The 72089-nt window shown below is 35.5% G+C and overlaps 3 protein-coding genes across 3 annotated transcripts; all 3 read left to right on the top strand.

Annotated features, from left to right (window-relative positions):
• Nucleotides 1–22264: 22264 nt before the first annotated feature.
• LOC115887612 (zinc finger BED domain-containing protein 5-like) lies at nucleotides 22265–24199 on the top strand. The gene has a single exon (XM_030907079.1). The coding sequence runs from the start codon at nucleotides 22265–22267 to the stop codon at nucleotides 24197–24199; it is 1935 nt and encodes a 644-aa protein (XP_030762939.1).
• Nucleotides 24200–36992: 12793 nt separating this feature from the next.
• Nucleotides 36993–39925, top strand: LOC115887592. The gene is made up of 2 exons (XM_030907061.1): nucleotides 36993–38821; nucleotides 38873–39925. Exons 1-2 carry the CDS (start codon nucleotides 37205–37207, stop codon nucleotides 39311–39313), a joined length of 2058 nt encoding a protein of 685 aa, XP_030762921.1. The 5' UTR covers nucleotides 36993–37204; the 3' UTR covers nucleotides 39314–39925.
• Nucleotides 39926–50005: 10080 nt separating this feature from the next.
• Nucleotides 50006–50587, top strand: LOC115887611. Its single transcript, XM_030907077.1, has one exon. The coding sequence runs from the start codon at nucleotides 50006–50008 to the stop codon at nucleotides 50585–50587; it is 582 nt and encodes a 193-aa protein (XP_030762937.1).
• Nucleotides 50588–72089: the final 21502 nt, after the last annotated feature.

Raw genomic sequence — 72089 nt, 5'->3', positions numbered from 1 at the left:
TTAATCATCTTTGCTCTCAGAAATGTAAAGCTGTCACATCCAAACTTTGTAAATTAAAATAACCAAAAATTGTAAATATGAATTTTTCAAATGAAGAAAAGCGTGTAGGATTATTGGTTCAACTTTTCTTGGATATACATTTTCGAGTATACGTTGACCGGCGAATATTACGTTTTTTAGAGAACGGTTTTAAGACATGTTAGAAAAGCTAAATTTATTTATAGCCAATTCTTATCTTTCTAGACTAATTTCACTTAGATTGCATGGTATTCTTATTCTGTTATGATTTATAACTTACAAAAAGTCAGAATATATTATTAAACGGTTCTTTACAATTTACATTACACAAACTAAGGTAGGTGTATATGTTACGCACAATACTCGAATTCGGATAATGCCCGAAAAAAATGCACAGAACTAAGTTTGAGCAGAAAATATTTCCCAAACCCGAAATTGTACATACATTTAAACGGGTATTACGCATTACAAAATAGCAAAAACTAGAATTGTGCATTTTAAATTGTGCAAAACTAGTTTGGTGCATTTCAAAATGACCAATACTAGTTTTGCTCGTTTTCTCTAAATAAGACGGCAAAATGTAGGGTTAGCCGTTTGTTTAGGTTTTAAAGGATTCTTATTTTGATTTTGTTGTGGGTGGAAATGAAGGTTCGTTATGCATTGTCTGTAAAGAATTTATCGCAGTTGTAGAAAACTGCTCAAAGTATAATGGAAAAATTCATGCAACCTGTAGTATTTTAAAAGTAATCAATGAATTCGAGTCAGAATTTCAATGTTTTCTATGCCAGCGTTCCTGTGAAATAACTACAAATAGGGAACACGCTAAAAGACGTTTGGAATTACAAGCCGACTTGTTGCTTGCACAATCGAATAAAAATTTAAACCAGCCGTAATTAGGGACAATGTTCTTGTTCGAATACCAGACGTAGATCGAGGAAGATGAGCACCACGAAATGTAATGGCAGTTGTACAATCGGCTGATGAAGGGTTTTACAAATTAGCAACAAAGACTGGAGTTTTACAAAAACTTTATTGTAGAAATGAGTTTCAATTAGCTGATAATATTTTTTTTTATTGACAACAACAATGTTGGCGATAAAACGGAAATATCACTTAGAACTGCATCTTCCGATATATCCGGATCTATTCAAGGTTTTTTTTCATGCATGTGTATAAAAAATGTATTAATAGAGCGTGTTTTTGTAGAAAAAATAATGTTATTTGCAACTCTAAGTGCCACCATTCAAGTTCCTGTTCAAATAAATAATATAATGCTACTCTATAAATATTCATACAGGTACCTATATTATTATGTATTTATCCATTTATAAAATATTTATGAATAAAGTTTTATTTTTTTAAGTATTTTATTGTCAGTTTAATCATATTTGAATCAAACACATTCATAAACAATCCATCCTTTGTGTTAGGGCGTTATTGATCAAATAGGACAAGCAAAACTAGTATTGGACATTTTGAAATACACCAAACTAGTTTTGCGCAATTCAAAATGCACAATACTAGCTTTGACTATTTTGTAATGCGCAATACCCGTTTAAATGTACAATTTCGGGTTTGGGAAATATTTTTTACAAACAACGGTTGCATTTGAGTAACGGTTAGGCTAGTGAAACCGTTAACATTGTTTAGTGAAACCTTCTTCTAAACGTTATTAAAATTTTGTTGATGTTTAACATCCGAAATCACTTGGTAAGTAATTTTTTCAATTAAGTATCTTATACAGTATATCTTATATTGATTAGGCCTCAGTTTTAATTTTAAAGTTTTTTTTTATTTTTTGTAAACAAACGATTCTCTGACCAATATCCCTGATAGCAATACCGCCACTTTCATTGTGTGGCAATATCGCCACTGGCGATATTGCTTACACCTAGCAGAAATACACCTCTGCCTTTTTCTTGATACTCTCCTTGAGTTTTTGCATATGTATTTTTTATTTTTAGGTAAACTATGCCTAAAGAACGGAATCGAGGTATACGGGAAAAGTGAAGTGAAGAAAATATGCAAAATGCTATTGCTGCAGTTCGGAATGGCATGTCCAAGAATATGGCAAGTAAGCAATTTTCGGTACCTCGTGGAACTCTTCTTCTGGATTACTTAGCAAAAAATGTAACATTGAAATATAGCATGGGTCGTAAATGTATTTTCACCAAAGAACAAGGAACGGAATTGTGTTCAAGAATTATTCGATTAGCAGAAGTAGGGTATCCGCTAACTTCTAAGGTGTTACGCAGATGTGTCTTTAACAACTCTATATGCCACTCATTTAGTAAGGAAAATAAGTTAGCTGGGCGTTTCTGGCTTAAAGGCTTTTTTAACCGCAATCCTCAAATTCGAAAGCGGAAGGCTCCCCTCCGGAAGCATGAATCCCGCCAGGGCTCAAAAGTTAAACCGGTTTATAGTGAATGACCACTTTGTAAAACTGCGTGAAATTATGACTAACCTTAATGTTATGGGTAAACCTCAGCACATATACAATATGCATGAGAAAGGGTGTCGTTTGGCTCTCCATCACCAACAGTCGGTTCTGACAAAGGAGGGAACCAAACGAGTTCATCTTGCAGCACATGAACATGGACAAAATGTCACAATACTTTCCTGTGGAAACACTTTGGGTTTTGCAGTTCCTCCTTTAGTGTTATTTAAGGGAAAACGAATGAAACAAGAATGGACCGATTCTCTACCACCAGGGAGTTTGGCGTTGATGACACCCAAGCGCAACATGAACACAGAAACCTTTAAATATATAGCTTCAACATTTTTCCAAGTACAAAGTTCCTGGCCCATGCCTATTAATTTTTGATGGTGCTAAATGTCACTTAGACTACACAATTATCACCGTCGCTGAAGAACTGGGCATCAACTTGTATTGCTTACCAAGTAATACAACCCACAAACTTCAACCCATGGATAAGGCTGTCTTTCGCTCTTTTGAGCACTATTGGGATGATGAAGTTCTCAAGTACTGGTCAAATCATAGAGACAACGTTTTGGTGCCATTTTTTCGATTGTCTGGGATAAGTCCATAAACCCCTCTAATATTAAAGCTGGGTTTTCCGCCATTGGCATCTTCCCCTTTAATCCAGATATTTTACCGGTTAAGGCATTTGCACCAAGCAGCGTAACCGAACATCAAGTAAATCAAGCTGCGGAAGATAGGAACAAGACACCGTCTCCAGGGCCATCAAATATCGCCAAGCTTACAAATAAGAACAGAGTTTTCAATCCTTCCAGAAAAATCAATAACCGAGAATCGAATGATGAGGACGATGTTTCTTTAAATGATATGCTTAATACACCAGAATTAGCACAAAAATCCGATGGAAATTTCCGAAAACCAGCAATTAACAGCAGAGCACAAGTTGTTACAAAAGATCTGTTGGAATATTTGCAAAAATTAATTTATATGTTTTATAAACACAGTATTGGATATACCTACATATCCAGAATGATTATTATTCAAAAGAAAATATAAATATAATAACACGCGCTGCCTGCGTGTGTCTGACATAAAACAAGGAATGCATTGTCATCAAAATGTATATCGAACTGAAAAGTTCGAGCTCTGCCTATTTTGTAGTAAGTTGCATAGATACCTTCCGAGTGCGTGTTTCTAGAAAAAGAATAAATAATTCTTTATTAAAAATCGACCGTGTATTATTAATCCTATGGGATATGGGATATTTATGGTTATGACCCAACAAGATCTTTTTACTGAATTTACAGCCGGAAACACAGTGGCCACAACTTCAAAAAAAGTAAAAAAAGTATAAAAAAGAAGACTGAACCAAAAAAAGTAGAAGGTTGGTATTGCAAAGCATGCCGAGAAGATAGAGTTTCTGATATGCGCCTCTGTGTTATGTGCCAATCTTATTTGCATGATGACTGTCTAGGATTAACAAAAGAAGACAAAATAGAGGGATATATTATCTGCCCTTACTGCTCCTAATTTTTGTTATTATTTGTGTACTTGCCTGGCCTAAATAAATACTACTTTACAGAAATTAAGTTTTTCTTTACTTTTTTAAGAATTTATTTAAAATTCAACATATAAAATAGTTGGCGGTATTGCTAGCCCAGTGATGACAATATCGCCAATTTACAAAATAAAATAAAAAATAAACAAATATTCTCTGTGTGCTTAAAATATTACCAAACAATTTAAAACTATTAGTAAATAGCCTAGATAATGCATCTTATAAATTTTGATACCAAATATTAATTATTGAAAAAAAAAGTAAAAGCTTAGCATGGCGATACTGTATACACTTACCTTAAAACTTAAAAAATAATATCACTACATAAATTTTAAGTTATTTTAGAAAATGTTCAAAAAAACGCCATTATTTTGAGTTGCATCTTTTAAAAGTGAATTACTACCTATTCTCACAGAAAGACCGGTGGACTTAATTAAACTTCTCTCGTACCGCCACAACGAGTGCCTCTCTTAATTCATAACTTTTTTTGTAAACCTTATTGTTAACTATACCGCATAAAAAAAATCTAAAATGGACAGGTCAGGTGATGGAGGAGACCAATGCAATTGGTTCACCTCTTCCTATCCATGAGTTTGCATTATTATGATATAAATAATTTTTATTATGGGGGGGGGGTGGAGGGGAGTTATAATGAAAGTCATGTTGGAACCACTCTATTGATACGCGAGTATCTACATGCTCTTCTTCACTTGAAAAATTCATATTATAGAAATATATTATTATATATTGCACCTGTAAAAAGATGGCTTAATGAAAATTTTCAAGTTAAATGGATTGATCGCAATAGTCCTTTTGTAACATGGCCCCCTAGGTCTCCAGACCTCACACTTCTAGATTTCTTTCTGTGGGGTGCTAGCAAAACTAAAGTTTATAAAACCCGTCCACGAACATTAGAAAAATTGAAAACTCGAATAAGACAAGAATGTGAACAAATTTCTAGACAAGAATTACGAAAAGTTTGCTTAAGAAATAGGAAAATTTACGAAAAATTATTAGATTAGAAATTATGGTGGTTTGGTCGAAGATGTTTACTTTTAGTTCGTTATAGTTTTATAAATCTTTGTTTAGTTAATAGTGATTGTTTTAAATATCTAACTATTTGGATTTTTTAAAATATTCCTCAATAAAACGAATAAAAATCAAATTTCAGATTCCATCGAAATGGGTTTTTAAATTATTTTGTAACTCATCTTATTCATTTGTATTAGCAAACTTAAAAAATAATTTTTTAAAGTAAACAAAATAAAACGAAATTTTTTTTGTATCGTATCTTAATTATTATGGAAGCTATCTGATCTTAAATCGATTATTAATTGATAATTGGATATAATTGGTTATTTATAATAAACCAGTTGTGTTTATTCAGTGGCGTCGTAAGTACTTAGAAAAATAATAATAAAAATAAAAATATCTTATTTTAATGACACACCGTGTATCAATATTTATCAAATTAGAACTTAAGTATCTTAGGTAAGGAGGATTCAATATAATTTATTAGATTTGAAATAAATAATGTCCTAACTGTAGTACTAGTCCTAAAAGTGTATTACTACTTTAAAAATTTATAAAAATTGATTTTGTAAGATTCCTGTTGGGGATTTTAGGTTGCTGGTAAATAATCCACACTCACGTGAAAGTTACAACTACTTTAATGACGAAAAATCTTGGAAAACAACACAAAAATTATTAAAAATAAACCCGGCGTACAATGTCACGTAAAGACCTTCGCAGACTGACTGCTCGGGCGGCGTTGTCGGCGTGTTCACCGTATTTAGGGAACATGGGACAGCTCGGGAGGTCGTTACAATTTTCATTTTAAACAATAAAACAAACTTTTTAATTAAGATACCAGGGATGTACTCAAATTATTTTAATTATTACCATCTTTATTCTATATCAATTTACAGACAGACTCAATTCAAGGTTGTACTGTCAAAAAATAAATATTTAATTCAGAATGAATGGCACTACGCCTATCGCGATCAAGAATGCCAATTGGTGACCACCCCAAAATTCAATCTCGACAAGTTACTACAATGATCAAGAGACTTCTACATTCAACCTGTGCTGTTACCTGATTTTTCCAAAGAAACAAAACTACTGCCAACCCTAAATCTACGCGCACGTATAGAAGACATCACCCTAGACGAATTCTTTAAATGGGAATCCCAAGTACAAGCAAATCAACCCCAATCGATATTCTTCAACATCTCCACAACGCCAAGTGCACGGACTATAGCTTATACAATTCTTATAATTGCTGTTATCTATCTGGTTTATCGGAGATGGAAAATGACATATGTATAGGATTATTTTTAGAGCCATGATATGATAATGTTAGGTTGGCATTATTAATTCAACTTTTTTTTGTGTATATTACCAAACATTAGCCCTGTACGGGGAAACTATATATATATTCCCCCCCAGTTATGTTTTTAATAACTTGCTCATACTTGCTTAGTTTTAAACCATGTAGATACAGTGGCGGACAAAAGTATGGAAAGATTTTTTATTTCCTATTTTATCTCGCTCAAACAAATAATACAGCTTAAATATTTTTGTATGCTAACAACCGCATAAATATATCAAATATTCGCAAGATAATTTTTTATTCTGTCTACGTTGTTTATTTTTACCAACATATTTTGTTTACGCTTCGGACAAAAGTATGGAAAGCTTTTTCTTGTTCATATTTTTGCTGTTGTGATCGATTTGTTTAGTTTGATTTTATTGCAAAGGCAAGCAACATATTGTTAAAAATGGGTAAAAATAAGTATTTGTCTGAGGACTTACGCAACAGAGTTATAGAGTTAAAAAATAGAGGTGGGGTTAAACAGTGTACAATTGCCAAATCATTAATGATTTCAGAAGGAGCAGTTTCGAAAATTTTAAAAAAGTATCGAACATTGGGAGCTACAACTAACCGGCCAAAATCGGGGGTCCCCGAAAAACCACCCCTTTTATAGAAAAATCCATTAAAAAGATTTCTCTAGCAGACCCACACAAATCTTCCCGGCAAATAAAAGAGGAAATCTGTGACAATTTCAATATCAATGTTACTGATCGCACGCTTGTGTGAGATAGGACTTCTGGGAAGAGTGGCCGTTAAAAAACCTTTGCTCTCAAAAAGAAATCGAAAGAACAGAATTCGGTTTGCTCAAAACCATTTAAATTGAACATCTCAAATTTGGAACACAGTGCTCTGGAGTGATGAGAGTAAATTTAAAATATTTGGTTCTGATGGTAGATCATTTCTGAGAAGGCCAGTAGGTAAAAGATATGATGCAAAGTACCAGAAGCCAACAGTAAGGCATGGTGGTGGTAGTGTTATGATCTGGGGGTGCTTTTCTCGAGCTGGGGTTGGTCCGCTAGTAAAGATAGAGGGAAAAATGGATCGCTTTATGTACAGGGACATTCTGCAAAATAACATGTTACCATTTGCCGAAGAAGAGATGCCCCTAATATGGAGATTCCGGCAGGACAATGATCCCAAACACGCGTCACGATTGGTAAAAAATTGGTTTGTGGAGGCAGACGTGGATGTTTTGGAATGGCCTTCTCAGTCGCCAGACTTAAACCCAATTGAACACCTTTGGGAGCATTTAGAAAGAAAAATTCGATTAAGGGCTATTCACAATGCGACAGATTTATGGGAAATACTCCAAGATGAATGGCAGAACATTCTTTTGCAAAATTTGTCAAAACCTTGTGGATTCTATGCCAAGAAGATGTAAAGTAGTCCTTCAGGCCAAAGGTTACGAAACTAAATATTAGATTTTAGGATTTGTTTCTTTATAAAATTTTCTTTCCATACTTTTGTCCACAGTAATTTTTATGTTTTTTAGTAAAATAAAAATAAGAAATTGTTTTTGAAAATTAAAACTAAATATTCATAAATTACAAAACATTGTTTCATTTAATATATTTAAAATAAGTTTAAAAAGAAAGTTACACAAAATATTTTAGAAAAAAAAATCTTTCCATACTTATGTCCATCACTGTATGTATACGTATATTATAGTTTGTTATTCCAGGTTTGATCATTACGTCGCCTTATCGTGACACTATGCGTTTTCTAATGGAATTTTCTGGTGTCACCTTTATGACGATCTAGCCTTTATTGAGGTTGTTTTAATACTGTTATATGAATATTATAATAAATAGATACATTATATAATATGATCCTATTTAAGGTTGAAATAATGATTTAATTTCTTAAATTGATAATTTTCATAACTTCCTAGTTTTTAGTTGATTATTAGGGGAGGAGGGGGCACAGAGGACCGCTTAAGTACAAATCCATAAAAATAAAATTATTAAGAATAGGCAAACCTATTTGTGTCAAGTTTAGTGGTTACTTTATTCATTTAAGACCAAAAAAATATTTTAAACAAAATGAATTATTATTTACAATAGTTTTTTTAATACTCTGCGCTGGTCCTCTGTGCCCCCTAGCAATGGGGCACAGAGGACCTAGTGCTGGGGCACAGAGGTCCTAGTAGGGTGTGTTGGAATCATGCATTGAATAAACAATATTTGAATAGAATTTTCACAAAAAGTCTGATAGGTTGCAAAAACAGTTTATATTAACAGCTAACAAAAAATATTATTTTTAATAATATATTTAAGAACATTTCAAACAAATAAATTCTGCATCGTCTTCTGACACTCCTGCGCAAGCGTCATGTGCCCAGCCTTTGCAATTCTGACATTGAATCCATCCCTCCTCTGCCCTTGATTCGCCATACCTACTCGGACAATAAATGCATATAGTGTTAATGTCTTCTTCTTCACTATCGCTACTTGAAACTTCCACCACTTTTTTTTGCATGGTTTTCTTTTTTTTTAATATTGGACTTTTCTTCTACATTTTTAGTAAGTTTTCTTTTTACGCTTTTGGTATTTTTTTTTTCTGCTTCTTTGGCCATAAGCTAGTCCTTAAACGGGAAATTTGTTAATTCTTCAGCATGCTGAGCTCTGCTTACCTTTTTTTTTGGTTTTGAGTTTTGTTTTTACGGGCATCTGACTTTGGCCTTGGAGAAATTTTTAGGATAGCATCTGTCTAGTTTCTGTATTTTTATTGTAAATTGATTTAAATTGATTCAACGACATCTATCAGCCAACCAAGGAATTAGGCAACAGCGCTCAGCTGATGCAAATGTTCAGTTTATAGACAAAACTCAAGTAAGACACAAGGCCGCCCGATCGCCGCTGAAAAATAATAAATAAAAGTGTCAAAAGTTCAAAACCTCGTTAAACTAATACCTATTACAGTCCACTAGTAATCTTAGAACAAAACATTTTGGTCCTTCGAGCCGGATTAATCGGAAAAGTGATCGTAAACAAATCGTAAACGCGTAAAGTTCGCCGGTCAAGACGAGCGCCATTGTTCCTTGTTGGAGGAGCCACAACGTTGCCAAACCGAACAGCAAGCAGCAAGGAGTCCAGAAATTTATCAGGTCGTTTCCTTTCATTTAATAAGTTCTAACCGTAGTAATCCCTGCTTAGTTTTGCCGCTTATAAATATACCCATCTGCATGCTAAAATTTGGGTTCGTAGTGTTTATTTGGGCGTAGTTTTTAAATAGATTTTTGCAATTTAGGTAGTTTTTTTAACGATAATTAAAATTTGATAAAATTCAAAAAATTAAAATTTAAAAAAAAATTCACAGATTTTGCAACATGCGCAACCATCATAGGCGTATTGAAAATACCAGACACAAGTTGGCGGTTGTCGAAGAAAAAAACTTTTTTTTACACACCCCTTAATTTTAAATGAACTTATTCGATACTTTACGGTCACCCTTATAATGTTTACTACTGAACTGTGATAATAATATTTGCTTATCGGGACCGGAAATCCATCCATCAAGAACCATTTGCATAGCCATCTGCACCTGGCGAACATCCTTTCATAAATAATGGGTTCATTCGCTGTCGGGGAAAAAAACGGAGGGACGTAAGATCCTGCAGCTGAAATCCCACAAACTGCAGTTACATTAAACCCACGTTCAGTGCTCACTATCCGCCCAATCTGCTTTTTTCCTTTTTTAGCTAGAATTTTTCTGGGTAGGGTACTGAATTAATCCCAGTCTCATCAATGTTATATATCTGATCTGGTTGAATATTACTCTTCTCTAAAACTGATCGTACAACGTAAAAAAAACTTTTGAACTTGGGGTTTATTAAATCCTGCAGCTCGTGCTATGCTTGTGGCTTCGGGAGCTCTAATAGAAAGCTAAGGATTTCGTTTTTTAAATCCCGCCAGCCAGTCACTACCAGCTAAGTTGGCATTCTTATTAAATGGATGTTTCAAGCCCATATTTTCTGCCAGCTCAAATGCGAATCGACGAGCATCGAGAGGAGTTATTCCAACCAAAAATGAACCAAACCAAACCATAAAATCGCTTTTCTAGGTCTAGAATATGATCCACTAGTTCAGTTTCTTGTTGGTCAGTAAACACTTGTTTGAAATGGTCATTTCTTGGTGTCTTTGGCATCATTTCATTATTTTTTCGGCGCAAAATACAGGTCTTAGGTATCTTAAAACGTTAAGCTGCTTGTCGAACTGAAATTTCGTTTCGGTTGATCATATCCAGTGCCCTGGTCATGCCTTCTTCTGACCACGAAGGCTCGGGTTTTTTCTTTACGTAGTTACGTACCATCTAAAAACAATCTTTTTTATGATAATATACACAAATCACCTAATTGAATTAATTCTAAAACACTTAAATTTATATTTGAGCCACAACATACTGCTTTGGGGCACAGAGGACCATAAGCGGTCCTTTGTGCCCCAGTTGCAGAAAATAAATTTAAATTTCCCGTCACTCGACTGAATGTTTGTTTACACCTGAGTTAACCAACTTGTTTTTAAGTAAAAAAGTTGTGTTTTAGTGGGTTATAATAAGAAATATCAATACATGCATAATAACGCAATAATCAGACTTGATAAAACTATAAAATTTAGCATGGCTTACCTTAAAAACCAATGTTTTGTTTGCTGCGACTTGCACACTACACGAACATTGCTGTAACTGTCAGAAAAATAAAAGTATACCACTAGCTTGCTATTTTTAACAAAATTTAAAAGGTGGCGCCACCTGTAACCTATAAGAATATATGGAAGCAACCTAAAAATAACTTTACTTTGTGTATTTTTTATCTTCTTTAATTTTCCTCTCTTCCATTTTTTCAAATTTTTGAGTTATTTGTGGCTTTTTTTCAAGTACCGAAAATCAAGATGGGGGCCATGATTTAAGGGTGTTATGCAAAACGGAGGTCTGGGGACTTTCAGTGTGTTAATCAGGACATAAAACACTACCATTTGCTATATTAATTTGTTCCGGGTCTAAGTTTAAATGCATTGGTCTAATTATTGTCTTAGCAAAAATTCTGTTGTAAGGTCATATCCTGCCAGCAACAACATAGTATGAACGATATATCAAATAATGGATTGTATTCCAAGCTCCTTGGAGCCATTCATAAATTATCAACTGATACTGAACAAAGAATATTAAAGAGCACCAAACAGGAAAATAATAAAATTTTGGAAAATTTAAGTCAGTTTAATCAAACCATAAACAATCTTCAAGAAAAGTGTACTTTACATCACTCCAGCGTATTTTACCAACGCCAGCTGTCAAATTATAATTTGGATATACATGATGCGACATCTAACAATGCTTCCATGATCCACAGGATCCATAGAAATTTCGTCATCTTTACTGAGGTACGTAAAAGAAGATTTCCAGCCATTGCAAACGGGCGAAAGAAGACAGCTGATAATATGGTCAGACAGATGTGTAGGACAGAATAACAACTCGTGGATGATAGCAATAAGACTTTTGGTACATCTAAAATATTTCACAGATGTAAACCAAAAATTTCTATCAACTGGGCACAGTTTCCTGCCCTGCGATAGGGATTTTTCCATAATAGAAAAAAAGAAAACACAAACACACCAGCTACTACGGAACATAATGATAACGAAAGTAACGCATCAATGGCCGAAAAAGGTACACATCATGGTAATAAACTTTATTACGGTTGTTGGTTCAGAAAAATAATAATACGTCAGAGCCTTACCACATCAAGCTACCATAGTAAGTGGTACAAAAATGTGAATTGCAGGCCAGGATTTATTTCAGTGTCCTTTGATGCATTGAAGATTAGAGTTGAAGAAGCTTCATTTAATAACAGAGCTATTTTGTGTTCCCTTCTTTTAGACGAAATTTCAGTTAAGAAACAATTGGAATATGATGGTACCCAAATGTGGGGTTATGTAAATATTGGAGTGCCTACTGAGAATGATCAGTTGAATGCAGCTACTCAAGCTCTTGTTCTTATGGTAGTTTCACATACTGGTCACTGGAAGATCCCTATTGCATATTTTTTTATTACGTCCCTTTCGGGAAGAGAAAAGGCCAATATTATTAAGGAGAGTTTGACAAGGCTGTATGAAACAGGTGTAATTATTACATCAGTTATTTGTGATGGTCCAAACACAAATTTTACCATGCTGAGAGAACTAGGATGTAATTTTGATAATCCACATCAAATGCAAACTTGGTTTTATCATCCATCAGATAACAACCAGCAAGTTTTTTGCGTATTGGACGCATGCCATATGCTAAAACTGATGCGGAATAATTTTCAAGTCTCATTGAATTTAAAGATCCTCAAGGGAATATTATTAAATGGGCATACATCAATATGCGCAAACCCTAGATAATACCTATATTACTATAACATAAATTCCACTATCATTGGTTTTAACCCTTAAGTACCATAGTACACGTTTTTGACAACAATTTCCACTAGTAGAATATATATATATATATATATATATATATATATATATATATATATATCTCTACGCGCCTCCGTGTAATCATCGAGCGGTCAGTGATATATCGGATCCGGTAAATTACTTTAGTCTATTTTTAACCACTGCAGAGACACGTAGGCGTTGGGTCAAATTTGACCCGCCTATAGTATAACTGCGTTTAGATTGATCAGTGGGTTATTTGAAATGGCCGGGTGTAGTAACAATAAATGTGGCCTGACACATAGTGAACTTGAAGCGGAGGCACAAAAGATTATGGACAATGGATTAGATAGTGATAGTGAGTTTTCGGATCAAGTTAGTGAACACAGTGATCACCAAACAGATTCCGAAGAAGAATGGGATGATGACAGCGAAGAAGTCAATAATACAAAAACGATAGCTCCCAAAGTAGCAGTGAATGTTCAACTGAGGAAAGTAGTATTTCTGACCCTAGAAATTCCTATTTTGGTAAAAACAGGTTCAAGTGGGCTAAAATTCCTCCCGCTTCATCTCGTACCCGTAAGCATAATATAATAAGTCACTTGCCTGGTATTATAGGAGAAGCAAGACTTAAGATGCCTAAGAAACCACTTCAGGCTAGGGAGTGTCTTATTACCGATGATATAATACAAGAAATACTTGCAAAAACTAACGAAAGAATTACTTTTATGGCATCTAAGTATAATTTACACAATTTATCATGTCAGTATACCAATCATCTGAATGTCATCGAATTAAAAGCCTTCCTAGGACTATTATATTTAGAAGGTGTATTCAAATCAAATAACGAAGATTTAAGGTCTTTATTTGCAACTAATGATACGGGCCGTGATATATTTCGAGACACTATGTCACTAAACCGATTTTATTTTTTGCTTGCAAGCCTTTGCTTTGATGATCCAGCTACGCGACTAGAACGTATTGCTAACGGAGACAATCTAGCGGCTATATCTAATATTTTTAATACATTTATAACTAATTGCCAGTCCAATTATAGCTGCGGCGAATATGTGACCATAGATGAAATGCTTGTAGCATTTAGAGGGAGATGCAAATTTAGAATGTATCTGAAAAGTAAGCCAGACAAATATGGTCTAAAAATGCAGTGTTTAGTGGATGCTAAGACACATTATCTGTTAAATAGTTTTATATATTCTGGAAAGGATACTCACAAAACAAATCCAAGAAAGCTAGCTATTCCTACCCTAGATGTTTTAGCCCTTATTCCACCGATATCAGGAACCAACAGGAACGTAACTGCTGATAATTGGTTCTCTTCCGTTGAGCTAATAAGGGAACTAAGAAAGCATAATATTACATATGTTGGAACCCTAAAGAAAACCAAAAGAAAGGTCCCTTCTGAATTTCAACCTCACAAGGACAGGCCAGCAAATTCCGAATTATTTGGTTTTACAGGAAGCGAGAGCCTGGTATCTTTTGTTCCTAAAAAAATCGTGCGGTGTTACTAGTATCAACTATGCATCATTCAGATGCAATGGTAAATGGAAAGCCAGAAATTGTAAATTTGTATAACGAGACAAAGGGCGGGGTAGACTCGTTGGATAAAAACTGTGCATGCTATAAAACTGGCAGAAGAACTCGGAGATGGCCTCAAGTCATATGGTTTCGCATTTTGGATATTGCTGGAGTAAATGCTAGTGTAATTTTTAATGGTGTTTTCAACGAAATAAAATAATGGAAAGAAGAAGATTTTTAACAACTTTAGGTCAAGAACTCATAGAAGAACATATAAAACGCAGAGCTCAGCAGCAATGTTTACCGAGAGAACTTCGTAGTGTAATTTTTAAAGTTTCTGGACTTCAGGAACCAGTACCGCCAAATGATCCGGAGCCACCACAAGGCAAAAAGAGGTGTAAGATATGCCCTTATTCAAAAAATCAAAAGAAGGAAAGCTCAAAGTGCGATAAATGTCAAGGATTTATTTGCAAGAATCATTCCCGCAAGAAGGTGTGCGAAAATTGCATTGAAAAGTAAGGTCTAAAACATATTTGTTATTTTTTCGATACAAGTTTTGAATGTTTTTTTTTGTTCTAGGTAGCAGCCATAAAGCCTAAACTTGACCACTCTGTATAAAAAAAATTGACGTTTTCTTTTATTTTTCTGTTAATACGAGGAAGTTTACTGTTATGTTAGTTTTATTACATATTGGAGTTTATTTTTATTAATATAGTTATAAACATTTTTTTTTGTTTTATTTTTTTCATAAAGGTGCAAAAATATTTGTGCAGAAAATAACCGAAATAAAAAACAGGACCAAAAAGTGAGATTTTTTTAAGTAAAAAAAAGGGGTCAAATTTGACCCTGCTATGGTATAAACGTAACTATTTTTGGTCATGGTAGTTAAGGGTTAAATAAATGAGGTTCAAGTCTGAGACTAGTCTTGTAAATAATTGAAAAATTGATAACTTTAATTTTAAATTAAAATCTAATATCGTTTTTATGAACTGATACAAATATACCTACATAGGTACTAAATATTAGTACGTGTGTTACTTTACCCTGACGAAAAGTACCACATTTAAATAAAAAACAGCGTTGTTAGTGTAATGTATTATAGTTAAGTTATGTTTGTAATTAAAAACGCCGATCCACTGTTGATAGGTGCTTGTATCATGATATGCTTTCCATCAGGCGCTCCCAAGCAATGTGGAAATTGCCAAATGTTTTCAAATCCACGGACTACCGAAAGCCATTCGTCATTGCTTGTAGGCATCTGGAACAAAGAAAATAAGAAATAAAAAAATCCGTTGTGTACATTATAATTCATTTATGCTGTTTCTTTTTTTATTTTACTATTTTTTATTATTTATGCGTTTACAATATATCTGCAAGACCTGAGGCAGATCAAGTTGACTTATTTTGTCAACTTCTTGCAAAAAAAAATAAAAAGTACGATGAGGCAAATCAAGAAGAAATAGATGAATTAATGTTAAATAAAAAAGATATGTGAGACCAAAACAATTTTACACAGCAGGTTTTCCTCGGAATGGGTTGTCGGTATCTGCGAGTAGAAATGAATTTTATGCAGCTCTCCTCAGAGTATATCAGCTCCGTTGTCAGTATCAGTGCCTCAATTCGCCATCACCATCATCAACAGATTTGATTTCGTTATCACACTCGTATCAAAACGATAACTTCAAATTTACAGTCCATCCAGAACCAAAAGTGCACATTATACAAAACGACTTAGTTCGCGAGGCTTTTATGATGGCTCACAACGATTTAAATTCATAAACAAAATGTAAATATTGTGGAAATATGTTTATCAAAAATTAACCTTATTTAAGATCAAGTGTACTATTACTGGAGTTGATTATTCATTTAGTTATTCATAATACATATAGATTATTCTTCTTCTTCTTAAGGTGCCGACTTCTTGCGAAGGTTGGCGACCATCATGACTAATTTTATTTTGTTGACTGCTGCCCTGAACAGGTCGTTTGATGTACAGTTGAACCATTCTCTGAGATTTCGAAGCCACGACATCCGTCTTCTTCCTATGCTTCTCTTCCCTATTATTTTACACTGGATAATTAATTGTAGAAGCTTGTATCTTGTACCTCTCATTACGTGGCCCATATAATGGAGTTTTCTGATTTTCACCTCTTGGGACAATTCTAGATCTTTTCACACTCTTCGTAAGACTTCTTTCTTCATTGGTAATTCTGTCAACGTATGATATCCGGAGTACCCTTCTGTAAAGCCACATCTCGAAGGCATCTATCTTTTTAAGCATTTTTTTTTGTTAGAGTGGCAGCTTCTATACCATAGAGCATTATTGTAAATATGTAGCATCTTAGCATTCGTATTTTAAGGTGTAAAGTTTTGCAACAAAAGAATTGCTTCATTTTAATAAAGGTGTTACGTGCTATTTCAATTCTCGTTTTTAATTCTGATGAGTAATCATTGTCGTCGTTGATCAGAGTTCCTAGATATTTATATTTATAGACTCGCTCTATTATCTGATGGTTTACGATCAGTTGAGTATTTTGATTTGGTGTTTTGGTAAATAATAAAAAAAGAAAGAAATTTGTGATAGAGTTATATCAGTTGCGCATAGTGATTGATATTTGGGTGATAAATAAATTGCTTTCGCTGCAGCTGCAAACTGCAAAGGCTTTACACTTTTTTGTTATTAGTTTTAGTTTTCTTCTTCGACTCTTTTCTGCTTTGCATGTAACTTAGGGAGATATGAGCATGCAGAGCATCATAGTTGCATGTTCCATGTAGTATTTATATGCCGCTAAATAAGTCGCGGCACTCGGCGAGCGAAAACCAGTAAATTCCTTTTCATCGCCCCGCATCTTGGCTCAGGGTGGGGCTAAACGCGTCTCCGTTGCTGTTGCGTTGTCTCACTTGCGTTGCCAATATAGTCACATTATTAAACCGAGCCAAAGTGCACTTGTCGGCGTCTTTTTATACTGTAACATCAAAGGTGCCGAATGAAGTGCAGCAACATAGCATGAAACGCAAACAGCAACTTACTATAGTCCTGTGAACTTTGCCGCTACTCGGTAATGCGTTTATTCCATAATATTTGGTTTGATATTTTATTTAAGTTTTATAACTAAACACATGTTCATATAATATGTAGCTGGAAAAGTGTTATAGAACCACTTAGACAGTCAAGTACACCAAGAAAAAGTACAAGTTGCATCGACCTCAAAGTAACTGGACGGTTTTTTTGTGAAGAAAGACTCAGCCCTTGACATCAAAGTTTCGCTAACCGAGGCAGTTTTAGCATTTCACACAGTAAATCATCACATGTGCTATCGTTCAATGGATTGCACACCCCAAAAACTCGATGGCTAAACTTGTTCCCCGCTGTGGAACGAATATTGAGTATATTTTGAAGGTTTAAAATCATACTTTTTGTCAGTAGAAAAATCTCCAAAAATGATATTAGATATTTACTATAATCTAGCTACAGAAAACGCCTAAGAAAATAGTCCGTCGAAGTCAGGTAATATAATAACATTTAGTTATATTATTCATATATTTTATCGTTGTCTTTTATTAAAGGAATTTAAGACGTCTTGGATAAGTGAAGATGAGTACAAAGCTTGGTTACGGCCTGTTGAAAATAACGTTTACAAGGCCAAATGTATCATATGCAACAGCCAATTTGGTAGCGAATTGTCGATTATTAAGAGATATTCGAATTCATTATCGCATAAAAGCAATTTTAAAGGTAAAGGAAAAACAAAAACTTTAGAGAACTATTTTACGCAGCCATCCCCATCAAAAACTTCAAGTGCACACGAGGCCGAAATAAGGTTATGTGCATTTTTGGCTGAGCATAATATAGCATTTAGAGTAATGGATCACTTGTGTCCTGTGACTTTTGTCTAATATATTTCAAGACTGGAAAATTGCCAAAGAATTGGCCGTGAAAAGAACGAAATCCAAAGCTATAGTTACTAACGTGATTGGAGCCAGTCACAAAGAATATTTATGCGATATTATTAAAAATATTAAATTCAGTGTCTTAGTCGATGAATCAACTGACATAGCTTTTAAAAAAACTGCCTGTATTCCTGCTAGGTATTTTGATATTCAAACAGGCAGGATAAAAACATCACTTTGGGAGTTAGTTACATTATTTCAGGAAGATCAAGATATGACCACCCAAGGAACAGCTGAACATCTTTACAATATTATAGTTAATACATTTTTAAGCAAACAAATTCCACTGGACAATATCATTGGATTTGCATCTGATGGCTGCAATATGATGATGGGGCAACACAATTCGGTGTCATCGAGATTTCGGGATTCTTGTCCTGGTATCTTCTTCTTCTTAAAGTGCCTTCTCCATTCAGTGAAGATCGGCAACAACCATGGCAAATTCCTCTCTATTTTTTGCTCTTCTCAGCAAAGTATGTGAGTCCAGGCCTGTCCAATCTCTGATGTTCTTCAGCCAGGAGCATTGCCGTCGTCCGGGTCCGCGCTTTCCCTCAATTTTACCCTCGATGATGAGCTGAAGGAATTCATACTTGCTTTGTCTCATGAATTTTAGGAATTCCTCAATTTTAGAAAGTTTGATCTAGCCATCTCAATTCGAGCTCTGATCTCAATGTCTGGGTTTAGGTCTTCACTTATCCAACTGCCCAAATATCTAAACTTTGAGACTCTTGCTATTGGTGTCCCACCTACGACTACCTCCGTTGCCTGTCTTACATCTCTATTTATCATCATGACTTTTGTTTTGTTTGTATTTATCCTGAGATCCATTGAGTCGCCCACCGAGGACAGTCTATCAAGAAGTCTTTGCAGGCCCTCGGTGGTGTCTGCAATAACGACGGTATCATCATCATATCTCATGTTGTTAATCAGCCTGCTATTCACTTTTATGCCGTCCTCTGATCCCTCAAGCGCATTTCGAAATATTAGTTCGGAGTACATATTGAAGAGCATAGGGCTCAATACGCATCCTTGCCTAACTCCACGCTTGATAGGTATTGCTGTTGTTACAGTGTCCTGTAGTTTTACTGTCGCTACTTGTTGCTCGTATAGCTTTTGGATAATTTTCAGGTCTTGGGTATCCAGGCCTCTTCTTTCAAGGATGCTCAGCAATTCCCTGTGGTTGACGCAGTCTTAGCCTTCGTGTAGTCTATGAAACATAGGTGTACCTCCTTTCATTGATCTCTGCACTTCTGCAAAAGCATCGATAGCGCAAACAGGGCTTCTCTCGTCCCCAGTCCCTCGCGAAATCCCATTTGCTGTTCACTTATGTCTAGCTCACATTTTCTTCGGATTCGATTATGCAGAACCTTTAAAAACAGCTTTAGGACTTGACTCATCAGAGTTATTAAACGAAACTCATCACATCTTTTTGCACCAGTTTTTTTAGGAATAGGTATAAATGTCGACCTTAGCCAGTCCTCCGGTATGTTTCCGGTATTGTATACAGAATTGAAGAGGTTTACCAATAACTTTAAATGATCTCCGTTTATTAGTTTTATCAATTCTGGGTAGATGTTGTCCGGTCCAGCTGTTTTCCCGTTTTTGGTGTTCTTTAAAGCTCTCTCGATTTCTGAGATCATTATATCTGGACCATTTTCAGTTTCTATTTGGGAGTGAAAAGAGGGGCCACCGTCATCGAACAGTTCCCTTATGTAATTGGTTCATACCTCCTCTAGTTTTTGTTCGGTTAGGATTGGTTTATTCTCACTGTCCACGATTCTGGTACATGTTCGAGGTTTGTGTTTCCCAGTGACTTCTTTGACTTTTTTATGTAGGTTAAACAAGTCATGTTTTTGGTGGAGCTCCTCGACTTCGCGGCACCTCTCCGTCATCCACAGTTCTTTGGCTTCTTTGATTTTATTTCTGATAAGCCTGTGAGTGTCTCTATATCTCTGAGGGTCTGTGCCTTTAAAACTTCGCCGCTTTTCCATGAGGTCTAAAATTTCTTGAGTCATCCACGCTTTATGGTGCTTCACGTTATTATCTGTTGTTAGTTGTTCTTGTGTTTCCTGCAGCGCTTCTTTAATTTTCTTCCATATGTTCTCTATGTTATTGTGGTCTTCCAGTCCAGGGGTTTGAGAGGCATTTGGCTGTTGGATCTTTCCTAGTTGCTCGTTGAGTTTGTTGGACACGTCTTGTCGTTGTGCCTCACTTCCCAGTAAACTCATGTTGGGTTTTTTAGTGAACTTCCGAACAATTTTTTTGAGCCTCATTCGGATTCGTGCCACAACGGGATTATGATCTGACCCAACCACCGCTCCTGGGTAAGTCTTTGCACTAAGTACTCCATTTCTGTATCGTTTTGGAGCTAATATATAATCAATTTGGTTACGTATTGGATTTTGCTTTGAATCTTGTGGCGATTTCCACGTATAGAGCCGCCTTGCAGGTAGTTCAAACCACGTATTGCAGATAAAGAAGTTCTCCTCCTGACAGAATTGGATTAAGGTGTCGCCTCTTTCGTTTCTTTCGCCTGTTCCATAGTCGCCAACGACATCCTCGCTTTTCCCTTTGCCAACTTTGGCGTTAAAAAGTTGTATCATCATAGCCCTGTCGGACATAGGAATAAAGTTAAGGACCGAAGGACCAGTTCTCGCGTTCAAAAGAATTCCAACGCCGTTCGGGTAGCTAGCGCTGTCGTTTCCGGAGTAATACAGTGTTGAGTCGTCAACCTTTATTTGTCCGCTATTCGACTATCTTGTCTCGCTTATTCCCAGTATATTTATATCCTGTCTGTTCATTTCCTGTCTTATGTTGTGAAGTTTTCCAGCCGCATACATGGACCTGACATTACATGTACCAATCTTTACTGTCCTTGCACAGTTGGTTTTTAAATAGTTCGAGTTTTTCCACGCGGGGATTCTTAGCACCCCTTGACCATCGAAGGTCTGCCGCGGACTAGGTGCCATTGGCTTTTGGTGCGTTGCCATGTTTTGTTTGTCTTGAGAAATCTCTAGAGATCTTTAATATGGTGGTTTCTCGTTGCCTTCCATATCCGTATGCCGTTGACTTCTTAAAGTTCATTCGCCTTTTGGGACGATTTCTCACCCCATGGTCAAGAGTGCCCTTCCACACTCCGCTCTTCCGCCCTTTGAGAAAAGATCGTTGGCAGAGTGAGTGCGATCGCTTATCCCGGCGATCACTCGGCTCATTGCTCACCATATCTGGCTACCCTCACTTGGTTTAATCTGTGGGTCAACACAGTGTACCGGGGTGTGGCGCTTGGAGCCAGCAAGTGAGAGTTGGGTGTCTCGTGAGGACCAGTTATCTGGGACCTCCGCCCGCCTATGGCGCTTGGAGTGACCGTACCAGACAAAAGGTACTACCTCTCCAACACACCCCTACACCCCGTCCTGGTATCATAATTTTAAAACGCATAGGCCATTCTTTACATCTGTGCAGTAGTCAAGCATGTAAGAGCTTACCACGGACGCCAGAAGATTTGGCTAGAAATATTTATGGATATTTTAAGGTATGATTAAATTTCTTTCTTGTGGATATTTTTAAATTTTATTGTTTATTATATATACCCCAGGGTCCGCAAAGGGGCGATTGGGGTTCCGCAAGAAGCCAATAATTTTTTTTTTTAAATTGTGGTATCACCCAACAATGAAATGGTGTAAATAAAAAAAATATTCTTAGTACTCCCCTTCTGATCTGCATCCGAGCCCGAGCTCGCGCGCTTGTTGCGACTCGTTAATTTTACTTCGCTTTGCAGTCATTGTAATGCCGTGTATGTATTTTGCTATTTTGTGCCTTCTAGTAATCGCCGGCCGCTGTCCTAGGTGCTTTTGTTTTTATGCGGTAGCCTTCCTTACGCAGTCTTCGCATTGAAAGTGTTTGTTTTAAACCCGTTGAAAGACGATTTGTTTGTTTTTCTTGCCTTTACTCTTATGTAATTATTATTTAAAATGGATAAATGGCTGAAAACTGGTTGTTTTAAAAGAAAACAAGAGGTAGAGGAAGATCCAACCATCAGTCAAGATGAAACTGTTGAAGGGATTTGGAGTAATGCTAGCAGCGATGAGCCGTCAACTTCAAGTTTTGTTCCCGTTGCGAATAAGAAAATTAAAATTAGAAAATATTGCCCAGAATATTTATCCTATGGTTTTGCTTCCACTGGGGATCCTAGTGCGCCAAACAGCCAGTGTGTAATTTGTTTTAAGACTTTCAGCAACAGTTCATTAGCTCCAGCGAAACTTCTAAGACACTTACAAACAAATCATAGTGAATACAAGGACAAACCTGTGGATTTTTTTCAACGCAAGTTAGTGGAAATGAATAAAAGTAAAAAGAATTTATCGTCTTTAGTGGGTAGCAGCATTAATGAAAAAGCATGTAAAGCCTCATTTCAAGTAAGTTACCGCATAGCTAAGGCTGGAAAAGCGCATATAATTGCCGAAACACTTATTAAACCTTGTTTAATAGATGTTGTCGAAACCATGATTGGTGAAAAGTTTAGTAATAGTGTAAAAATGCTGCCACTTTCAAACGATACTGTTCATAGGAGAATTTATGAAATTAGTAACGAAATAGAAAATACAGTTATTCAACGGATAAAAGGTAGTGGTTGGTATGCACTACAGCTTGATGAAACAACAGACGTGGCAGGGTGTGCAGTATTGCTTGTTATTGTGAGGTACATACACAACAACTCTGCAGAAGAAGAAATGTTACTTTGCAAACCTTTGAAGACCCATACAACCGGCGAGGAAATTTTTAAGATGATCGATTCTTATATCACTGAAAAAGAACTTAATTGGAATCAGTGCATTAATATCTGCACTGACGGTGCAAAAGCAATGACTGGTAAATATTCTGGATTTGTTGCACGTGTTAAAAATGTCGTTCCAGAAATTGAAAGTAGCCATTGTATTATTCATAGACAAGCATTGGCAGTAAAAAAAATTCCTCCCGTTCTTAAAAACGTTTTGGATGAAGCAGTAAAAATTGTAAATTTTATAAAGTCCAGGCCTCTAAATTCACGAATTTTTGCTGTTCTTTGTGAAGAAATGGGTAGCCAATTCACCACGCTTTTGCTTCACACCGAAGTGCGATGGTTATCGCGAGGAAAAGTATTGGTTCGCCTGTTTACTCTGCGAAATGAGGTGATGGTGTTTCTTAATGACTCTTCATTTGAATTATCATCAAGAATAACTGACATCAAGTGGTTACAATGTTTGGCATATCTTGCCGATGTCTTTTCAAGCCTTAATGAATTAAATTTATCACTCCAGGGAACTTCTGTAACAGTAATCTCCTTATATGACAAAATCCAGGCCAAGTTAAATAAAATACAGTTTTGGGAATCGTGTATAAACAGAGGAATCTCGGAGTGCTTTCCTACACTGCATGATTTTGTGTGTGAGTCGAAGACTGCATTGTCAGCAGAAATCACTTCGGAGATAATAAACCATCTTCAGAACCTACAAGTTTCAATCAGAGAATATTTTCCAAGACGAGAAGAGGATCTTGATTGGGTTCGCAATCCATTCTCAGTCCCAGTCGAAAAGTTTCATCAAACCCTAACTGTAAAACAAATTGAACAACTTATTGATGTTGCTGCCGATGGAAACCTTAAAACTACTTTCAACTCGGCTACATTGTTGCAGTTTTGGGCCCAGCTTAGAAGTGAATATCCAGAATTAGCCAATTTTGCTGTTAAAAAATTGTTGCCGTTTGCTACAACTTACCGTTGTGAAGTAGGGTTTTCGAAGTATGCTCTTACAAAAACCGACTTAAGAAGTAAACTTAATCCTGAAGCAGATATGCGGATACAACTTTCAAACATTGAACCCGATATCGACAAACTTGTATCAAACAAACAGGCCCATCCTTCGCATTAAGCTCATAAAAAATATTTGTAATGAATATTTAAGTGTTTTACTGTTTCTGAGTTATTAATATATTATGTACTTAATTCTTACATTTTTTTATTTACTCTTAATTTAGAAGCTCAATAAGTAGTATTAATATCGATATATTGACACAAAACCAAACATGCACTATGTCTTATATTTAAGAATATAGGGTAGGGGTTCCCTAGAAAAAAAAGTGCACTCTAGGGTTCCTCACTCTACAAAAGATTGAGAAACACTGATTTAGACAATTTACTGCCGATTTTTTTTTTCGATTTTGGCGTAAACCCTAGCAAATATTAAAAAAAAATTTAGATGCACTTTGCGTAATTTCTCGAAATGATTTTTTTTGAAATCTGGCAGCAATTTTCAAAAACAGAGAGAAATGAAGAAATTTATAAATTAGTAGTTAATAGATATGGCCTGGACGATATTCCTTAAAGTGGCATTCCAAAATTTAAAAATAATATTAGATTGTGGTCGCTTAAAATTTTGGATAAATGGACTAGAGTGGGTAAAAAAGTAGATAGATTTCTATCTACATATGAAGAGTGTATCGTTGGTGGATTTCTATCTACATATGAAGAGTGTATCGTATAGTGGTGGCGGTATCGTTTTGTTGATCGGGAATGAAGAAGACGTGTACCATCCGGCTGGTCGAGACCCCAGTATACCTCAACAAAATTATGGTCGCCCTCCAAAGCTTTTCCGTGAGTGTTGCACAAAATCTAAAATAAGCAAAATAAAGTGAATAATAGATAATTACACGTTGGAAGGGATTTTGTTTGCCGCTGAACAAGACTTGTGCGGAATCAACATGCTGCAAACGTTGTAAAAAATTTAAGTAATGACCTCGAGAGTGCCAAAAAAATCAGACACTCGCAGAATATTGTTTCAAATCAGAGATGTCTCAGAGGACGAGGCATTAGGCCTTTATCTTGATGCAAAATTGACGACCAACATATTGAGGGAAGTAGCCCTTGATGTAGGACACGATTTGATTCCTTAATTTTATTGCCTGAGAAATGCTAAGAAAAGATGCTTTCCACCTGACGAATCGATATATGTATGTTGATGAGATATCTGCTTCATTCTTTACTAAATAAAACGACAGAGCGACTGTTACAGACATTAGACTTGCCAGTAATTAGTGAAATGCAGCCAGCAAAATTAATAAGTAAATGGGGAATTGATGGAAGTTCGGGGCATAGCCAATACAAAGAAAAATTTACAGACCAAGTCGCTACTGATGAGTATTTATTTTTAATTTGTTTTGTGCCTTTAAAATTGATATTAGATGACGATTCACACATAACGCTTTGGGTTAACCCTAAACCATCATCTACTGTTATTGCCGCGCAATAAAATTTACTTTTCAAAAAGAAATCAAATTTTAGTGAATCAAGAAGCAGAAAGCATGAATTTTCAAATAAAAACATTGAAGCCAACTGAAATTAACAACCATTCCGTCAATCACGTTCTTCTGTCAACAATGATAGATGGAAAAATTTGTAGTATTCTGTCGGGAACAAAGGGGAACCAGAATTGTTACATTAGTGGTGGAAACTTATCCGAAGAGGCTCAAGAAGCCCGGAACAAAGATTGCCGGAGATTCCGAGAATTCAATACACGTAAGTGCTCTAGGTATGCCACGAATAGAGACTTGTTGACAATGCTGCTAATATCCTCAGATCCAATCATCAATAAATTTCGAAATAAAATTAATAATAAAACAGAGCCGTTTCCGCGTGAACTACAAAATTTATTGGTAAGACACACGATATCCCATCAATCCCATGAAGCTTATTGATATCATTGGCTGCATTCAGCAGATGAAATACGATTCGTAATCGATTACTTCCGATAAGTAATCGTCTATCATATAATTTTTATTTCTTCTGAACACCTTCTTTTAAATTCTTTGATTCACGTGAGGGGGCGCTACTGTTTATTTAGTGAAATTACATTTTTCCGCATGTAATTCTAGTTTTTGGATTATAAATCGTGATTGTGGTTATAGTTTCTTTGTCATTTTATGTTTTATCACGTGTTTTATATTTCTCTTGTTTTTTGTTTCGCAGTTTCAAATCGCTGGAAAAATGAATAATCTAAATATCTTCTTGGATGACGAATTAAATTTAAATATGGTTAATTTTATGGCTAATGATTTAGCTAGACTTTTACCATTATTAAATGTTCAACAACGTAGACTACGACATCGTAATGAAAATTATTATGAAAATATAATACCTAGTTACAGTGATGTACAATTTTACGAACATTTTCGTATGTCTCGTGAATCTATGGCGGTAAGTTTTTATAAATTTGATATATTTATGTTTGTTAAATAAAACATATTTTGCAGGAGCTGATTAATATTGTGGGTCACTAAATACCGAATCCAAATGCAATGGCTCCTTTAGAAAAAAAAATGTTGTTTAGTGTTTGGGTTATTGCCAAGCCGGAAAGTTTTCTTGCTACTAGTGATAGATTTGGACTACCCACAAGTACAGGCCATGGGATTTTCAAATCTATTTCTTCTTTCTCTCTGTGGCTATTTCTAGTTTACTTCAGGACTATATAAAATGGCCAGAAATTAATGATTATGCTAATATTGCAAGAGTAATAACTGATTAAGTTATACATATATACATAAAATAAAGTATATATTTTTGCAGATATTTCTCAACAGGACACGTCATTTTTATTGGGATAATTGGAGCTATAGATGATTGTCACATAGAATGCAAACAGCCAGCTGGAAGCTTATTTTAAATGAATATTAAGTAAATCTCATATGTCTTCTTTATATTTAGGTACATGTGACCGACCATAGGGGAAAATCTATTGATATCTATGTAGGAAGTCCCGGAAGAATGCATGATGCGAGGGTATTTAGGAACAGTCCACTTCATGAACGAATTATAGCAGCAGATGGATTAATTCCATAAAAATATCATCTTTTGGGTGATTCCGGCTTATCCCCTAATGATAAATATACTTACACCATTTAGAAACACGGGGCATTTAACTGCATCACAAATACAGTATAATAATACACAGAGCAGTAGGCATTTGGTCTTTTAAAATCAAAATTTAGAAGACTGAAATATTTAGATATTAAAGATCTTGCATTAGGAAACCATATGATTGTGGCAGCCACAGGCTGTACATACTACACAATTTGTACACATCTGTACACATACTACAAAATTTTATTCTTGAGAAAGAAAGTATCCAGGTTGATAATTACGTAGCTGAAGCAAATGAAGATGTGGAACATTATGGTGTTGAGGAAGCACAGTATGAAGTAGCTGCAGTCGAAAAACGTAATGAAATTGTAAACAGATTTTTATAAAAAATATTTAAATTTATATATTTTATTGCTATAAGAATTAAGTTTGTCTATTTTTACTTTATGTACATATTTTTATTCTGTACCCAACTATTTTGTTAATTTATACTTATGAAATGTGATGTTTAATAAAATGTTATCTTGTTTTAATTCTCCGACACCTTTTTTTTTGGTCATAATGTAATTGATCTCCATATCCACAATTAGAATAGCTTACTAATAAATAATAAATCACTTTTCCCATAGTAAACTAATCCTAAAATAATAAGTAGAGTGATTACAATTTTTACGAACATTTTATTAAAACATAGTTAAGAGCTCAAACGCACTGACGACCAGCATTTGATTTAATGTTATTACTGGTCGGAGCTGCGACCTGGTCGTCAGTGCGTTTGAGCTCTAACTAGTAATGAGGGAATCAAAAAATCAATTAATTAAATTTTCAATTTATTAAAACAAATCATATAAGTATTTTAATACTCATAAATATATATGTATATGGATCTATTTTTCTAATAATTGTCTTAATATATTGTTTTCTTCTTGCCGAATACGGTTGTTATCCTCGACTGCTTTGCGCAGAAGCCTTAGCTCTTCGATTCTAGATTGTTCTAGCTCGATTTGTTTTTTTCTATTGGCTTTAACTTTTTGTGCACATGGTGTGTCATGTGACGTACTGGACTCTTTTTTGATACTGGTCCCGGTTTGTACCGTTGAAGTGGAAGGTTGGCTTAGTTCTGTTGAAGCCTTTTCTAAAGATCATGCAGTGGATAACTAAGTGAACTTATACATCTAGGTGTTATTGGGAACTGTTTTGATGTTGAAGGCATGGAAGCGATAGTGTGGCCTATGTTAATGGTTTTGTCTTCTTGGAAGATGTCTTCCATGGCTTCAAAATACTCCCACTTTACAGCCCCTCTTCCGGTAGATGTTTTCCTTTTGTTATCTTTAATTAACTTGTAGGTACTTTACCAAATATCTTTCTTTTTAACTCTGCTATTCCTCAAGTCCTCCTTTTTTTCTGAAAGGCACGACAGGAATAGGCACTTCAGTAATCCTGAAGATGCCATGGAAGAAAGCGGCCAAGATGATGGTTTACCAAGATTTTATGGCAAAGATAAAACACCATGGTTGAAACATAAGCCACACAAAAATTACACCAAATTATCACAACCAAAAGTAAGACCAGAGCCTGTAATATTGTTACACAATTACCTGGAGTAAAATCAAAAGCAAAAGGCGCCAAAACCATATTAGAATGCTGGAAAGTGTTTTTCTCAGATGCTATGATCAATAATATTGTAAAATATACAAATCAAAAACTGGATATGATGAGAGTCTTATACTCGCCCTAGGGATTGTCCTGTTGAATTATCGGACTTTGTCTTGCTGGGGTAAAGGGAGGCACAGCTCCAGATATTTTTGAAGCTACTATGTCCAAGAAAAGATGTCACCAAATAATTCAAGCAGTAAGGTTTGACGACGCCACTAAGAGGCAAGAAAATACGGCTGTTGATAATCTTGCACCCATTTGTGAAATATTTGTCACTAAATGTTTATCAACATACAGCCCTGGATTCTATGCGACCATAGACGAAATGTTAGAAGCGTTCCGTGGCCGATGCAAATTTAGGCGATATATAGCCAATAAGCCAGCAAAATACGGAATCAAGATTTATGCCTTGGTTGACGCTAGTATATTTTTTCACACTAAATCTAGAAATTTACGCCGGCAAGCAGCCTAAAGGACAATATCAACTACCCAACGATGCAGCTAGCGTAGTAAAAAGATTTATGCGACCCATAAGTGAAACCGGGCGAAATGTAACAACGGATAATTACTTTCCTCTGTACCCTTAGCCAGCTCTTTAGTGAACGATCATCGCTTGACAACGATAGGTACCTTTCATAAAAACAAACAACAAATTCCCCCTGAGTTGACAAATCTAAAAGGAAGACCTTTATGTAGTAGCATGTTTGCATATGGTAACGATGGAAATAAGTGTTTACTTGTATCATATGGTGCCAAAAAAATATCAATGTATTACTGAATGTATTTCAACACGACACAGCGATAGGGCTTCACAAAGGACAATGTTGATCATTTCTTTGATTTACTTTACGAGCCAGCATTGGAAAAAATTAAATTCAATGCTTTACGAATATATAACGTGGACGAAACTGCCATAACAACAGTCCAGTCCAAACATCCCCGCGTCATTTCTTTAACCCCTTCCGCTCCATCATATCTACGTATGGATATTTTTAGATATAGGAAGATTTACCAGAATATCCACCGGTGGATATTCATATATGGACTAATATAAAACATTGTATAACAGGGGTATAGAGCTCGCTAGTCTCATTTAGAGTATGGTAGGGCATAGCTATCCATACGTGGATATTGCAGTATAGTAAATAAGAAATATTTTTTTCGTAAATTCTTCGAATAATGTAATTAACTGAAGGTCAACATTTACTATAATTGTGGTAATCCAACTGCAATAATAGTTTTTTATTTAATGCGCATTTTACTTTTTCGAGATAAAAATGACACAAAAATAATACAACTTTTAAATTACAGTTCTGTGCAATTGTTTTACTTCGGAATAATCACGTTTAGGTGGCGCGCGGGGTGTTTTCATTGCGTACGGGAACACGTGTCAGTCGGTCGATTTTTAGTATTGATCATTTGATGGATTTTGTTTGATTTGATGGTTATTGTTTAGTTTTTGTTTTTAAAAATGTATAGTGATTTTGACTCCGATAGTGACGTGAACTATATCATGTCAAATAGTGACTCTAGCGATTCAGAGAGGAGTTATTCTTCGACGGATGAGGAAGAAGTTATTGATGCGGTACAAATGAATGACTGGACGACTATCATGGATCCGTTCGAAGACAAGCTTCCTAGGCGTATACCCGAATTTCAGTCCAATTATGGCTTTCATCCGGCAATTGACTTTGAAGATTGCAAGGATGCCGTAAATTGTTTGGAGGCATTAGTAAAGGCCGATTTCCACTAGGCGATCAGGTCACAGTACGCTCATGGTCCGCTCATGGTCAAGATTTTTCGACAGTATTTACACTCTTCAATCAAACGTCGCTCAATTTTGTGTGGTCGCGAAGTTGTAAAACTGATTTTAAAAAATGTTTAAAAACTTTTCGAATAGTGAATTGGCTGCTATTGCAATATGTTTGGATGAAGAGGAGTATGAAAATAAAAAGAAACGGAAAATATATGGGTCCATGATATGTTAAAAAAAAGAAAAACTGAAGGTGAATTTTTCACTTTACATAAAGAACTTGTGGATGACGAAATGAAAATTTTTCAATACTTTTGTATGACGAAATGCGCATTTCATTATATTTTAAATAAAATTTCGTCGGACTTATATATAAGAAAAAATACCACCTTTCGAGAATCTATCACACCACTGGAGAAATTATGTGTATGTTTAAGGTAAGAAAATAACTTATTTTAATAAATAAAATTATTGTTAAAAACCACATTGAATACAAATCGGATAATAGGCACCTACAAAACCATTTTATTTTTAATAATACCTACAAACCTGTGAAATTATATTTGTTCTTCACAAGAGAAATCTTCATAATATGATGACGCTGCTGAGGAAAGTGGGGTAGACGTAGTTACAGAACCATCAGTGTTTGTTTGAAGTGGTAATTTTTGATATTCTCTTTGGGGCTGCTCGATTCTATTAAAACTAGGACCAGAAGTAGACTGAAAATCATGGAGAGAGTCTTGTTGGTGTCTTTGGAGACGCTCGATCGATAAAAGTTCGACCGGAAGTGGATTGAGCAATATGGAGGGAGTCTTGTAGATGTCTTTGCGGCTGCTCGATGCAAATGAAACTGGAAGTGGATTGGAAATCATGGACGGAGTCTTGTTGGTATCTTTGGGGCTACTCGATCGTATTAAAAGTATGACGGGAAGTGGAATTTGAAGCAGGTTGATCAGCACAGCCTCGATCATTATTAGGGCGGCCACGCATCCAAATATATTTGTCTTCAATATCGGACACATAATTAAATATTTGTTTTTTAGTCGTGTGAATACCGGCGGCTGAAAAATTACGCACCGTTGCCTTAATACTATCGAAAACTAGATCTAAATTATCTTTTTCTTTTTCTGATTTTTCCGTTCAGCAATTCAATACAATTCTGCATTGTCACGCACTGCCTCTATCATTTGTTCGTCCATTTTGTATTGAAAATTTGAAAAACACATTCACAGGTACGAAAGTATTTACCCCAAACGCAGAATCAGAACAGAATTTGACCGGCACCTGATCGCACTATATTCACACTGCCGTCCAGTCATCCGACAGTCAGGTCTCGATCTCTTCAAAATATTGTCTCCGAGAAATTCCGCGGTCAAAGAGCGTGAGCGTACCGTGAGCGGATTTGCAAATGTGGATGCTCCGTATAAATTACATTGAATAATAAATGTTGACCGTGAGCGTACTGTGACTTGAGCGCCTAGTGGAAATCGGCCATAAGTCCTAGTATTATAAAAAACTTTTGCGAATGGACCAATAAAAGGACAGACAATATTTTGAAGACAATCCTCAAAATATTATGAAGGTTTTCGGACTAAGGTACAAATCAGTGGAAATAGATGAAATGTACGTATTTCTAGCACTATATTTTCTTACTGGATTGACAAAGTGTCCACAACTTTCGGATTATTGAGTACCGATGATATGTGCACTGGTCCGCCAGTTTTTCATAAATCCGTTATGAGCCGAAATCGCTTTTTATCAATTCTAAAGTTTATTAGATTTTCACCACCAGAACTAGCCAAATCGCTAACTAGATTAGGCGTTTTCATGGCACTTATAAAAGAGAATTGTCAAAATTTGGTCGATCCAGGGCCCGTTTTTGCAATCGATGAACAACTTATATTATATAAAGGCCGTTTACACTTTCGCCAGTATATAAAAACTAAAAGAAGTCGCTTTGGCATCAAAATGTTTTCTTTATGTCCTAGCGCACCTGAACTCCGAGGATATACATGGAATTTTTGTATATATATATATATATATATATATATTGGCAAGGATATATACGACGTGTCGCATATACCAGGAACAGAACACCTGTCTTTTTCTGAGAAAATAGTTGTTCACCTTTGCCAGAATCTACTGAACAGTAATCGTGAAATCATTGTTGACAATTGGTACACATCAGTTCGTCTTTGCGAGTTTCTTTTGACACAAAAAACTTTCCTGACTGGCACCATTCGATCAAATAGGGGCGTTCCAAAAGGCTTGACTTCGGTTCCGTTACAGAAACAACAATCATGTTTTGTTCGCAAGGATATGCTTCTTTTAGTTCGGTACAGTGACAAGAAAGACGTTTATCTTTTGACCAGTAAACATACTGCTGGATTTTGTGAAAAACAACGATATGAATCGGGTGGAAAAGTTTTTTATTATAACAAGCCACAACATATTGAATTCTATAACCAAAATATGGGAGCAGTCGACGCGGTGGACCAAGATACTGAAACGTACAGCCCTTTGCAAAAATCCTACACTTGGTTTACCAAGATAGGTCTCCATATTTTAAATCAGATGCTATTGAACTCCAAGATATTTTACAGCCAGGCTCATAAAAAGCAAGTTTCAATGTATAAGTATAAAAAACTATGCTGTCGCGGTATACTTTTGAAATATAGTAAAGGATACCAAGAAATGAATGATAAAAATAAACCATCATCTTCCAAAGTATTGCATGCAATGGCCGATTTTCCAAAGGAAGTTGGGAAAAAAAGAGCTCTACGAAAAGTATGTGTCATTTGCAAAAGATATGGTGTGCGTAAACTAACAAGAAAATGCTGCATTGGTTGTCCGGAAAAACCTGGACTCTGCACAGCTGAACATTTTGAAAATTATCACAAATGAAATGTTTTTTTTTTCATGTTTTTTCAGTTCATAATTTTGTTGTATTTTTGAACATTTGTTCTGTTTTGTATTAGTTTTTGAAATAAATTGTTTGATTCCATTGTGTATATATAACCTTCAAACAAAATATCGTCAATTTGGTATAATATCCAAATGAGTATATACTGGTAAAGGTACTGATATCCATATATGGATATTTTGGTATACCTATCTATCCGCATGTGGATATTCTGGTAAATATATTAAATTGTTAAACAAATTTATATTGTTGAAAATATTAATTTGGTGATAATAATGATAATATCTTATTTATTCCAAACCACAGCTTCCTTCAAACCATTTTTTGATAAAAAAAAATATGTGGTACAGAACCCTATACATGAAAAAACAGCCTGGAGCGGAAGGGGTTAAAGGGAAAGAAACACAAGTGTGCGCAGTAACTGCAGCTGAAAGAGGCGCTTTAGTAACATTCGGGTTCTGCATGAATGCCGCAGGGGGGTTTGGTCCACCACTTTTCGTGTTCCCTCACAAGAAGATGAAAGCAGAATTATTAGGCGGGGCTCCTCCTGGATCTATTGCTGCCTGCCACCCCTGGTTGGACACAGCAACACATATTTACACAATGGTTAAAACATTTTATTGCCTACGTTACACCAACAAAAAACCATCCAGTTTTACTAGTCCTGGATGGGCACTATAGCCACACAAGAAACTGGGACGTTATTGAGATAGCTCGAAGCAATCACTTGACTATTATTTGCATTCCTCCCCATACATTCCACAAGTTACAACCTCTGGACCTATCTTTCATGGCTCCATTCAAAACTTACTACTCACAATCAATTCAATCATGGCTGAAAAATAATCCAGATCACAACGTTACCGCATTTCAAATATGCAAATTAATGTCCTCAGCATATTTAAAGTGTGCTACTGCCGAAAAACGGTTTTCTCAAATCGGGAATTTGTCCTTTTAAAAGAGATGCTTTTTCGGATGCAGACTTTGTTACTGAAAGACAAAGGGAAAGAACACCACCGCAACAGGACTCAGACATTGACCTAAATACTTCTGAAAATGTGCAGCAATTGGACATTCAGAATACACCTGAAAGAGAGAAAAGGGAGGAGCAGGAAACACTAGTAGCCCCGAAAGTAGCTAAAAAGCCTTTTACTCTAGTAAAGCCTGAAGACATCATTACTATTCCCTCGTGTAGTGGAATGCAAAACACATCAGGAAAACGCAAAGGGAAGCAAGGATCAAGTAACGTCATTACCAGCACTCCGTACAAGAACGAGCTAGAAATTTCAATAAATGAAAAATAGAGAAAGGGCGACAAGGGCAAGAGCAACAAAAAAGATAAAAGTAAAGGCCAAGACAAAAGCAAAGGTAAGAACCTGAAACGCCGCCTAGTAGTTCCGAGGAGGATCCAATACTCGATGATGATTCTGACATGAACGCTAGTGATGTTGATGTGGAATGTATGTTCTGTAATGGTCTATTTTCGGAAGATGTCAGAGGATAAAAATGGGTAAAATGTGTAAAAGTGGCCGATGGGTTCATGAGCAATGCGCAAATTATGATCAAATCAAAGAGTATGTGTGTGAAATTTGTATGGACGCATAAACTAAATCAAATAATCTTAATTTTTAACGTTAAGCGTTCTTTATGTTACTTTCACTCTACATCCGAAATTAGGCAACTTTTTTTCAAAGCACAGAAATGCATACCTATTTTTGGTTTTTTAGTTTTTTGTATTTTTGTATTAAAATTAAACTTATTTGACTGTGTATATCTTTTTGTGTACCCCTACAAATAATAAATATTTACCTGTATATCCAAAGTCCAATTTATTATTTTTTTCTTTTATTATAAATAAAAACAAAAAGCTAACCGAAATATGGCACCTTTCCTCTAATGCGTACTTTTTTGCAATAAATCCCTTTATTTGTTTTGGTTAGGTTAGGTTAGGTTAGGCTAGGATAATGATACAAATTAACTATAACAGATGCGAAAGAACACCGAATTCCGCGTTTCGGTTTCTGTGACCTTCAGAAAGAGTTCATAGACAATCCGCATCAATGTATAGTTTGCGTTATTATTTGTTTGGGTTAAAATAATCTGCACCAATATGTGATCGAGGCATATAATCTCACAGTAATTTAATAGATTGCTCGTCATATATCAGTTCGTAGGAAATTAGGGGAAAAAAAGACATTTATAGTATAAAAACATTAATTTATTTAACAAAATTTAATTAAAGATGTGACAAAATAGTTACTTTTCTATTGGTTCTATCGAACTTTTTTAGTCGAGGCACAAAATGAATATTGACAATAATAAGTTCATTTTGACGCATTGAATATTAAAATTTAAAATAAAAGAATAGGTAATAGCTATTTTCGCGGAGACGATTCGGAACTAATCCTGAACGCTAAAGCTGCGGCCATTAAGAAGCTGCGGCCATTCAGAAACCAGGCGCTCAAAAACAATCAATTGGAGCTGCATCACTGGAGTGGGACATGTACCTTGGGAAATGCCAGACCCATGGTATGAAAATCGGAATCTAAGGCGCGATTTGCCAGAAGTGTTGGGCTCAGAAAGATTCAGAGCCATAGGCATAAGGCAGGACATACAAACGCAAAATGCGGTTCGTCGCATGATTAAAACACAGCGTTAAACAAAATATTTTAGCCGTCAAAGACAAAGATTGGTTCGAAAGAACAGACGCCTACTTAATTGTAGTTAAATCTGCGGATCTAAAGTCAAAGACAAAGTTAAAAAATAAAACTTTATTAAGTGACAGTTGTGTCATAGTAAATTGAGTTGACAGTTTTAGTTGACCTTGCCCATACCTTGCCTTAGTGTTCAGAATTAGTTCCGGATCGTCTCCGCGAAAATAGCTAATACTATTAAGAAAATAAATCACCATCATGGTAACTTTTTTCACCTGTTGAAAAAAACCTGTTTTGCGTATCATAACAATATAAAAATGTGTTTTTTTAACGTTTGTAGAAAAATAATATTATCTGTCACAACAGCTACCTATTACTACCTACTTACCTGACAAAATTGTAATCTTTTCAGGGGGCTCTTCAAACATATTGTCGGCACAGCAGTATCATATAAACGTTTAAAACCAGATGACGAGACCGAAATTTTGGTTTCAAAGTGATCTTCGCACAATTTATAATTTTTTAATTTTTTTTTCTGAAGATCTTCTCTTCCGACAGCCTTAAGCCAGGCCTTTGCTCTAAAAAAATATTTTTAGATGAAAACAAGAACGTATTTTGAAATATACTGGTTTTGATTTAATTTAAAATTTACAGAGATTTTAACATGTCGAAGAAATATATTTAACAATATACGTGTATTTAACAATAACAACGACATTTAAATTTTCGGCACACTTTCAGTTCATAGAAAGTAATGGAAATTACGAGACTTTTCTAGTCAAAGGTGTAATGAAGTTCATAAATTTAAATTAAGACCCTTACAAAATTGGCGCCCAAGCATAGGGACTTGATTGTTTTGAAGATTGAACCGTCAAAAGTACCAGGAAAACCGGGTAAAGCTAGTAAAAGCGAGAAAGCTATGGAAACAGTGTGAGAGGAGGTGAAAAGAAAGTAACAACCGTCGAGCATAAGTACCTCTAGAGACAGTAAAGTCTCAGTGCTTCTGAGTTAAAGACTAGTGAAATCTAGAGCGATATGGAAACTGAGGAAGATTTTTTTCGGATTTTTTTCGGATTGGATTGTACCGGGACTGTTGAGGAGATGCGAAGAAGGATAGTGAGATTCATTAGAGAAGGACAGGTGAGTCCTCAGCCGGTCTCAAAGCCTTTTGGATTTCCTGGAAATAGTGCTGTTGTACCGACAGTGAGCTCTACAGCCACCCTGACCACTACGACAGTGACAACTACAGTGACAGCAACCTCGAGTGGATACATTGCTGGACGTGTAGTGCCTTCTCCGGTGGTCTATACTTCTACTTCACAGCCTGTCCCTCTGCCGATAAATCCAGGTATGTCAAATAGTTTTAATACTAATCCTATACAAGTTTACAAATGGGGGGTGACATTTAATGGTCGCTCGGACCCTGTAACATTCTTAGAGAGACTGGAAGAAATTTGTATAGCACAGAATATACATCCGGATCGTTTATTGCCACATTTGCCAGAAGTTTTGCAAGGAGAAGCTGCGCTCTGGTACCGCAATAACCGAGTAAATTACAGGACCTGGGAAGAATTTACTGGAGAATTTAAAATTTTTTATTATCCAGTAAATTATGAGGTGGACCTAGAGGCGAAGATAAGTCGTCGAGTGCAAAGACATAACGAGTCTGTCACGGCGTACATCACTGATCTTCAAACGTTGATCCGCAGACATGGCAGCATCTCTCTGAATCAAGAATTGCAGTGGTTGTACAGAAATTTGTTACCTGAATTTCGTCAGTATGTCCGAAGAGGAGATTTTCACGATATTTCATCGTTCTCAAGAATAACCAAGGAGTTTGAACTGCTTAATCAGGAACTGCAGCGATCGTCCCGTACTTATGCACCGTCCGATGTCGAAGCCCGACCGAATAATACGCCTCGGCGAGACAGGCTGGAAAATGAGCATGCTGGAGCCAGGAGCAACCTGATGGTTATCCAGAGCCAATCGCCGTCTCAGAGTAAACAGAGACATGTGTCTGTTACTCCCCGTGTTTCAAGATATCCGTATAGAGCGCCGAACTCTGCAAAACAGACTTCAGAAGCAATCTGTTGGAGATGTGGACAGACAGGACACTTCCGCAGACAGTGCACATCCGAGCCCAAAATCTTTTGTTCCCGATGCAAAAAGACAGGTGTTCTTTCTAGGAATTGTCCATGTGTGAGCCCAAGAAAGCGGGAACCAAACCGCACAGAAATATCCCAGGAACAACATTATTCACCAACGGAGATTGTTGAAGAATTACCACAAATCATACGTCAAGAAATTCGTCCTGTTGTGAAGATTCGCTACCGGAACACCGACTATTTGGCACTCCTGGATACTGGAGCTGCCCATTCCTATATTGGAAAGAAATTGACAGAACAGTGCCAAACTTCCAAGGCAATTCCTGTCAAACCCACGGTAAAAGGAGCGAGACTTGCTAATGGTGCCACGGAGTCCATTAGCACAGCATTTAGGATGAAAATCCAAGTAGGAGAGCAGTCTCTGAATGAGGTTTTCCACAGTCTAAAAGACTTAGTTTCGGATATGATTATTGGTATGGATATTCTGGGCAAACATGACTTCCAGATTGATTTACGAACCCGACAGATCCGATTGAATGCTAAGTTGGTGAGTGCAGAATCGGTGGTTTCGTCTTGTAATGTCATGTCAAGTTTAAAGATCCGAAGCTCCGCCGAAGGTTTACAAGTAAACCCGAAGAAAAATGTTGAACAAACAACCGAGAAGTTGAGGAAAGGTCAACGTCAAGCATCCGTTTCTAAAGGCAGTCGCCTTCCGATAAAAACGAGTCTACAAAGCCCTGTAGAAGAGTTCCGCAGACGTCAAACCAACAAGTTTTCTGACTCCAAAGATGTATTGCTTAAAAACTCTGATCGAGTTCCGGTGGAGAAGAATGTGTGCTGGCGATGTGGAATTCCCGGACACCTACGTGGTGTATGTCAGAGAAGATTTATTTTGTTCTGTTCCAGATGTGGGACACTCGGCGTGCGATCACAAGATTGCAAATGTAGATGTATACCTTCCCGTTCAAATCACTCCGAATCCTGGGCTGAGGGAGGTTGGTCAAGAGGAAGATCAACAGGCGTCCAAACCAGTATCTAAAAAAAAAAACCGTCCCGACTGATGAAGTTGTGGAACTGATTTTATTTGGAATTTTTCAGACTATAACGACTCATGAATCATGAGTCACTGCCAGGAACTATCTGCAGGCTACACTGACGCTAACCAACTCCCCCACATTCCCATGTGTCTGGAAGCCAGTCTAGGCGGAGACAGCAACAACTTGCCAGGGAAGAAGTGGAGAGGTGACATGCAGAAAAATCCGATGTCCTGGCCCGTCTGAAAACCAACGCCGGACGTCCAGCAACAGGAGTCTGTCGTCACAATGTCATCAGTCCACAAGTCATCAGATTCTGAATTTTCATTTCTTATTCACTTTTTTTTAAGGGGTTTTACTTTTCTTTAAAAAAAAAGGTGTCAAGTTATATCTTCTGATAGTTAAAGTAAACAAAAAGGGAAATATAATTTTTTTTTGGTTGTATTATTAAGGGAAAGAAAATACAAAAAAAAAATATTACACGATTTTAAGTCTCTATCTTATGTCTACGGGGTTTGTTCCTGGTTAGTTTTTTTTTCTTTTTGAAAAAAGTTAAAAATTAAAATTAAAAAGGGAAACAAAAAGGGGGTTTTAGTAGTATCTCTCATCTGGTCGTTAAAAAAAAAAAAAAAAAAAAAAATGAAAATACATTGCGACCAATCGTCCCACGTGCCAGAAGAGTTGAACTAATTAATTTGTGTTATAGGTGTATGGGTCTCCATGACTGAGCCATTTGCAGGATAGATCTACGTCGTTGGACCATGAGGGACCCACCGAAGTTCTCAACTCCGCTGGACCACGAGGGACTCACCGAAGCCCTCAACGCCGCTGGACAACGAGAGACTCACCGAAGCTTTCAACACCGCTGGACAACGAGGGACTCACCGAAGCTTTCAACACCGCTGGACAACGAGGGACTCACCGAAGCTTTCGACACCGCTGGACAACGAGGGACCCACCGAAGCTTTCAACACCGCTGGACAACGAGGGACTCACCGAAGCCGCAAACACCGTTGGAGCAAGCTCGACACGTCGAAGCTCTAGACACCGCCGAAGGAAGATCTTCAAGTTGAAGAAGACCGAAGATATTGCGTAATTTAGTTAAGTTTTGCATTTTGAAAATAAACATTTGATTTTGCGGTCGTTTTATTTTAGTAACTTAATCATGATTACGATACAAAAGTTTAGATTAAGACTTGACAAATAAACATTTGAGTTTATGGTTGTTTTCTTTTAGTTGTAAGCATAATGAAAGTGATACCAGGTCCCAGATATATCAAGGTTTTAGATTAAGTTTGCCCCGTAACCATTCGAATTTGTTGTTAGTTTGTTAGATGAAATCTTGCCCCGTAAATATCCGAATTTATTGTTGTTTTGTTAGGTTAAGTTTGGCCCAATAAACATTCGAATTTGTTGTTGTTTTTATTAGACTTTAAGAGATATACTGGGCGTTAGCTTAAGTTTTGGACAAACAATATTCGAATTTGTTTTGTTTTATTAGATTAAGTTTGGCTCAATAAACATTCGAATTTGTTGTTGTTTTATTAGACTTTAAGAGATATACTGGGCGTTAGCTTAAGTTTTGGTCAAACAAAAGCTGTTTTAACAGGAAGTTTCATTTCAGCATAGCTGACAAAAATATATGTTCATATATTTTTAACCGAAGTAGGGGGAGTGTAATGAAGTTCATAAATTTCGGAACTCATTTCTGGGACACCCCGTATACTGTACTTAAATAATAGGGACCTTTTCTGTAAACAAGGTTAGGCAATGTATTTTATTGTTAACTCATTATGGTAATGAACTTCATTAGTGTTCTTACTGTTGAATTAAATATGTTAGATATTTAATGACCATATTGTAATAGAGTTTTGATCGGCGTTACTCGCTATAGTTCGGTACGGCAGCCGAGAAGCTGGCCCTACCAGTACCGGTCGAGTGGAGGGGAGGGTCGTTTGAGTATACCCTGGCAGCGAGAGCGCCAGGTAGTCAGTGGTGTGATCGCACGTGAACAGTGAAGTTCGAGCCCGGGTGCCCTGCCAAGTACCCTGCTGCCAGCCGCCGTTGCCGCTCTGAAGAAGGTAAGTCCAGCCGCCAAAGTGATCGAGAGTAGGTCGTTTTCTTTTTATTGTTAATACGGTTTGTTTTACTGCCTTAACGCGTTATAGAATAAGGGAGATAGAGATAGTTAAATTCGCTCCAGGTGTCTCGTGTCCTACTGTAGAAGTAAAAAATACGTGCAAGGTAGAGGCATCTTGGTCCGAAACGCGCGTACGTAAAATTTAACCAGACTTGTATCCGCTCAAGGTGTCAACTGTCCTACTATAGAAGTAAAAATACGTGCAAGGTTGAGGCATTTTGTCCGGATCCCGTGGACGCGAAGACCGATTTCTTTTGGTTAAAAGGGAGACAGATAGCGGTTAAGGTAGTACAACGAATATACGGGCGCGAATATTCTTGGAACTAAGGCAGGATCTCGTCTATCCCGCGACTGGTTCTGTAGTTCCCGTATTCTCATCAGGAGCGCCGTGGGATCTCGCCGACATCCCGAGGTGGTCCTGACCGGGCGGTGTGGACTGTGCTTATCCAGACGACTAACCGAGACGCCGTTTCGTCCTACTGCGCACGATCCAGGGCTCGCGTGCGTACCTATCCCACAGGACTCCGTTTCGTCCTACTGCGAACGATCCAGGACTCGCGTGCGTACCTATCCCACAGGACGCCGTTTCGTCCTACTGCGAACGATTCAGGGCTCGCGTGCGTATCTATCCCACAGGACGCCGTTTCGTTCTACTGCGCACGATTCAGGGCTCGGGTGCGTAATTATCCCACAGGACGCCGTTTCGTTCTACGACGAACGATCCAGGGCTCGCGTTTGTTTATCGGGACGTCTGTAACGGCGTCGCCGACGTTTAGAAAGTCGGGTTATAAAGAGTATATCGCACCGGTACGTACATGTCTGTGTGTTTACTAGGACGCCGTTAAGTTAGACGCCGGTTAGAAACTCGCGTCGTTTTTTTTTTACTAGAGCGTCATGTCAAAAACGCGCTTTGAATTCGCGTGATTAAATCGGACAGTGAGTTGCATATCGAGATTATACGGTCAAAACTCTAGAGGTGCTCGATTGTTGTTGTAAATTTTATTTTACGAGTCTTTAATTATAAATTTTCTTTCACTTTCATTACAATTTAAAATCGTGAAACTTCCTGGGGTATTTAGTACATAGTTAATTAATTAAATAAAGCCTTAATGTTATGTTATAGTTAACTGTGTGTTTTATTTCTTTTCATTTCATCACTCCCTGGTATCTCCACTGTATAAAAGCTACCCGTATTGGCGAAACGTGGACCTCATCCACTATAAAGAACAGAGGTGGCGCCCGAGAGATTTAAATTGACTACTGTACGCCAGTAAGGCTATTTATTTTTCCCTGAACCAAAGAAAAATAAATTGAGACTCTTACAAAGGTTCCAAGAAACCTTGGCGCCGCTATCCTCATAAACCCAAAACAATAATAACGTTATAGGCCCTAAGTTGTAAAAATTATTAGCCGGTTTGAGATTTACAAAGGGCTAATGCATTTATGGTATATGGCAGACAAACTTACTTAAATTGTCGTGTTTGTACCTACATACACCGAATAATAATATAACAAGAAGGGTCAGCCGGCGTTCTAGCTTTCATGTGGCGTTTACAAAGACGAGCCGCGGCGGTAGCAAAAAAATTTATGGTCGTATGAAGCCGCTGGGTCGAGCGTTCGAATACGGGGTTTCTTCACAAATAAATGCGGCGCGGCGGATGGAATTAAATGTAAATAGTATAAAGTCTGGTCGGTATTTAAAATAGGATAACGTATAATAAACAAACATATTATGTTACATAAATATATTAATTGTAACTAGTACCTAAAATGATGATGTTTTTAGGACGAATCATTACTGTTTGCGGACGAGGCGTTAGCCGAGTCAAATAGATGAGTCCTAAAAACACACTAGAGCCACGTGTTACATACACTATTTTTGTCATACGCTTTTACATTTTTAGAACGCATATTGTGCACCAAATTTTCCATATTTGAAATTATAATGTTTGAAAAAGTTGGCTTATAAATTCATATCTTAGTAACAGGTTTGTTTATTTCATCGCATTTTAAAATGTTAAAATCCCGAACATATTGCTAATAAGGCCAAAGAAATCGTGTTGGATTTACTTCCTGTGAAGTCTCGTGCCATTTACCAGAAAGAATATGATGTTTTTAATGAATGGAAAAGACAAAAATGGCGTATTCGTTTGTAAATGAAGATGTATTGCTAAATTATTTCCACACAGCGAAAAAGTAGAGTACCCTAGGTACCTATTTAAAAGAGGCTTTTAAATTAAAATATTCTTAAATTACAGTCACAAACATTCAAACCATCGTCAATTTGTTCGAAATATTCCATGCTGAGAGCAGTGTTAAGTGTTAAAGAAGATATTTATATTGACAAATTTCAAAACTTATTGCTTTTTGAAGAGAGAGGAATTCGGTTTGGTTACGAGCCTAAAAAGTCTAAGGTTTTGTCCATAAAAGATCAGTGATTTTTTGGCCACGGCTAGTGATGAAACTTATTTACTTACTAAGGTAAGTTTGCGATAATAATTTTTTAAAATATATAGATGGTTTTCTTATTCAATTGTATTTGATTTTACAGAGTAACTCTTGTCATTTGGCCTTTGTGGAGCATGTAGAAGAGAAGAATTGTACTACTCTACGAGTGCAAGACATCATAGAAAAAAAAGACAACAGCTGCCTTTTAGTTACCCTTGCAGGATACCCAAAACTAATATCAAAAGAGTGTTTCAGATGGTGAACGAAGAGAACGTTGTCAATCCAGTTAGTTGGCCAGCAGAAAATATATGCTTGTCTTAGGCCAAAAAATGTACCACATGATTATCTGTCTTGTTTGTGACTGCCAGAATTTAAGAATATTTTTAATTTAAAAACCTCTTGTAAATAGGTACCTAAGTACTACTTAAACAAATAACAGCTTTTGATATTGTTAGTATTTAATAATTTAATTATAAATATATGTATAATTTTATGTGATTTTTGTGACAAATTTCGAATGACAAAATAAAACAACCAAATAACTTAATTTAGACATTTTAATCCATAAAGGTTGCCCATGACGACCTTTACGGCTAAACCGAAAAAAGAAGCATTTTACGGACTTGAAATGAGTCCGTCAAAATAGCTGTTTTAAGGAGCGTACTTGACAAAAATATATTAATTGTGTATATTTATTTACACAGAACAAAAACTAAAATAATAACAAACTTAATGACCTAAAAAAGCACAATCCGAGGCAAAATAATCTAAAAATTTTAACTTTTGAACATAAACGTTTTCTATTAAAATAAATAGACAAATAAAAACATTTTTTTTTTAAAAAGAACATCACGTCAAGATGGATGATCTCAATTTAGTAAGTTTTTACCAATAGAGCTAGGTAACAAGTTTAATAAATATACTCCATACAAAAAAACACACCGATTTCAAATAAGAGCTTCCGCTAAAAAACACAGCCACGTGGAAATAACGTAACATAGGGCGGGATTTAGAGTGACTCTTCTTGCTATATTATTATTCGGTGCTACATATTATGTAGTCTAATAAAAATAAAAAACTACCTAAAGAAAAAGCCACAAAAAACTGAAAGACAAAAACGAGTCAATCCACAAAACGCGATTTGTCATTTGTCAACCACGCCAAAGTTGGCAGAATTAAAAACCACACTATCATTTTAGAGTAGGATGAGTGCAGACGCCGATGATTAGACCAGATGTTTAAAAACCTACTACCTTACTTACACTGCCCTAAACTTACATTGTTTAGGTAGACAGACGTCTGCAAAAGCTATATAAATTTATGATCAAAATTCCCAAAGGTAATAGTAAAACTTATCAATTAGAATAATATTGTAGGGTCGTTTATGACCTCAGAGGTATGAACGTTTTTATTTGAGATGGGACATTCCTAAACTAATATTACAAATTTAATTAAAATGAGGACGGGATTATAACACTACGTCTGCCGTAAAATATCACGTTCTTAATGTAAAAAAAACAGAGCGTACGTGTCGATTCTAACTTCGTCAAGCGATGAGTCACGTATAAAGATTCGTGGCTTTATCATAATTTATGAACAGATCTTAAAAAATAAGAGAAACGTAGTTTTATTTAAAATAATGTTGCATGCAATGCAGGCAAGCCGGCAAGAATAAAGACACACACCTGTTTTTGGGGTTTAAAATACAAACTCCAACAAAAGAGCATTTCATTTTTCTATTTTTGTTCATTTAAATCGAATGTACTTAGATATTTTATCAGTTTGAAAATACTAAATTACAATAATTCCTATTACAAAAGGGCGAATAATACCTAATACCTACTTATTAATCATTTTTCCTTACCTTAACTTATCCTCTGGGACCCTAAAAAGTGATTTTCCTCCTCCGGTTTTTGTAGAACAGTATAAATAAACACATTTGTATCCCATTTTAAATAAGATATACAAACTACCAAAACTTAGAAATAACAGTTCGAAAGTTCAACAAAAATCCTACACGCGTTTTTTTAAAAACAAACATATAACCACGCACTATGTCACACCAGCGAGCTTCAGCAAACGAATACGACACAGCAAGGGCTTCCGGACTAAACGACTGGTGTATTTACACCACTCAATAGGCGTGTCGGGTTTACCGAGCGGTTTCCGATGCAGTCGCTTTCTTTCGCATCTGTAATAGGTAATTTGTGATAATGTGTAGTTTATTTTTTAGTTAAGTAGATTTTTGCAATTTTATTTTATAAAAATAAGTTTTTCGTTTTTTGTGAGTTACTAGCCAATAAACTTAACCTATAAGTACTAATGATTCATTTATTTGCCTTATACGATATGTATATACTATATGCATATATGTTAGATAAAATCACGCGAGTGATAGCGTAATTTTTTGAGGTGCGAGTGATGGAAAGTTAATTAAATATTTTTATATAAAATGTAGGACTTTTTATAGCGTGTTATGTGAACAAATAAGAAAAATATATGATTTTGATAATCAAGTGCTGTCCTGTTTACATATTTTTTCTCCAAAGAAATTGCTGGTTCTACCAGAGAAAATTGCCCTTCATTGCATCCAGTTATGGCATATTTTAAACGGTTTTACAACTCATAAAAAGCACAATTAATAGATAACGAACGGCATCTATTGCCAAATTAAATTTTTGAAAATCCGGAGTGGATGATACAGACGTTTTCTGGGCAAAAATTCTTAACCCAGGTATGCCTATCGTACGTTTAAACGTACAGATTTACAGATTTCTACATTTAAGCGTTTTGCAGGTTTTGAAAACTTCACATCTAGATGGTGCCACTTGATATTATTTCTAAAAACACGTGCTGTAAACGTACATACATTCTTAAGAAACCGGTTTTTGAAGTGGCGTGTTTTGAATCAGTAATTTTTTTTTGTACCGTTCCCAGAAAATGACGCAACCCATTGATCTAAAACTAGTACGGTAAGTAATTTTTACCTTATTGTATAAAAATGCATTGCAAGGTATAGGATATGGTTAATATATATTCAGGTTAGGTGTTTTATCTATATGACGGCACAAATTTACTTTCTTGCGTTTCCTACTTGGCGCTAAAGTCTACTGTACGTTTAAACGTACAACAGTAGGCTTATATACCTATAAAAAGCAATATCACTATAAATTTTGTAACAATTTTTATGTTTGTTTTTTCAGGGGTTTAACCCTCAATGAGTTGTTGGAAGAACTGGGGGATGACATCAATGAGGGAAGTAGTAATGAACATGACGTTGTAATTCTACCTCCAACAAATGCCAACGAAGACTTCACCAATGAAGATTCGGGAGATGAGCAAGACGTTGCCATTGGAAATTTACCCTCCCCAGTTATTAGGGGAAGCAGAAATATTTAACCCGCAAAACGAAGATCTACCCAATAATGATCAATGAGAAGAAAAAGATTACTTGTCGCTATCGCACCTTATAAAGCAGAAGCAGAAGAAAATTATAAGGTCTTATCAGTGGCTAAAAGAAGATCTAAGAACCGAAACTAATTCCTTACCATGGGAGCCACTTTGTTCTGCAGCAAATGAAAGTTCACCACCGGAGCTGTTCGCCAAATTTTTCGATGACGAAGTATTCTCAATGTTATAATAATAATCTTTATTTCTCAAGTAATACAAAAATGTTTACATTCCTTATGCTGGCCGAGGCGCGGTTGCGACCGGTGATTCAATGTTATCTTATCACCGCTGACTCAGGAGAAGGATCGATACGGCCACCGAATGGGGTTTAAGATTGTTATTTGTAAGGCACTGCATTTTCAACTCTGATGCGTAGCGCATCTCGTTACCGTTTTATTGCTACTTCCCCACGTGCCCGACGACATCAGAAGTGGTTGAGAACATTTAGTGTTGGTGTTTTGTGAAGTTTTGTTTGTCTCAAGTTCAGATACTCAGTTAAAAATGGTAGTCGCAAAAAAATCTTGTTGTTAGAGGTATTTTTAGGAGAAAACTCTACATCGAAGTATCAATAAACTGTACACGTCCGAAGTAGTTCTATTTTAAAGTGAGCACATTTTCATTGAAACCAGGCGAGACCATAGGAAAACGACATTTGAAGACCGATACTGAAGGCTCCAGTAGACCAAATGAACGGTTGGTCTGTTTTGAATGAAAGTTTCTTGAAAAGGAATTGCCTGTGTAGAGGATATAAAGATCCAAAAGTTAAGTAATCCAAAAGTTAAGGTAAATAGCATATTGATCACTCTCTTTCAGGCATATTGACCGCCCTCTGCAGGCATATTGATCGCTTTCTTCAGGCATACTGACCGCCCTCTTCTGGCATCCTGATAGGCATATTGACCGCCCTCTTCAGGCATACTGACCGCCCTCCTCCAGGCATATTGATCACCATCTTAGTGACATGGAAGACATATTTAAAGTACTTCATGAATTATAAAATGATAAATAAATTGGAAGATATTATCAAGATTCTAGAACCCTAGAAAAATGGCGCCCCACGTTGGGCGCCATTTTGTAGCATTAGAAGTTATAAAAAAATGATGGAATGTTTTTTTTTATAAGAATTTTCTTTTAGAAAAAATATTAAAACAACTAATACTATGCGACGGAGCTGTTCGCCGGTGAGCAATGGGTCGTAAGCTAGTGAAAATTAAATTGTGATAATTACGTCTTTATAATATAAATCACAAATGTTTTTATAATTTTATTCTGTGGTGTTCAACACTAAAGTACCACATAAAGAAATAGTAATTTATGTTTATTACTTATGAATTGCAGTTAGACATAAATTTCATTGCCTTTCATAGAATGTTTGAAATTTGACTGTTGTAACCACAACAGTTTTAGGCTTTAACACTCAAATCACTGTATGTTTACAGATTAAAATTTTGTTTTTAATTAAAAATATAAAGAATTAAATATGCTTAAGTACTTTTTAAACAAAGAGCATCACAATATCATCAATATTTCTATATTTTGTTTTAAAGACATTCAAAGATAGTGTTAAGATTTATAGGTTCTCAAAATTTCTCTGCATTTTTTATGTGGATTCAGATTAAAACTAATGCGTAGATATATCTTTTTAATATTAATATTCTTTGAGCATCAGAAGAACTTCCCCACAAAATGAATATGTATTAAGGATAATCTGAAGCATATTGATTGCCTTCTCAGGCATTATCGTCACAATTTTGTTAATAATGATCGCCACCCTAAGCATAATAATTGTTGCAATGTATGGGGTGCAAGGGGTATTGAAGCGATATATATATAGCCTAGCTTACCCAAAAGTCAAACTCACCTTCACGTGGTGCACCCTGTTTACACAAACAAGACCCTCAAATAACCCATTGGTTTTGCTATATCATAATTATGGTCGCCATCTGAGGCAAAACATCAGTGATCGCCATCTTAGGCACAATTTTGGTAGCCATCTCAGGCAAAACAGTGATCGCCATCTTGGGCACAATTTTTGGCCGCCATCTCAGGCAAAACAGTGATCACCATCTTAAGCACAATTTTAGTCGCCATCTCAGGCAAAACAGTGATCGCCACCTTAGGCACAATTTTGGTCGCCATCTCAGGAAAAACAGTGATCGCCATCTTAGGCACAATTTTGGTCGCCATCTCAGGCGAAACAGTGATCGCCATCTTAGGCACAATTTTTGGTCGCGATCTCAGGCAACACAGTGATCACCATCTTCGTCACAGTTTTGATCGTCATCTTGAGCATAACCTTAAACGTTAAACTCACGCATACTTTGTCAATAATAGTTAGCCTCTCGGTTGGCCTAAATCATTATTTTTTTTTGTTTTGTCGGTACTTTAAAAAACTTTAAAAAACTAGCTTTCGAGGACGAAAGTTGTACAGGATGATGATACAGGTGATTCAATGTTGTCTTATCACCGCTGATTCACGAGAAGGATCGATACGGCCACCGAGTGGGGTTTAAGATTGATACGTTTTTTAAATTTTTCTTTGTTATTTTTTCAGATAAAGTCATAAACTATGAATTCTTCTCGGAAAAGTCAAGAAAATCAGCAAACATGGTCCCAAACAAATATGCAGCAGACCATCGACGCAGTGGTCTGAAAATGAATGGGTTGGCTCCAAGCCTCAAACACATTGAAAGTTCCAAAAAGTACCCTAAGCAGGCGAGTAGAAAACAAAAACAAAGTTTTGCAAGGAAGTAAAGTCGGCTATTTGGGAGGAAGTATGCCGGTATTTTCAAAAGATATCGAAGGACAGCTAGTTGATCATATTAAAACTTTAGAGGTGCGATTTTTTGGGCTTAGTTCCCGTGACCTCAGGAAGTTGGCTTATCAGTTGGCAACAAAATTAAAACTAAAACACAAATTCAACCAAGAAACAAAAATGGCGGGATGGGATTGGTTACAGGGATTTCTAAAACGAAATCCATCTATAAGTGTTAGAACTCCGGAAGCCACGTCATTAGCAAGAGCGCAAGCCTTTAATAAGGTGCAGATAGCAGCCTATTTCGAAAGGCTTGAACAAGTACTTGATGAATTCAAGTTTAGTCCAGCACAGATATACAATGTAGATGAGTCTGGTCTATCTACGGTGCAATCAAAAATGGAAAAAAATTTGGCAACCAAGGGTCGAAAGCAGGTCGGTACACTAACAGCTGCTCAAAGAGGCCTACATTTTACATTAGTTTGATGTATGAACGCAATTGGTAATTTTATCCCGCCTGCGCTTATTTTTGCCAGAAAAAAATATGAAGGTTGAATTGTTAGATAAAGCTCCAATTGGTTCTGTGGGATTTGCCCATGAGAAGGGATATATGAATGGAGATACTTTTTTATTATGGATTAAGCATTTCGTAAAGTTTGCACATCAAAGTGTTGATAACAAAATTCTGCTGTTATTGGATGGTCATGGGAGCCATAAACAACTAGCAGTATTTAGAACATGCAAAGGAGTACAATATTATTTTGTTTTGTTTTCCCCAACACTGTACTCCCAAATACCCCAGTCAAATTAGTAAAAAAAGGCCAGCGGTGGAAAAAATTCCCACAGTTTTGAAAATAGTTTTAAACCATTCCTCTAGACTTGGGCTGATATATGTCAAAAGTCTCCGAAGATAGACGATGAGCTCGAGTAGTGGGAAGGAGTTAAATGTAAATTTTTCACTTTTTTGCTTATATCTCGAAAACTATGACATCTACCAAAAAACGCTCTATACCGGGTGCGCACAGGGGGCTCCGGGATAAAATTTTTGGCCAAAAGTGGCTCAGTGTGAAATGCCTTTAAGGCAAACAAATTTAGCGTCAACTTAAAGTCAATAATCTGGTAGGCCTGGAAACGTAAAAAACAAAAACAAAATATTGTTTGACATATGTCAAGAATGATTTATTTTCAAGTTGACTTCATGAGTTTTACAATGTGCGTTTTATTGAATTATTTTTATATAGTTTGGCATCGCAAATCACTTTGTGCATTTTTAGAGGAAAGTGAGTTTGAAATGGATTTGAGAGAAGATGGTATGTACACTTAAAAATTTCAAAAGGATTTACGCACAGCGGAAATTTTATTGTTAAACTGCAGAACCGTGAAAAAAATTCACAGTCCTTTACAAAGAGCAACCGGGGGGGCATGAAAATGATGAATAAAAACGTAAAAATATGATTAGTGTTAATATGAGTGTATTACATACATATGTTTAAATAACGAACTTAAATAACAGATTTAAAGATTCACTGAAAAAGTAGTAGTGTTTAACATTAAATAAAACATTATCAATAATAATTATGCGATCGCACCTATCCGTAAAACAAGCAAGCAAAAAAACCTCGAAAAAAACAAAATAACATACAAAACATCAGGTTAACACGATGACAGATCATGATCAATGACAAATAAAGAATTCTTACGGAAAGTTACACTTTACGATATAATTTTTTAACTGTTAAAGGCAAACCCCATTTAAACACAAAACTTTTTAATACCTACTACTGTATCTAAAAGACTTTTTTTAAATTACTAAATTCTTAGCCACGCTTTTGTTTTTTTTGGCTGTTGTGCGTCACGTCACAGATTAACAGGCCCACGTTTGCACCACAAGGCGATGCTGCAGACCACTAGGTAGACCGGTCGTAGAAATTTATGTTATACAACTTGTAGTCAATCTACACAAATATTATCAAAAACTTTTTTTCTTTTAAAATGTGTTCAGATTTGTAAAAAGTATAAGTCAAAATCGCAAAACTTAAATTTGATATGAGTTTCTTAGTTATTAACTAATATAGTGGCGAATTACAAAAATTCCTTATCAATGAAAATTAATGAGTTAAATAAAATAATTTAATAAATTACTAGCTTTTTCTCGCAACTACGTTCGCGTTACACCTCGAATCGTTTATGCATTGATTTAAATGATTTTTTACTTCTTTATAGAGAGCTAGTGAACATATAGATGTTTTTTATTTTTCATCTTTTTTTTATTTATTAAGAGCACTAATACTCTCTTTATAGGTTATTTTTTATTCTTTGAAGGATAATTGAGGAAGATATATTTCCTTATGATGTCACTAAATAAACCCTTGTATAAAATTTTATACTGTCTGGTTTATAATGTTATAGTATTGCATTTTCGTACAGCAAACTTTCATTCCCTATTTTACTCCCTAAGGGTATAAATTTCATAAATTCGCTTTACCTTTGTGCCAATTTTTATGTGTATAATCCAGACGTCACCAAGTTTTATATAAATTTTTACTAACTTTACCCATTTGGTTGATGAATTTCAAAAATTTCTTCTAATTCTTTTTGTAGGATTTCATTCTTCTAGACGAAATAGTAAGGAATTTTCATACAACAAACTGTTCCGAGATAATTTTACTCTCTAAGAGGATGAATTTCCTAAAATCGCTTTGTGTAGCTAATTCACTAATGTCGTTTAAACGAACCTTTGTGCTAATATTTATGTATCTAAAGCTGGCGGCATCAACTCACTCTAAAATATCTAAAAACGTAATATATAATCTAACTGACACACCACTGACAATGACAACTAATTTATTTCTGGAGGTATTGTGTGTAGGTGTTTTCAGGTATGTTTTAGTATTTAGTCGTTTTACACAAAGAAATAGCCATTAAGCACTATAAAAATACTTCATAACAAATCTACACATATATACCTTTCATTTAAAAAAAGAATCATCAAGATTGGTAAAGCGCTTTCGGCGGGATGGATGCAACAAAAAAACCCTTTGAGCTTTTATATATGTATGGACTAATTATTTTTCCAATATATTTTACTTTGCAAATTTTTATAAATATTCAGACTCGCCAATATCGTACTCCACCGTGTCCAGCCTGTTTAGCCAAACGTAGGCCGATTCCTCTTCGGCGGCGTCGTGACCCTGGCCGAAGGAAGAGTCTTGAAGACGCTCATCCGCGCATAGGAATAAGTTGACATTGTAGCGTATTGCGTATTAATCGATTCTGAAACTTTCTGTCTCGTGTATAACATGTTACGCAAGTTTATTATTTTAATCTCGATTTTAATGGATAAATGTGTGAAATGCCACCTGAATATCTTCCGCCATGACATGTTTTTACATTTTTGTTATGGTAAAGTGATTTGTATAAACTTTATTCAATAACGTATATTTTCCTCCATTTGGTGATTTTTTAATTTTAAGCGAAAATTAAGTATAACATTTTAGGAAAAAGAAACACTGTAATATTTAAAGAAATTAGAAGAAATTAGTCTTATTTTGAAAGGAAAATATAGAAAAAACTCTTTCTATAGAAAAAGTCTTAATACTAACCAGAATCCGGTGACATATACGCGGTCTCACCCGAAACATTACTTATTACTTCGCATAACTTGAAGAATATCTACTTTTAATAATGAACACTTCAGAAATACACCAGTAAAAACATTTATTATTTGAGATGTTGTTATAGCTTTTATAGGCCTGTTTAACGACTTAATAAGTTACCTAGCGAAAAAATCTGTGCGCGTACCTACCACTATTGTTACAGGTTAATTCGTTAAAGAAATATGTTACACAAGTAAAAAACGCTAAAATTTTAATGGTATTACTTGTGCATTATTGGCCTTATAATGTAATTTGTTGGAATTATATCTTCTTTAAATATAATTAGACTTTTTAACGACTTTTAAGTTACCTAGGAAAAAATCTGTGCACGTACCTACCAGTATTTACCAGTTACAGGTTAATTCGTTTTATTAACCAGTTACAGGTTAATTCGTGAAACAAATGTGTTACATATTATTTGTTGTATTAGTGGTATTATATTGGAATCAGCTTGGCATTAGTGGGGCATTATATGAGAAATTTTGGTATTTAATTTGTATTTTTGGCATTACTTTGGCATTAGTATACAGACATTTGTCAGCGGTTTACTCCTTGTAGATAATCAAAAAGTTTTTTGATAAAATTTGCTTTTTATGTCAGATCATTTCTATGAAAAATTACATTAGATTTTTATTAAAGACGCTGGGTAATTAAAACATTAACTAATAAAGCTTGTCCACTTTAAATAAGGTGTCACGAAATATCCTCCTTGGAGTGTTTGGGTTAAGGGGTGTATAATAAATTAATCGTTGTTTTATAATAAAAACCATAAAACATTTATTTGTGAATAAAATAATGCAATGGTTGGATATCTCTCCTTTATAATTAGGTGGCTAAAAATACACTATAATAATTAGAAAAAAAATTTTGTACTTATTTAGTAATTACGCCAATATTAATTAATTGACTTTCTAATCTATTCTATTTTATGTACAAATATATTATTAAATTTTAAGCATTAAGTAATAAAACACTTCGTCGGGGGCCCTCTTATATCGTAAGAGGTTACGAAATATAATCACTGTTGGTTAAACCCCTTACAGAAAACAGTGTTGTGGGGTGTAAAAAAATTGTATAATCAATGTTTTTTTTTGGTTAAAAAACTATAAAACATTTCTGATTTGTGAGATTAAAAAAACAAAACAATGCATTGGTTAAAATATACACTCAATACATATGTATGTGTTATAACATAATATAGCCATTACTATTATACTATTATTATTAAAATAATATGTGTGTAACATATTTCTTTAACGAATTAACCTGTAACAGACATTTATATGCCCAGTATATTTTTGTTTAACAAACCAATCAGGAAAAATCCAAAACCTACCGTTATAGGAGGTATAAGATGATTAAACTTATATAATGACAACTACTTATCGGATAACAAATTAATTACTACTGTCAGCTAGTTCAGCTACTGTCTAGGTAGAATATACCTAGAGTACCTACACCTAACCTATGATGTAGGTAGATTAAAGATTATTTTGACGTTACCTCTCACTTCGGTGTCACAAGCTGAATTTTTCAGGGATGGAAGTACAGTACATGATATGGGGACCCTTATTCCGAAAGTAGTACAAAATTAGACGGGTAAAAGGGCACTATCATCAAAAATCGATATATTAATACCACCGTATAGAGAAAACAAATACTTATTTTTTGATCCAGTACACAATAAAGTCTTCGTAGGGAGTAATTTTTTATAATTGTGCAGAAATGCAGTTGTGGACTGTATTAATTTTAAATTTTAGTTTGACTGGTCTTATTTTATCAATGAAAATTACGTTAATAGCTGGGAGAAACCGCACAGAGAAATGAGAAACCTGCTCCTACCTTTAATGGTCGTCTCAGACAGCTTCAGAGGGCCCTCTTCTCGATCTTGATCTTCTCAGCGCTAATTTTCACACATACACTAACATAAATCGTCTTTGAAGGGATTTAACTTTTAAGTTCAGACTTTCGGCGCGTACCGGTTAGCTGACCAATTTCGTCGTACGACGGTTTGTAATAGACTGTGTGCTACACTTCCTAGTGTTCGGGCATGCGTACACTAATGTTGCAGGAAGCAGGTATAAGTGCGGTAATTTAAAATTTAAAGAAATTAAAATAATTAATCTTAATCTAAGAAATTACATAAAAGAAAATAATTTTATAAGAAATATTAAGTTTCCTTAACAATAATTATTTACAAAAAAACATTTCCATTAGCGCTTATGACCAAAAAAAACTTTAAACATGAATAATCATTTCAATCATGCGAAAATTTGGTTTAAAAATAGATTTTTTTTAATATAACTTTCATTTAACGAAAAACGACGGCCTAAATGAAAAAAAGAAACAATTTAAAAGTTTCGCTTATGTCTTGACAAGGTATCAAAGCAAACCCCATATTTTTTGCTTTTAAACTAATAAAGATATATCAATAAACAATTAGCGATGTAATGGTTTTTGCGCGCGCTGGCCGACTGCCGCCGCTGCGCCGAGATTTCCTATACCCTTGTATATATGACGTCATGGTGTGGCAAATGTAGCATTTTAATTCGATTTGGGCTCCCTTATATAGGATAACAGAAACATTTTCAATGTTAAAAAACAATATGTCTATTTTGTTGGATTACATTTTTTCTTCTCCATGAACCTCCACTTTAAGATAGGTCTTCTCTGAAACATCATACTTTTAGTATTATTGTTGTAGAAAAACCGTTTGCGTCTATGTGCGTCTGTACGATATTTTACCAATTATGTGTAAACATGCTATTAATATGGTTGGTAATGAAACATTTCTTCTATGCTTATTTGCAAATTCTATTAGTTCATATCAAAACTTTTTGTAAGATAAGTACCTTGTTTCATGCAAAGGCATTTTAATAGTGGTTTATAAAATTTTGGCAAGTTGCACAGGGTGTTCCGCTATCCCCAGTTGTTAGTTATTTGTAAACTTGGTATTTTTGGTATCAGGAAAAAAGATCTATAAATTCTTTTAAAAACATACAGGGTGTTTCGTTTAAAATTTTGTTTCATTTTATAAAAATCATATTATAATATTTTTCTATATACTTTTTTCTTAGGGGGTGTCAGAATATAACGAGACACTTTATACCTTACATTACCTTATTTTAACCAGTTAAACTATGTTATGTTTGTATTAGACTAGACGCAAAACACCATGGTAGGTTAGGTTAGGTTGAGTTAGAAAAAATTCTTATTTGGCTGCATTTTAAGAGTGGTCATCATATTAAGTTCTTGTCTTCTCTATCTATCTATCTATCTTATATTCAAAACTTTATGTAAATCACCACTAGTTGTCCTTTCAAGAAGATACTTTTTTTAGGACATCGACTAAGGCGAGATATTTTCAATTCATGGATAACAAAAAAAAAGGAAGTCATTCGAGAAGATGCAATGAAGTGTACTTGGAAATTATTGGTGCCTTGAGGGTTGCAGGAAATGAAGATTTTGCTAAAAAAAGTGGCCTATACTTGCTTTCAGTTCAGTAAACGATGGAAAAGAAGTAACCGAAATAAGAACAGATTTTTAAGAAAAAACAACGACTGGTTAAATGAGACTATAGAACTCCAGCACGTCATGCATCGGGAAGACCCAAAAAATCTTTTCTTGTCAGTAGTGATAGGTCTAAGAGAAGAAAAGCTCGAGATCTTACTCAGAATTTTGAAGAAGATGAACTTATTAGTGCCACAAAATTGAGCCTGAAAAAGTCTGGAAAAAAGAGCGAAGTAAAACGTCATGCAGAAAGTTTGCAAACTACGCCTACTAGATCTTCTAAGATAATGAAGACTTGGAACACGCACATGTCTAAACCAATACGGCCATATTCAAGTGACGAAGCTTTAAGTCTTATAATTAAAACGAAGCTCGCGAAAAATGATTATTTGGCTATAAGAAGAGGCACACAAGAGAGAAATGTTAATCTCTATTCATCATACAAAAAAGTTTTAAAATCGAAACAAGGCTGCTATCCTCCTTCAAACGATATAACAGTAACGGAATCATCTACAAAGGTAAAGCTACAGGGCTTGTTGGATCATACTGCCTCACGAATCATTATTTCTCGAATCGAAGTTTTCCAAAACCTAAGTGAACACATTCATTTTCTGACATTAATAATCAAGTGGGTTGCGATGGCAGTACAGGTCATAGTGAATATAAACAGTTTTTTTTTATGTTCGAGCCGGCAGAAACAACAAATGTGCCAGTAAGTAATGAAATCAGCGCATCTCCAGTTAAAACAATGCCTCTTGACAACCCAGTATCTACTTACTCCAGGTATGCAGCTTCAACTGACATGCCAGAACCCACTTGCTCCAGATACGTCAAATCTCCTGAGCCCTCAAATGATGACGAAGACATTCCTTTGAGCAAATTATCGAAAAAATTAATCGAAGAGTTGTCGCCAACACCTCAAGCTACATTAGAAAATATTCTGAAGAAAAGGAAACACAAAAAAGGTTCGCAAGGTATCCTGAACTCAACACCTGAAAGAGCATTACTGCATGAGAAAGAAAACGAAATAAGAGAAAACGAAAGAAAGTCAACAACAAAAGTCAAAAATGTAGATCAAATTTTGGTTTGAGGGCGTGAAAATTAGAAAATAAAAATATTAAACTAAAAGAACAAAATATACATATATAAAAGGAAAGTACTTACAAATAATAGAAAAACAATTAAACTAAATTAAGTGTGGGAGACCTAGATGTCGAGGTGGCTGGATGACGCTACGTCTGTAAACAAGCAGAAAAACAATACCTGAGCAACCAATTTTACATAAATAAAGTTTATAATATTTAATGGGTACTACTCATGTTAATTAGCTCAGTTTCCAGATAGGTTTGTTCGTTAGTCAAAACATTCTCTGATAAATAAAACCAAAGAACCATAGAAGAATAGATGGATCGTAGACAGTAGAAAATATAAGCTATAATATAATACATACATATGCATATGCATATAAAAATATACACACATACAAATATACATACACGCAGAGACTAAATCAGAGGCAATGGATATACTATAACTAGGGTGTAGTTTATATATAATGATGTGTGCACACGAGTACGAAGGGATGGACGTTCGACGTACTAATACTTTTACCACTAGCCTTAACTATCGTGAACGTGCAATGAGACCAAGGGAATGGCGCGCGAAGTATCTGTCAACAAATAGTTAGCACTAATTGCCAGGAACGTGCAATGAGACCAAGGGAATGGCACGCGAGGTCTGTTACAAGATAATTAGCTATACAGACCTAAAAGGCCGAAACACTGAAGGGAATGGCGCGCGACAGTGCCGTATATCTTATGCTTTATTTATATCTCTGGTAAATAAAAGAATAACCTCTAAATATTAGGTACATATCACCTTCTTTCATCAGTTCGAAACTGATAGTTACTTTGATTATCTTTGGCTTTTATTCAAATGAGTTTATTAATTAAATACTGTTAAAATACGTAAAGCTCATTAAATAAAATAGTTCAAGACAATAAACAATATACAGTTGTAGAATAGTATTAAGAAATATATAAAATGGTAAAAGGACCCTCCTTCAAAGGTTTGCTTTGATAATATGTACTCACCCTGGGTTAGGGAACGTTTAGTTTTGAAAATTAAATTTCAAAATATTGGCATAAAGTGATGTTAGAAACTACCTATGTATTATTATTTTTACAAATAGAGAAAAATGTGTACTTATCCGCACGCGAATAGGTCAAAATAATAGCGTTTTCTGTATTGCTTATGTGTGCTTTTTCGAGATCGGCCATAAATGGCTAATTTACACTAAGGCAGGCCGCGCACTAGGTAGTTTTTTATCGTGCAACAGTTAAATCGCCTTCAAAATGGATCAAGATGTATATTTCTAGTTGTAACCAGAAATTCCATAGAAAATAATGGGTTTTACTCATTACCACTGTTTCCATTTGCCAAAAAAAGTAGCTAGGAACTGACCTTATAAGCCTATGGTTGATTTTTTTGGAAGCAATAATTGTAAAAGATTGATTTTTAATATTTCAGATTCGCAGGACCGACATTTAAATACTAACTTAAACCAAGACAAATCGAAAAGAAGTAAATCGGAGGTTAAAGCAGATTTTTGTTGTGAAGACAACTTGAATAAACCTGGATGGTGACCACTGCAACATCGATGACACTTTAATAGTTGGCCCATCCCATAATGTGTCTGCTGAGAATATTATAGTATTAGGTTAGCTTTATTTTTTCTTGATTTACCTTGATACTTTATTTTATTATTTTCTTTTTAACTCCAGATTTTGTACCCGATCAACATCTTGAATGTTTTGGCAACATTGATTGCGATGCCGACGGCAGCTACACTAAATTATGTCCTTTAAATGAGCTCCAGAATCTCGTTAATACTCCTATAGATAGATCGGATCATAAAAACATTCAAGAGATCCAGAAATCAGGTTTCAATGCCTGAAGGAAAGAATTCACAAGGGAATTTTCAAAATGAATGGCCGGAAGACGAGTCCTTTAGTGATTTTTCTTCAGACGAATCTGAGTACCTCCCTAGTGGTAGTTCCTCAGATTCTGAAGAAGGATCTACTGGAGAAGAACGTAGGGAAAATCAGTTGGTTGGAATGGAGGAGCATCCAGAAGTGACCTCGAAGGAAAAGAAGACAACAAGAATTATGGAAGAGAAATATTAAAAAAAAACAGATATGAGGGAAAAGAATATGAATCAGTAAAAGGGGGTTAAAACATTAAAAACCAGCTACTAAAATGGGGGACCCCTGCAAGAACACCTGCCGATTAAAATGCTTTACGATCCCTGAAGCTCAACGCTATCAAATTTCTAATGCTAATTATGGATTGGGAAACTACTCGCACCAACGAGACTTTATTCACTCTAATACGGAAAAAAACGCAAAAAGATTAAAACCACTCAACATGAATCGAAGAGGAATTGTTCAATGAGTTTCTTTCTTCCGATTGATGGGAACAGAAAAAAAAATGTAAACCCATGTATTTAAATACTCTAGGCATTAAAAAAGGCGTTGTTGACATTTCCATGGCTAAGCGATCCAAAGAAAACCTTTCAGCTGTTGACGGACGTGGAAAGGGAACGAGTAAAGTCTTGGATCCCATGTTAGTACAGGGCATAAAGTCCCATATAGAGAGCTTTCCGTGCGTTCCTTCACATTATTGCAGAGTCGATATTGATAACATCACTGTTTACAATGTTGACAACAAAAAACGTGATTGTTTTATGTGGCAAAAAGGGAAGTAGGGGTAGTTGAGAAATAGCGAGTTTTCTGTTAAAATATTTCAAATCTGTTCCCAATTCCGTAGATGAAGTTAGGTGTTTTAGTGACCGATGCGGTGGACAAAACCTTAACAAGTATGTTGTTGCAAAGTAAGTTGTAAAGTGTAATTGACAATTTAAAAACCATCGATCTCAAATTTTTGACACCTGGTCATAGTGAAATGGAGTGTGATTCGATGCACTCTGCTATTGGCACTGAATTTAAAAGGGTTGGTAAAGCACTATGGCCAGGCGATTGGAAAACTATCGTCAGAAGTGCAAGAAGAAGGGGAGATCGACCCTATGTTGTGCATGAGCAGTGATTTTATCGATTGGAAGGCATTTGCCAATAGACAATTAATCATGAGAAAAACAGATACTAACAACGAGCCAGTTTTATTTCAAAAGATCTGCTGATGGTTTCACTTCACCAAGGAAAGTGGTTATCAATATGAGTGCAAAGAGTCTTTTGATTCAGGTAGCTTTAGACGAGTAAATTGTAACAAGAAAACCTTACGCAGACAATCAAACAATTTATTGCCTTGCTATCCTCAGGGTCATCCCATAGATATTATAATAACCACTATCAGCAAATTATTCGAGATGTACTTTATTGTTCTAAGACTGAAAATGTTGTTGTAAATGTAAAACCATAACTTTAAAATTAAACTTAGCTGCTTGTTCTTGAGATAATCCTGTTACAAAGAATAACAGCGTGAGATGGACTCGTATCTCTGCACTCCGTCTCGGCTTCACCGTTGATCAATACAAGAAAAGGGGCCAGAATGAGAACACCATGAACCAATATAGTTGTAACTATCGATTAGGCTTAAAAATAAGAGTAAAGCAGCATGGGGCTTACGCTACATCCATACTGGGGCAATCTGTACATGAGACGAACTATTCATACAGTGGACAATGTCCGTATCTTGGACACCCGTCCATAGGACCATAAAAACACGAAACTATCTTTAAAACCTACCAAGGTGTATTAAACACAATAAACCTACCTCGAAATACTTCTGACTGGGCTCAATAACAAACAAAGGCAACTATCCTTTCTTCCATTCAACATTCTGGAGGACAACAGCAAAAGAACATCAACGTGCCAGTAAATACAAATACGAGTTAAGTTGGACTAATCCAAAACTCTACCCTAAAAATACGCAGTAATAATATCAAATCAAAAAAAATATTTCATATTTACCTGTAGCTTCGAAATAGCAGCCGATTCAAATTTAAAGCGGCCAACTGTCCCGCATTCCAACCGACCGTCCAATTGCTGTCGAAATCCCGCATTGCAATAATTAATAAAATAGTCCCGCAAAACGTCTAAGGCGTCCCGCATATCCCGCATATTAAACTTCTTCATTCATAGATTTCAAAGTCTATTCAAATACTCGCTATCGAAAGTTAAATATCGATTCATGGATCATATCAATAGTATCGGCACATTCCTACGCATATTAGTCAAGAACAAAGAGCCAATCGATCGTCAGTATAATAATAGTAGTGACTGAATTGTTTTGATTTCAGATTAGTGCACGCCGCACAGTGGTGTGAAACTGATAATATAACGAAAAAACCCTATATTTCCTAAACCGTTAATCCAATCGCATTGGGACGGATTTTATTCGATTCAGCTTAATAAACAATAAACATCAAATAACATGGTTTAATAAATTTATTTAAAAGTAAACTGAGCACCAATTGAAACGTAAAGTGAAAATTTTTGCATCAAGTTGAAAACTTCTTGTATTTTCTGAACTATTGAAGGCGTTTTGAATTGCTAGCCAGATTCTGAAACGCTTTTTTATCGACTGTCGAACCGTTCTTTGCAGTTTATTTATTTATTGGCTAATACCCATAATACAGGGTAAAACAAAAAAGCGTGCATTTTTTACAAAATTTTAAGTGACCTCCATTTTGTGGGGGGATGGAGGATTTCCATTATTTGTGGGTATTTTAAAAGAGCTGTTTTATACCTCGGGACGTTTTTGAGTTTTTTTGGGGTATCGCTGTCCATTGCGATGTTTTCCTTTTTTATAATTTTCGGTAAGATTTTAATTCTAATAAATTTATCTCATTATGAAATTAATATATTGTATTTTTGAGTATTATGCGTATTAACTAATGATTATACTAAGTGATTATACTGTATCGTTAATGAAAAAGTATTAAATGCTTGTTTTGTTATGCCAAGATACATAATAAAACCTGTTCATATAATTTAAATATACCAGCTAGATAAATTTTAACGCCCTGTATAACTGTAACACTTTTTAGTTGTATAAAATTATTTGTTTGCTTTATTTAATTATACATTAAAATGCACATTGCTTAAAAATACGATATCTTCATTTCACAATGAGATAAAATTATTAGTATTGAAACTCTACCGACAATCATAAGAATATCAAAAACATCGCAATGGAGAGCGATAGCCAAAAAAACTCATAAACGTCCCGAGGTATAAAACACCTCCTTCAAACTACCCACAAAAAATGGATCTCCTCCATCCCTCCACAAAATGAGGCTCACTTAAAATTTTGTTAAAAATGCGCGCATTTTTGTTTTACCCTGTATTATGGGTCCTGACCATTAATTGAAAAAAACTACAAAGAACGGTTCGATACTCGATAAAACAATGTTTTAGAATCTGGCTGGCAAATTCAAAATTCCTTCAAAAGTTTAAAAAATACAAGAAGTTAAACTTAATGCAAAAATTTGCACTTTACGCTTCAATTGATGCTCAGTTTAGTTACACTGTGGTTCAAATTATTATAATTTATAACATTTAAATCTTATACAATATAATGATATTTATATAATTTTAAGTGGCAAAAAAAGTAAATTATATTAAATGAATTCATTGGCATCCGCAAAAATGAAGAATGTAGTTTTCATTTTTTTCCACACTGTTTATATTTTATTTTAAATTTTTAACAAACGTGGCCGAATGTGGCGATAAAATTTATAGAATCACTATTTTAACAGTTGCTTTTTTTAGTCAAATTAATCCGAGACCAAAGCTCGGTAAAGCTTTTTTGTTCTAGTCTGATTAAAGTAAAAAGTAAAGTAATTTTATTAGAAATAGATTCAAACTAAACTGCATCAAAGGCACGGTATATTTTGGCAAAATGATTTTTACTTTTAATACCCATGGATAAACGAAACAGTTCCTGGGTAATACCGATTTTTAGGAATTAAAAGAAGGGCTGTAAAATGTTACTTGTTTTCGCTTTATTTTTGCGCGTTTCGTATATTAAGAAAATTGTCAAAAAGGAGGTGTTGTAAATTCAAAACTAGTAATTAAATTAAAAAAGTAATATTATTACCTGTCTTTGAACTAACTCGATGTAAGATAGGATAATTTAAATCCGATTTAACACCCTCTTTTTTGTTTTCTTTCCATTGCCGAAACCACTGTGCGCCGCCGTTTCCAGTGACACGTAATTATTAACTTGTATTTGTTTGACCGTTTCGCTAGATTTTTGTTATACCAAATGCCGTCGACCGCGAAAAAGCGACTTTGTAAATTCAGTCAAGGACTTGCAAAAAGAATTCCCTTTCTTGCAAAAGTGTTTAACACCTTCGGAGGTACGTTGCAACAAATGTAATGGAACATTTTCTGTTGCTCATGGTGGCAAACATGATATACAAAGGCATTTAATATCAGACAAGCACAAAAAAAAGCAGTAACCGTCGCAAGTACATCGTCATCAGTAACAACTTACTTCCGTCAAGAAAAATACTGGCAGAATAGAACTGGCAAAAGCCGAAGGTTTGTGGGCTTTTCATACGGTATGTCACAGCCAAAGTTTCCGATCGATGGAATGCACTTCCAAATTAATTCAAAAAGTTTGAAAAAAGTTTGTCAATTGAGGAGATAAATGAAGAAATGAGCTTCGTTAATCAAATGCAGTTAGATTTATCAAAACTGAACATTGGTGATTGGGTAATTGTTAAATTTCAGAATTCAAAATCAGAAGAAACAAATAAAAATGTACGTTGGGCAGTTGACAGAAAAAGAACCTTGTCTGGAGGTAAAATTTTGCCGAAGAATTGGTAAGACATCTACTTTCCACTGTCCTGTTGTGGAGGACCGAAGCGTCATAGAAACGGATGATATTTTTATGCATTTGCCCAATCCTGTAGTGACCAAAAGGGACAAAATAATATTTAGCATAGGATTTGAACCTTATAACGTTGGTTGAATGTGTTTTTATAATTTTAGGATTAAAAGACGTTTTTTAGCAAAAAAATCTAGTTTTTTTATATTTACCCGATTAACTTTAGTTCACTCTAAATGTTCCGGACAATGTTCCACTTGCCCCGTATGTATGGGGCAAGCGGAATCTACGAACAGCGAAAATAAAAAAAAGTCTCTATAAACAACTAATACTGTTAGATAATTCCATGTTGGTATATATTTTTGAAAATGTATTCTTAGTATGTCTATTTAATATAAATAAGATTCACTTGCAAATTTTTTTTGTGAGATCAGTTTAAAGACAAACTATTAAAATTCGCGATTCCACTTACCCCGGTATACCTTAATTATTATACGTATAAATGGACTTTATTTCACTATTAATACCTCAAAATCTTACCAATCTCAATCGCCAGCCATCTCTGTCGTACACGAGATCTTCTTCGATATTCTGATCTCTCATCGCCTGTCGTATACCATCGTTCCAGGACCGACGCGGGCGCCCCCTTTTGTTTTGTAACGTTTTAATAAAACGATACTATTGGCAACCCAACATACACCCTACCGAATTAGTTCTGACTAATTTCGGACACTCTGTGGATCGTACTTGCCCTTGTCGGCGCAGAACTAGAGCATCTTTTTGACCATCGGAAGTCACCATTTTTGATTCAGATTTCGTGGCGTAAACATCGACATACTTATCTGAAGTCATCCGAAAAAGTTTAAACTTTTTAATTCTATTAACTTTTGGAATGTAGTCCTAGTGGTTCCTGGCATTTGGGGAAGGAATCAATTTTAAGTTTTCATGGGTATTTTTGTGGTAAGTTTGATCTTCATCACATTTTTACTCTTTTGGTTCAACCTTATCTCTTTACAGATTTTCTAAACGTGGTTTTGGTTGTCCTGTCATGAATTTAATTTTTGAGTAAACCCTCAGCATTGTGAGGTAAGTTCTAAAATTTCTAAAATGCATTTTGTGCATAAGTTGTGTCGTTTCCAGGGTTTTACCGCCCAGTTACATGGCGAGTTATATGTCGTGATTGGTGGTTTGAGGTACGAGAGCCTGTATCTATGATCCATGTTTGATTTCCACATGGCTGGTGGTATTGTAAGGGGCTGTTCGAGGCTGTGGTAGATTGGGGATGAGCTCCCACACCTAGCGTCCACACACCATCCAGAAGGACGAGCCAAAGCCTGGAATTGCACCGGATAATCAGGCCAGATTTCACATTTTTTTAATAACTCATTTCAAATCTATTTACTTACTGTTGACGAATTACGTAATTAATTATGTAATTATTAGATATCAATTTTGAATTTCATTATTAAAATATAATTTTCTTAATTTTAAATATACAAATTTTTATATATTTTAATATCTTGTCAAGTATTTTGTGATGGTGTCACTTGACATATTTATTTAATTAACTTTTGATTGATTGACGGAATTATGTGCGCATACAACAAGGTTCATGAACTGCGTTAGTTTGAGGTACTTATTTAACTTTATTTTGCGTAATTTTATATTAATAATGTCAATGATTTTTGATCAACAAAGCAAGTGATACTATTTTTTTTATCATATATTTAAATGTTGATTACTTATTTTTCTTAAATATTAATTCATTTTAAAAACCTAACTTCATCCACATCAATTACTGTCCTTGTCTAATATTTTTTTAATTATAAATAAATTTATGTTGGGGTAAAGAGATCTATTATTTCTGAGTGAATGTCCTGGCGCCCAATAATTATTGTTTTATTGATTAATTATAACACCTATTAAAAAAAAATAAAAAAAGAAAAAACGAACCTACGACTGCTCCCAAAGACGAAAAGCTGCCGTTTGCACTGTGTCAAGAAAACGTTACAGTTTCTTACAGTTTTCTTACAGGTTTCATTTAAATCAAAATGCTTCAAGAAAAGCGAACATTTTTTAAATATTGTGAGGAGGCTCTGGCTCGAGCTCTAATATCAATAAGAGAGCAAAAATTAAGCACACGGGCAGCAAGTAAGGCGTTTGGGGTACCAAGAGCAACTCTACAAGACAGAATAAAAGGGAGGGTTCGGGAAGGTCCCACACAAATAGGCAGGGACACAGTTCTAACAAAAGGTGAAGAATCAAAAATAATGAAATGTTTGATAGATTTGTGTAAATGTGGCTTTCCTCAGAAAAAATCCGATCTTTTAGATGCTGTAGAAAACATTGTTTCCGCTGACAAGAGGCCGACTCCCTTCACAAATAATCGTCCAGGGGAAAAGTGGTATAAATGTTTTTTAAGAAGACATCCAGAATTATCACTCTGAGAATCTGAAAGATTGGCTAAAGAAAGAGCTGTTATTACAGAAGAATACATAAGAAAATGGTTTTCTGATTTAAAAGCCTATTTGGAAGAAACAGATAACTTAGATATTTTGTCTGATCCAGAGAGAATACGAAATTGTGACGAAAGTAGCTTCAATTTATGCCCTAAAACAGGAAAAATTTTAGGTCTCAAAAGTGCCACAAATATTTTTGTTGCAATTAAGACAGGAAATGATAGAGAAAATATTACCACACTTCTCGTCTTCACTGTTAGTGGCAAAACTGCAGTGCCATGTGTGGTCTTCAAATATGTTCGAATTCCTAAGGCAATTATAGACAGCAGTGATCCCTTGTGGCACATTACAAAATCAGATTCGGGATGGATGAAAAGTCATGTTTTCTTTGAATATGTATCCACGCTTCCTTGGTTGCAGTCACAAAATATCAAGTTTCCAGTAATTTTTTTCGTTGACGGCCATAAGTCGCATCTAACCATGGAACTTAGCCAATTCTGTGAGAGGAGTGATATTATATTGTACAGCTTGCCGCCCAATACTACCCATATGATGCAGCCAGCAGATGTAGCTGTGTTTAAACCTTTGAAAAGTGAATGGAAGGAAGTAAAACATTCACTCAGCGGTTACCAAAGCAACGTTTCAGCCACTCCTAAAGACTGTTCTAGAAAAGCGACGAGACTGTCGCTCCAAATTCTGGCTTGGAATGTAGCTCGTTTGATATGTTGTGTTAAAGCATCTGCTGTAGGAGGAATGTTCTCGATTGCTCGATTCTTCCTTGTAAATAAAACTCGTCTGCAGTCATCTATGCTGTGAAGGTCTGAGGTTTGATCATAAAGTAAAATAACAAACCGCTGCAACAGATCATGACAATTATCTTCAATGTCAGAGGAGCCTGTACAGAGCTGATGCCATACACAATCAATTTCACGAAATTATATCCAGACTTTCCAAGCTGTCTTTTTGCCAATGCCACAAAATGTGGAAACTGTGTCGCAACCTGTAACAAAATGAAAAGCCAACAAATTATTGCAAATTTCCGGTGAGAGTTTGGCACAAATCTCATGAATTGGAATGAATTTTCTGTTTTTGCCAGTACCATACTCAATCCATAGTTCATCAATATCTTTTATTTGTGAGAATAGTGATATTGAAATAACCACCACATGTATTATTACATTTTTCAAGTTGCCTCCAGAATTCACATTTTAAGGGAGCTGCGATGTTTAAAATATGTTCTAAAAAATTTATTTTTTTAAAATACATTAAAAATTACAGCAATTACATTTGATAGTTAAATAGTCATTAGGTCGCTGTATTACTTTTCCGGATCTATATAAATTGCGTTTTTACCATAACGAATAGATGTGTAAAGCTACAATATTTTGGTCATTTTGGTAAATTGTCAAAAACCGTTTGTGACAAAATAGAAGTCATATATACCGCTAGAAAGGTAATTCTCTGACGAACAAAAAAGTATATCACACGTTTTTAGCTAAATGTAACTGATTTCAAGTTATTTAGCAAAATGCGATGAAAAAAATTAAAATTAAAAAAAAAAATAAAAAATTAAATTTCAAATAAGATCCCCCTGGGTAATAAGGCCCGGTTAGCTAATAAGGCCCACGCGTTGATTTACGAAAATAATTCATTTAAAAGTATTTTGGCGACATCTATTTATTTGTATGTGACATACCTTAGAAATCCTTGTCGATAAAGTAGACCCAAATCCAGTAGTTTTCAACAGACGCAATTAAATGTTCTCTTGCGAGTTTCATCGCGTCGAAATTATAAATTTTGTTCAAGTTGGGGACCGGATTTTTCAGAAAAAAAGTGTCAGATCGTTAATTTCAATAAAGGTAAGTTTTAACTTATTCAATAATGTATCTATTACGCCATTGCTCAAAGTTATAATGTGTTTTTGTAAACGTAACCTAACCCCCAAATGTTTTCATTGCTATGTGGGAAATAAGGCCCAGACAAAAATCAGTTGGGCCTTATTACCTTTACTTAGTTTCAACGGGCCTTTTTACCTACTGTACGTTTTCCTTTTGTTTTCTTGTAGGAATATGGGTAAAAAATGTCGTGGCATCAGGGCCAATTGGTCTGATGAGATGATGGAAGAAGCCCTGTTGCTTTTACGACAAGGAAGATCGCAACGATATGTGGAAAATAGATGTGGTATTCCACGTCGCACTCTTAGAAACCATTTAAAAACCGGAGCCGTGAAACCGTGAAAAGAAAATTGGGAGCAAAGCCTACCTTGAATAAAGATCAAGATGCTGATTTAGTTCAGAAAATTATTAAATTTTCCGAAATTGGATTTCTTTTGACCCCCAAATCATTACGAAGAACTGTATATAGATACGTAGAAAATAAAGGTATTACCAGCCGTTTCAACACAGAAAAAAAATTGCTGGATGTGACTGGTATAAAGCCTTCATGAAGCGACATTCTTGTTTATCTCAACGGAAAGCCCAATCGATGAATCCTGCTAGGGCGGCGAAGCTCAATCCTTTTATTGTTGGCGACTATTTTCAAAAACTAAATAACGTTTTGGAAAAATACGACTTGAAACATCAACCTGCAAAAATTTTCAACATGGATGAAAAGGGATGCAGACTAACCTTGCACCACCAACAAACTGTTATTACCCAAAAAGGTAACAAACGTCTTCACCTGGTTGGTCCAGAGCACGCCGAAAATATGTACAATCGTCACTTGTGCGAACGCTCTAGGGAATGCCATTCCGCCGATGATTTTATTTAAACAACGGATCCAACCAACGTTTAGTGATGGGTTACCACCGGGATCTCAAGTGAGGATGGCTCCAAAAGGTAGCATGACCACCAGCTTGTTTATTGAATGGCTCCATCATTTTTCCAACTGTATTCAGCCGCCAGTTCTACTGATATTTGACGGTGCCGCGTCACATCTCGACATTTCCATTGTCGATGCTGCCGAGCCATTGGGAATCCATTTATTGTGTCTTCCGTCAAATACCACCCACGAACTACAACCCCTCGACAAAAGTGTTTCGCTCTTTCGAACATTATTGGGATGAGGAGTTGTTACGGTATTGGGATAAATATCCGGATAGGAAGATGAATAAAGAAAGGTTTTCCGAAGTTTTCACGCCAGTTTGGCGTAGATGCATGACCATGGCTAATATAACGCATGGATTCAGAGCCACAGGAATTTACCCATTTGATAAAAATGTCATTCCTGAACACGCTTATGGACCAAGCGTTCCGACGCAGCAGAATCATACTCAAAACGAACCCGAAGGCAACGATGAAGACTCTTCTGATTCAGATGATGACGTACCTCTTGCAGTTTTACAACGTCAGTTAACTAAGCACGTTACACCCTTGAAGAAAAGCACTTTTTCGGAGATTCTTGTAACTCCTTATATGAAGCCGGCCACCGAAAAACAAACCAAAAGAAAAAAATCATTGAATTACAAAGCACAAGAAGTAACACGGGATATTTTTCGCACCGTTCCAAATCAAGAGCATTCTCCAAAGGTACTGATGCCTGGTTGCAGTTTGACCTCCAAACTAGTTCATAGGAAGACTTTTTCTGCAAACCTACCTAGCAGCAACTCAGCCCCTACAAACATTGTTGAAGAAGATGACGATTGGTCTTGCGTCATCTGCCATGAAGACAGGGTAGCAGATATGAGGCAATGCAAAGTATGCTTCTCGTGGATACATGATGAGTGTATGGGACTTACTCGAGGTGATGAGGAATCAGTGACTTGTTTGGATTGCGATGATTAGTTGTGCCCTTTTGCCTTTTTACTTCCGCAGAAATGAAGAGGGCCTTATTCCCCCCGTCTTGGTTATAAGGCCCAAAAACCACTTTGAGTTCAACTAGTTTTAAGAAAACTTATTTTATATTTTGTAGAGTTTTCTTTTTTTTTATGATCTTATAAAACAACTTTTTCAAATAAAAATAATAATGCAACGTTTCAGTTTTATTTCAGGTTTTTATTTGAATGTTTAGTTATGATGGGCCTTAATACCCCCAGGGACCTTATATTTTTGGTTTTGTGAACCTAAACTATAAAACGAAATACACCGTTGGGAAGCATGTTTTCTCCTAATTCATAATCGCTAAAAACATATGTTAATATCGGAAAGGAAAATTGAGTTATAACGGGAAATCTAGAAGCCTGTCTAAAAATTTTGGCGGCCGTTTTGATTACGTCATCAAGACCGCTAGAGGGTCAGAAAAATTTGTGTTCCGGGCTTTTTAGACTCGTCTACCTATGTACTATCTGAATCCAAAAGGGCGCATTGGTTGCCAGATGTGAAACTTTTTTCAGCCATCTCACCCCACTAGAGAGGGCATTCTCATAAAAGCACGGTCGCAGAAGGGACCGGGGACATTCATAAAAAAATTTTCATAGACCGAAGATTGCTGAATTTTTGTTAGTTTGTTAGTTAAAATTTATATTTTGTATTAAAAGTTTAAAGATAAAAAAGTAACAACCAATTAGTAAGA

Source organism: Sitophilus oryzae, unplaced genomic scaffold, assembly GCF_002938485.1.
Source record: "Sitophilus oryzae breed Bouriz unplaced genomic scaffold, Soryzae_2.0 scaffold_578_pilon_pilon, whole genome shotgun sequence".
NCBI lineage: Eukaryota > Metazoa > Arthropoda > Insecta > Coleoptera > Curculionidae > Sitophilus > Sitophilus oryzae.
This window is presented reverse-complemented; position numbering and strand designations above follow the sequence as displayed.

What these genes read in the sequence shown, in the direction of transcription:
- LOC115887611 (XM_030907077.1), top strand. Translation starts at nt 50,006, where the DNA reads ATGGGTTGGCTCCAAGCCTCAAACACATTGAAAGTTCCAAAAAGTACC.
- LOC115887612 (XM_030907079.1), top strand. Translation starts at nt 22,265, where the DNA reads ATGGATAAATGGCTGAAAACTGGTTGTTTTAAAAGAAAACAAGAGGTA.
- LOC115887592 (XM_030907061.1), top strand. Translation starts at nt 37,205, where the DNA reads ATGGAAACTGAGGAAGATTTTTTTCGGATTTTTTTCGGATTGGATTGT. An exon ending in TCCGATTGAATGCTAAGTTG is followed by an intron (nt 38,822 to 38,872) that starts GTGAGTGCAGAA and finishes TCAAGTTTAAAG; the next exon opens with ATCCGAAGCTCCGCCGAAGG.